The sequence below is a fragment of the Diceros bicornis genome, chromosome 7 (assembly GCF_020826845.1).
Source record: "Diceros bicornis minor isolate mBicDic1 chromosome 7, mDicBic1.mat.cur, whole genome shotgun sequence".
NCBI classification, from domain to species: domain Eukaryota; kingdom Metazoa; phylum Chordata; class Mammalia; order Perissodactyla; family Rhinocerotidae; genus Diceros; species Diceros bicornis.
In genome coordinates, this window is record NC_080746.1 from 30,574,960 (window position 1) to 30,647,048 (window position 72,089).

The following is a 72,089-nucleotide window of genomic DNA, read 5'->3' on the forward strand; positions in this document are numbered from 1 at the left end:
AAGGTTCTGAACTGTCAAGTCATTTGAACAAGGTGCATGAATCACGCAGTTTATTGTATTCAGTACTAAGCTAGATGCTATATCAAGACCACTCCTGGGACCTTTTCTTTCTTATGTGTCAGCAGGGACAATGGGAAAAGGATAAACTGCCTAGGGTTGAAGGGACCTAATTTCTAGTTCCAGCACCACTGTGCCAATAATTTTGCTTCTCTGCACGTAGTTTTCTTATCTGCAAACTGAAGCGGTTGGACTCAGTCCTCTCTAAGACCTTCTTTGGCTTTAATATTTAGCTTCTTATTCTTTTGAGATTTTTGCTTCAGAATGGAAATGCTTTTTTTAATAGGTAGATATGTTAATACAGATGTTTGGGGTTATTTCACTTTAGCTTTCTTGACCACCTAATATTGAGTCCTGGTCTTCTTGTGGAACCTTGAAAATCTCATCCCTTTCAACATCAATGTACTCGTACCTCCATCTGCTCAGGCAACTCTTCTACCAGATACTTGCAGAACTTCCTTACCTCTTAGAGGTCTTTGTTCAAATGTTACAGAGGAATGTTCTCTAACATAGAATCTAAAACAACCCAATACTCTTATCCACTAATCCTACTTCTTTTTTTTCTTCATAAATCTTATCACCACCTGATATTGTAATTATTTGTTTATTGTCTCAATCCCCCACTAGAATGTAAGATCCCTGAGGGCAAACAAGGACTATGTTTTATTCACCACTGTATCTAAGAATGCCTGGCAAATTACTAAATATTTCAATTAAATTCCGACTGATCTCAGTGTCCATGTTTTTTCCACTATATCTTGCTCTGTGATATCTCCCTGTACTTTAAAATTTTTCCTGGTTTGTAAGCTTATTCTCAGTGCTTATATAGGACTTTTCATCAAATATTCTACCAAGTTGAAATTGAGTAATCTTTTCTCACGATTAAACAAATATTCAAAATTGAGCACCCAAGAACTCTAAGCACTGGGGTTACGTCTTTCTCTTTCCAACTTTCACTAACTCAGTGGCCCTTTTAGATGACTTGTTTATGAACTGAACTCATACCTTCCAGATTTTGCACTGTCTGACTAATTATTTTTTATTTGCATATCTCCAGTAACTAGCACAGATTTTTTTTCACATAGCAGGCAGTCAATAAGTGTTTTTAATTTTAAAAATATACACCAAACATCCTGCCAGAATTAAAGTTTTCCATTCTGATAAGCTGTATATATTGGCTTAAGTTTTAGGTTGGCTATAACAAAAGAAGCATAATATAAATTACATTAGATAGGGTAAACTAGCTAATGAAATAATCTTTAACAATCTCCTCTTTATACAGATACAGATATTTGGAAAGACAATTCATTCTTGTGATTAGCACTTTAAGTACCTTTCTATCACATGGGAAATGTTCATTATGGCTATAAAGCCTTCAAGCCTTGGCACTTGGCTACTCATTTCTAGACCCATATCTTCCAGACCCACTATAGTTACTATTCATGTCTTTCAGTTTCTGTAATGCACTGTCTCCCTCAATTTTATGCCTTCTCTCATGTAGTACTTGAGTCTAGAACACTCTTCACCTCCCACCTCCAAACACTATTACCCTTCATTTAACCAATATCTCTTCATTTCTCTAACCTACAGTGGTCTCTGGTCTGTGTGATAACTCTATGCTAAGCCTGATATTTTTGGATTCTTCACTCTTGTTTTATGTCTTAAAGAGGACTTTGCTCATTTCCCTTCAAACTTGTTTGTTAAACAGCATATTCGTTTACTGTCACTGTTTCCTGAGCATCTCTATGCTATATTTTAATATTTGAAGCTGTGATTTGCCATAACCTTAAGGCATCCCAACAAAGTTGGGTAATATTATCTCACCAGTTCCAGGTCTTCCCCCCAAAGCCATGTTGGCATAACTTTGCTTTCCATCATACAATCAATTAAGGAGTGAGATACCAATACTGACTTCCTCCAGTCCCAGCAGGTGATTTGAAAACTGTAACTGAATTTAATTCTATCATTTCCACATAGTCAAAGATGTTGGAACATTGCCCACTTTCTACTCTGTTTTGTCAGTTTAGAATCAGCTATTCTGATGAAAAGACTTTTCCCAATGTTCACTAATTTGGTTTTCCAGAAGCAAAAATAGTGTACGCCAACCTGAATGTTTTTTTCTCAGTAGCTACCTGCAAAGGCCTAAAACCAGTAAAAACTCTGTACTGTTTACAGGATAAATTCCAAAACTCTTTCATTGACTGTCATGACACACCCTCCACATTGTTGTGCTCAAATTTCATTTCTATCCTTACCTCACACTTCTTCCAAGCATGACAACTTCGTTCCACCAGGATTCGCCTATTGCTCCCAAACATACCTTGTTTACACCATGCATGCCACCTCTAATCCTAATGGGAATGCATAGTTATCAATCCAATCCAACCCAGTATTTGAGGTACAATGCACATCCTATCACTGCTCTGAAGCCACCCTGCTCTTACTGGACTGTAACTCAATTTGCTTACTAACATATCTTACCGTCAGATTTTATCTCTGTGTTGGCTTCCTTGTACTTTAGGGTATTGTCTTCCCTTTGCTTACCTATCCATATGAAGGTGTAAACCAAGAACTGATACATGTTATGTCCTTGTTACTTGTAGGAACAATGACTTTAAAACAAATCCTGCCACCACATTGCATAGCTGAGGATTACTGTGCAAATTTTGCAGCTGTGCATTAATCCATGGCAAAAATCCATGGAAAACTAATGAGTGTGAGCTGGAGATTATGTCTATATTAAGCTCTCAATCATCACTCTTTCTTATACTTCTTGAAACACAAATGGATCTCTCTGCCTAAAAACCAATTCAGGAAGTAAATCATTTATTAGAAAATAAACACATTTTTCTGCAATAAATCGAAGTAAAAACCACATGCATCCCTAAAGTGCTTTTTACCTTTTCTTCTCATCTGATTTCAAACAAACAAGCAAACATGTCAAGCCTTGTTTCTTAGGATGCCACTCATCAGAAACGCACAGTTTTAGAGGTCAGAGACAGAGAGAGAGCAGTCGTCACAGAATTAGTTCTTCTGCCAATGACTTGAGAATAAGAATGTTGTTGATTCTGACCCTGATGCCCCTGGGGAATGAGAAAGGAAATTGTCCACAACATAAAAGACTCTTCAGTATATGCCTAATGAGGACAATACGGCATTTCTAAATTCTGGTGACTTACAAAATGTTGAGCAAAATATTGGTGCTATCTAGTTATCTGAACAAATTAATAATACATAAGACTAAATATTTTCATGAAATATATATCGTTGGTGAGGAGCAAAGTGGCTCAAACTGTGTAAGGGATTAACCAGACTGAATTTTTAAATAAAAGTTTTGCTGCACGCTTGTGAATATGTGGCAAGAATGTAGATGCTGGTTTGGGCACTACATCAAACATCAGATAAAAGCTAAAACTTGAGTTCAAAAGCTATGTGGTTTCAAAAAGCTGGCTTCACATAGACATAAAAAAACAAATATCCAGAATTTTTCTTTTAATATTTCAGTTAATTCTTATTAACACAACACCTTCAGTGTAAACATCACCAGTGAAACTGCAGCAGTTAGGACTCCTTTGCTGGTGAATCCAGAAAACTCAAACCAGACTTGATTTCCGGACAAAAGGTATATACTAGCTTCAAACATGGCTGATCATTGACTCAAACAACGTCAAAAGAATTCAGCTTTCCTCGCTGTCTCCCATCATCTTTTTTTCTATTTTTTATTTTATTATCAAAGAGACTCTCTTCTCTTTGTCACATGAGGATTGTTGCTGTTCCAGAATTGCATGCTCAGAACTCCATATCCAGCTCGTTGGTTCTGATTGGCTTGGTTTAGGTCATGTGCTCATCCTTGAACCAAGCACTGTGGTCAGATGGAAGGAATGTACAGATTGGTTTATTCCTCATTTCACGTCTACGTCTGGGAATGACTTAAATTTGGCATCATTCAATACACATAAGCTGAATGATTGGAACCGAACGCAAAAATGAAATCCTTTTACAAGAAGAACCAGGAGTGTATTCTAACTAGCAGGAAAAAAAAAATGTTCTCAGAAAATATCCAATTATCTGATCCCAAATAAATTTTCTTTCTCATAAAAAGTTCTCTCTAAAATATTCAATACAACAGTTCCTTCAAATAAATAAACATATATCTAGATGGAAAGATAGTTCGGGCCAGAGTAAGCCTGAACTATGATCCCTAAAAACATAATGAATGAAAGGGCTAGTGAAAATCTCAGAGCGTTTCTGTCTATCTGCTAAAATCAATATATGTTCAGTAATTCATACTAGAGCTTGCCTTAATAATGATGAAAAAAATTGAATGAGGTAAGATAAGCATATATAAAAACATATCTACTATTATTCATTAAAATACCAGATTGGACAGTGCAAAACAATTAAAACAGTTTGTGGGCAATTTTTCTTTTCAATACAGGTTAAAGGAGAATATATTTGGAATTTGATGAAAAAAAAAATACTAGGTTCCAATGATCTAAGAAATTTTCACAGGCTAACTCCAGCCAAATACTGCTGTAGTACAGGAGCCGTAGTATCTAGTCTCATTATTATCAACCTCACTCCCTAAATTATTTCAACCAATATAACATTAATAACAGAAAAGGAGACTTAATATCCTTAAAGGAAGAGAAATGTTCAGATATATGGGAAAGAGAGGATATTAACCAGATAAAGAGCAGAGAAACAGGAAGTGAAGATGTTTGTAATCAATAACCATAATATCATTTATTAACAGATTCTGCACATCCCTATGGAGCATTAGCTGAAACCTGATACTAAATTATTCCTTAATTTTGTTAAAGATTTGTCATTTCTGAGCGCTAGTTAATTATAATTGAATTATAATTTTAAAAATTATTCTGAAGTACTTTAGACATGGAAACAGACACGGAGGATAACACAATGAACAGTCAAGTATCCACCCCATGGAAATAAACCATTACCAACAAGTCTGGCTCTCTGTGTACTCCTTTCTGACTTTGTCTTCCCTATTCTTCATAGAACTAAACAAAGAAACAAAAACCTTGTAACTGAGTTAGTTAGTTAGCTATAAAATATTTGTGAAGAAAATATTTCAGGGATCATTCAAATGAATTATGTCAAATGTGGGTTTACTGTGGCTATAGTCAGCCCAACCTGGCACACGCACATGCACAGATACAAATGAAGGAAAGCTGAGATAGACACAGACATTTTATTTATACATCTTTAGCATAGTCTCTTCCCTCTAATCATATTTTACACGTTTTTGTAGCTATGACTTTTATTAAGCAACTCATTTTTATTGTTTCTTACTGATTTCTCTCTTTCAATCTTTACAACATCTCTATGAAGTAGATAATATTATATCCATTTGAAAGACATGAGAGGGCCGACCCAGTGGCTTAGCGGTTAAGTGCGCACGCTCAGCTGCTGGCGGCCCGGGTTCAGATCCCAGGCGCGCACTGACGCACTGCTTCTCCAGCCATGCTGAGGCCGCGTCCTACATACAGCAACTAGAAGGATGTGCAGCTATGACATACAACTATCTACTGGGGCTTTGGGGGAAAAAAATAAATAAATAAATGAAAGACATGGGAAATTAAAGATCAGTCGATATAACTTCCAAGAGCTATATAGAAAGAAAATGGTGAAATTGAGATTTGACCTTGGGTCTATTGACCCAAAACAAAGCTCCAAACCATATCATTTCTTTTTGCTTGTTTCTCAGTCACAGGCTGTTCTTTCTAATGTTCCACTTAAGCCTTTAATATTGCTAAATGTTTCCTCTGCATTCTTCTCTGAGGATGACTTGTTTCATACATTTGTGGTGACATCAGTTGTCATCCTTACTGTTATCATCCTATAGGAACTGTGTCTTTTTTCTCTGGTTGCTTTCATACCTTTAAAAAAATCTTTTGTTTTCACTAATTTAACTATGACGTACTTATGTATGCTTTTCTATACCCGAAAATTGAGATTCATAAATATCCAAAACTTGTCTAATGTCAAGCTGTTAATTCTCAGAGTCAGGATTCTAATCTATGTCTCTGTGATGCAAATATTGGCCTCAGCAATAGACTTTTCCTTTTAGTGTTCCACACAATTCTTCAACATCCCTGACACTTCCTCCAAATTCCTTTTTCTGCTGCTATGATTCTGGGAAAGATATTCATGATGACAAGTAGCTTAGAAAATTGTTTTTCTGTCATTATTGGGAATTAGCAAAATCCAGTCTGTGTAAGAACTTTCTACAACAGATGACTTGGTCTCTTCAACAACAACAACAAAATGAGAGATAAAAGAGAGACAAATGTAACTAGTAATTAAAAAAGAAAAAAGACAAGGAGCATTTCAACCAGTTGCAATACATAGCTTTTACATGAATTTTTAAATATTATATATATGTGATAATTTGGGAAATGTGAACTGACTAAATATTTGATTTTTTAAAGAAATTATTATTATATATAACATAAAATTACTAATATTATTATCACTATTAATAAATTATTATTATTATTCAGCTCTAAAAGGCAATGAGCTATCAAGCCATGAAAAGACATGAAGGAAACAAATGCATATTACTAAGTGAAAGAAGCTAATCTGAAAAGGCTACATACTGGATGATACCAACTATATGACATTGTAGAAAAAGTAAAACTATGAAGATAGTAAAAAGATCAATGGTTGCCAGGGGTTAGGGAGGAGGGGGGATGAATAGGTGGAGAATAGAGGATTTTTAGGGCAGTGCAACTATTCTATATGATCCCATAATGGTGGATGCATGTCATTATACATTTATCCAAATCCACAAAATGTATAATACTAAGAGTGAACCATAATGTAAAATATGGTTTTTGAGTGATAAAGATGGGTCAATATAGTTTCATCAATTGTAACAAATGTACCACTCTGGTAGGGGATGTTGATAATGTGGGAGACTGTGCATCAGTGGCAGCAGGGAGTACATGGGATAACTCTATAGTTTTGTTCTCAGTTTTATTGTGAAACTAAAACTGCTCTAAAAAATAAAGTCTATTAAAAAGAGAAATTATTTTTAATTTACAAGAACGTGTTATTACTGTTGTGGTTATGTTTAAGAGCTATTATAATTTAGAGATACATATTCAAATTTTATTTCTAAAATTTTTAATGCCTGGACTCACTTCTAAATAATCAGGGGACAAGGAGTGTGAGTGGGGCTACGGGAGAAAAAAAATTGTCATGATGGAATAACCATTGAGGCTGTGATGGTACATGGCGGATCATTATACCACCCTCTCTATTTTTATATATGTGTGAAACTTTCTATTAAAAACTGAGATTTAAAAATTCTTTAAGCCTATCAAGGTTTTCTACTATATTCATTGGAGTTCTAACTTTGGCTCAGGCCTACTCCTTATATCCTTATTTAAATAATAGTATTCTCATCATCATCATGGTGAAAAATATGGAAATTATTTCATCCATTCTTTCCTTATTAGTAATACTTAGGGGTAGAAATAAAGAAGAACAGGGCTAAGAGGGTGGAAATCAATATTTATTATATAGTTTAACAAAAGATTGCTAAATGAAATTACATTTTGAGTTTCTTGTCACCAACTTTTACCTTCAATTTGAGTTTAATTTTTACTCTCATTATTTTGTAATATTTTGAGGACGCTGATGTATTAAAAATTTGGTATTTAGTCATTTGTATTCCAGATTGATAAGATCGAGACTATTTGGATACGTAACAGCTCAGACCAATACCTTCCAGAGAACACGAGAAATGTAACCATAGCTACTGCTGGAGGTAAAGCAAAAGGCTTGGTATATTCTAATAAAAATGACAGCAAGGTCAGACATCCTATTCATTTGTGTACACTGTGGACATTTTTCTCTGATTCCAATAGGTGTGCAGAATGAAGTCTGACTTTGTGAAGTTGATTCTTTGCCATCTCCCATCAAAGGAACGAAAGGCTACATGGGGAGGAAACTCTGCCTCACTTTTGTGCAGTTGGCTCATTAGTAGACTATGTTGAGTGAAGTTTAAAATTACCTCTTTTAATTGGAAGCTTCTGCTGGACTGCAGTAATTCGTAGTTTGGGTGACAGTAAAAAGTAATTGTTCTTGTGTGGTAGAATAGAGTGTATTTTTTTTTTTTTTTTTTGTGAGGAGATCAGCCCTGTGCTAACATCCGCCAATCCTCCTCATTTTTTTTGCTGAGGAAGACGGCCCTGGGCTAACATCTGTGCCCATCTTCCTCCACTTTATATGGGACGCCACCACAGCATGGCTTGCCAAGCAGTGCGTCGGTGCGCGCCCGGGATCCGAACCAGCGAACCCCGGGCCGCCGCAGCCGAGCGCGCGCACTTAACCGCTTGCGCCACCGGGCCGGCCCCTAGAGTGTATTTTTATTCCACTTTGAGGAGAATTGTGTTCTCCTCAAAATTTGTATGTTGAAGTCCTAACCCTCAGTACTTCAAAATATGACTTTATTTGGAGATAGAGTCTTTAAAGTGGTAATTAAGTTAAAATGAGGTCATTAGAGTGTGCCCGACTCCATTTAGACTGGTGTCTTTATAAGAAGAGAAAATCTGGATACACGTGTGTACAGAAGGAAGACCATGTGCAAGACACAGGGATAAGATGGCTATCCATAAGCCAAGGAGAGGCCTCAGAAGAAACCAACCCTGCCAACACCTTGTCTCAGACTTCTAGCCTCCAGAATAATGATAAAATAAATTTCTTTAAGCCATGTAGTCAGTGGTACTTTGTTATTGCAGCCCTAGCTAACTAATACATAATGTTAGAAAAAATAATTGCTTTTTAGTGTTAGAGGAAAAACAAATCTTATATCTAAAAACCGGATTTCAGTGACCACAAATGTGAATGACTATAAGATAACGGAAGAATCAAGTCAATCCTTCTGGTTAGATCCTAGTGTTACTCACCTGGGGCAACCAATCCAATATTTTTAATAGTTGGTTTGTTAGGTTACTTTGGTTGTGGCACCAACCACAATTCATTTCTCACCAATTGATTTCAATATTTCTCACCAATTCATTCCAATAATCATGTTATAAAACATCATCCATTGATAGATGCTGTGCGTGTCATCACAGCTCCAATGCTTCTCATTGGCCAAGTAAGCCATTCAGGAGCTTGGAGCAAGTGTAGAAAATCCAAAAACTCTATTTTCATTGTTTATGAACATTATCAAGAGGTGAAGCTGTAAACAGTATAAGAGTATAAATAGTATAAATGGTGTCAGGCTGTAGTAATAGTAGAGAACCACTAAAATCAAAGAATTTTATTCCCTTGAATTGACTTAATGAATTACAGGCTTACTCACTAATGTTTTCCACTGAGTCTCTCCAGCACACACACACAAGCAGACACACTATAGTACAGTACACTGAATATAGTACAGCATTCTGGAGCTCTCATGCCTGGGATTATATCTTGACTTTACAATTTAATACTATGCAAGTTAGTAGAAACACTTTTATTGTATTTTCTTCCTCATAAAATGAGACTTAAATGTATATTACTCAAAAGGTTTTGGGGAAGGTTAATTGAGTCTATACATGTAAAGTGCTTAGAATAGCACCAAGCACACAGTGGGCAATTAATAAATGTTTACTGTTATTATAGTCAAATGTGAAGAACCGTAAGGACCAACAAACCATTACCCCATCAAACTACTGAATGTGTGTTTATATACTAACAGGCTTCCTCAAAATAATGATAGAAATTAATTTCTTACGGAGAAATATGCCAAGCTTTTTAACTTTCTTATACTTCAGGTAACTCTGTTTTACTCAACCTAATTGATTCTATTCATTAAACTCTCACGGTGCCATCCATATCCACACTTACTATTGTTCTAAGATATTTCTCTTCCAAAGAAGTTTAGTGTTTCTGCATACTACAAAAATTAATAGTAATAGTAATAACAGTTGTCACTTATGAAATAATTATATTGTGCTAGACACCAATAAGCTCTAGCATGCATTAGTGTCTTGACTATTCATAACAATCCTGTGAGATAACTACAAAGAATATCTCCATTTTACAGATTTGGAAACTGAGTCCAAAGTTCAAGTAACTTGTTTGAACTCACCTAGGTAAATGGTAGACATGGGATTGGAGCCCAGGTATCCAGTCTCCAGAGCCAATAAAATTTACTACTTTACCATATTGAATCTACACTACTGCATTTTCCCTTCATTAAGAATCTATTGAAATTTTCTCTGCTCCTGTAAGTTTGTAAGATTCATTTACCCCCACATAATCCTATTGCAAGAAGACTTAAATGCTGGTATTATGTAAGTATAAGTTTGGATATGTCTAATTATGTAATATTACAACAAAGAGCAATCTGCAATAATTCCACAATTGAAACACGTCCTAATAAATATATTTCAGTCACTCATATGCATTTATAAACTAAAGAAGTCAATCTCTTATCTAGATCTGCAGCCATTAATTATGGGTTGCATGAGCTAAATCTTTTTTCAGGGAACATTTTAGGTGATATCTGGTTCTTCATAAATATTTGCTATTTTTCTGGGAACTGCTACTTTCCCCACAGGCCTTCTTAGCTTCTCTATTCCCTGGCCTCTAAAAAATCTTTCCTTTCTTTTTGAGTTATACCAAGGAGTTTTTAAAAAATAAAAACACATTTCTCTCTCTCTCCTTGTAGGTTTATCATTCTGATAACTTTCATAGCTTTCATTTAAGCTGTGAAATTATAAATTCTCATTATGCCTGCTTCTGGCTTTTCGGTATTATTTAGGTGGAACAGAGGCAGATGCCATGGGCTGAATCAATTTTAATTCTATCTTCTGTAATTTGTCTGCTGCACCTCTGAAAGCTGGTCTAGAAAAAAAATGCAAGCAGGTTTCTCCCTTCAATCCCCTCTGGCACACTAACTTTACAGATGTTGGCTGCACAATTCTGTTTTCTGTGACCAATATTCTTCTTTTCAGAATCTCTACCACTTTTCCCTTGCAATTCATCTTCTAAACTATCTCCAAATACTTTTTGATTACCAGCTCTATACTTGAGTTCCCGGCTGAATTTTGAGGCTGAGTTGAGAGATATGCCCTTTAAAACTGATGAGTACTCATCTAAACAGGCAAATTCTGGGAGAGTTGAATGATAATTAGTGAATGGGATTGATCTAGATGTTTGCAGTGGATGCTGCGATGCCCAGGCCTGACTCCCCCATCCTCGACCCTCATTCCCCCAGCTGCTGACTGCTCACAGGTGAATGCTTCTTCTGAAATTGCTTTTAGGTGAAGGAAGCTCCCTCACTCAATGTTACACGATTTTCCCAGGGGCAGCCCATATCCAAGAACTGTTTGATGGGGCCAGGGACAAAGCCTGGGACCCTTTCCTTCAACTTAGTATAACTCTAAAGGGTGATTATAGTCCCCAAAGCCCATAGAAGATCAACTGAGGCCTCTATGGTAACTGGACTGCCGTTCAAATTCTCCCTCCACCCAATTCTTCTTTCCTCAGCCCCTTAAACACCATTCTTGAGTGTACTCACCAATAAAACTCCTGCCTGCAAATCACCAGCTCAGAGCGTGCTTCCAGCAAACCGGCCGTAGACAATGTTGAAATGAATCCTTGCTGATCACGTTTAATTCTGTAAAACCTCACCAGTATTTTTTTTTTTCAACTAAGATATTCATTCCATTGCTTTCTTTTTCCAAATCCTATTAACCTTACCTTTTAAAAGGCAAATAGGCTACAATGAAGTATGGAGAATTCTGTTTATTGGAGTTACTTTGTTTAGTGGTGATTTGATGCCATTATAAGCTAATGCAATTTTAAAAAGAAACCAACAAGCCAATCTCTCTCTCTGTCTCTTTCTCTCTACAACATGTACACAATTTTTCTCTCCCTTCATGAGCCAGGTCACTGAGGAAAAGACGGATGTTGTTAGTTACAATTTATTGGTAGCCAGTATCTCTTAATTGAGGATATACTTTCTTCTCTCCTCCCATTAGACTGTCAATGCCAAGAGGTTAGTGAATCCATATAATGTCATAATCCCAAGTATAAGACACTCAAATAATTTGGTATGGATAAATGAGTGATCTAAAACTTTTAACTTTTATTCAGACAGCTGAAAAGAGCAATTATATCCCCACCTCAAGGGGCTATACTACAGAGATTTATATAATAATTTATAAACATCATATAATAAAATAATAGTAATTGTTATTATTTTAAAGGATATAAACCTGACTTCCCCTTTCGAGCAGGATTTAGGGCCCAACTTTGCAGTCGCATTTTAGGAGAGTGATTGACACTTGATGGCTCCAGCCCAGCCATGCTTGTCTGCCTGTCTCAGGATCTGACTCCTGATCACTTCGTGCAAATTTTCCTTACACGTTTATTCTCTTTAAGACAAACATAACCACAATCAACATTCCACTAACTTTTAATTAAGAAGTAATCATCCCCTGCATTTGCTGAAGTCTTCAGACAGCTTTCCTCCCAGCCGCCCTCAGCAGCTTATCCTGGTATTCACCTGCCAGCCCTTTCCCAGGCCTCATCAGCAAAGGTAATTATATTCTCACGTGCTTGCCTTGCAGGTTCCCTGGCAGCAAAGGAGTCAAGCTCTGAGGTGTGTGATACCCCTGACTCAGCGAAGAGCACCCTGCTTTACACAGAGTGCAGCTCCAGTAGAGACACACACGGGGAGGTGGCAGGGAGAGGACCCTCAGCAGCCTGTGAGCCTTGGAGAGTCCCACAGAGGGTGGTGGGTGTCACAGAGAGACCACTTGCCTCTATTGTGCCAACGTCTTTTAAAAGCTTTATCTTTCTTTATTACTCTCAAACCTATTTGCTTATTAATTTTGTGGCCTTTAAGGTGATTTGTGGGTTGGTCCCCTCCTCTTCTGACAGAGGGGTTTTTTTGGTCAGATGTTTTAGATAATCTTTCTGCTTTCCAACCTCTTCTTAAAGGCAGCCCTGTGGCAGGTCATTCACGTCTCTGCCCCTCTGATCTGAAAGCAACTGCTAACACACAATTCTTCCTCAAGTGAGTCACTTAAAACGATTTAATGCATATTTATTGAGGTGAGCTCTATTACCTTTTGACAATTTACTTTCCTGAATTAATAAAGCCATTCAAGTCAACAGCTTTCTTGGTCACCCTTGGACTCGTAGGAATTGCTGAATCCTCAAGATTATGATTATGTACCCCATGGTCAATAATAAGCATAAGGATAGCTGACATGTAACAGAAAAACCTCAAATCTTGGGTTAGGACAACCTCTGTGTGTGGATTCTATTAGCTCCACTGATTTTGTAAGAGGTAATTTCTAACAGCCATGAGTGAAACACACACGCACGCACGCACGCACGCACGCGCGCCTGCATTTACATACAACAGATATTTATTTAGCTTTCTTGGCAACCACGGCTGATTTATTTTGAGTTGGCAGTCAACTAAAATCCTGAAGTTTTTTTCACACCAATTGCTGTCAGGAACTTTTCAAATATTATTATGCAACATTTTAGCTATTTTTTTCAGCTTTTTGTCATCTGAAAATTTCATAAGCACACATTTTTTTCTTTATTCAAGTCACTGATAAAAATGTTAGATAGGACAAGGCTTAGGACAGAGTCCTATGTGATCACTCTTGGGAAACTTTCACTCAATCATCTGAATGTACTATCATCCAACTCTGGCCAAAGTTGATTTTTCTCTCATCTAGCCTACATTACTCCAATTGCTAAACAAATAAATCGTGAGAGATTTTAACACTTCTGAAATCCAGGTAATCATATGACCTTCCTCTTCTTGGCCAACCTTACTAGACACCACTTTATCAAAAAAGCCAGTAGGATTCGGTTATGTTTCCATATTGATTGCGCATCTATGCTGATTCCCAGTTATGATCCCTTCTCTTTTTCTTAGAACTCATTCAGTTTTACAAACAATTATTGAGCACCTGCTGTGTATCATGTTCTGTGTTAGGTTCTCCAGTTATAAAGATATCTACTCTATAACTCCTGCTCTCAATATGCTCATTGTCTGCTCCATAGTACATTATAGAGTGGTTCCAGAATCTGATATTAAGCTCATGCATCTGTAGTTTCTGAGATTAATTCTTTGGAAAATTGGGATCATATTTGATGATAACAGGTATTCTGGTACTTAGTTTTCTATGACACCTCAAAAAGTATCAAGAGTGATGTTGATGATATAATCACTAGTTCCTTCAGTATCTTGGTGTGTAATTCATCTGAAACTGAAGCCCTAAAAACATTTATAAAAATTCTTACTATTTGCTCTGTACCAGGGGTCCCCAAGACTACCCTTAGGCTTGAAGATTTGTAGGAAGGACTTCAAGGATTCAGAAAAGCTGTTATACTCACATTTCCAGTTTGTTACTGTTACAGGATGCAGATTAAAATTAGAAAAGGGAAAAGGGACATGAGATAAAGCATAGGAGACCCTTCCCAGTAGAGTCATACAGAGACACACTTATTCTTCCAGCAACAATACGTGACAATACATGAAAAGTATTGCCAATCAGGGAAGCTCACTTGAGCCTTGGAGTCTAGAGTTTTTATTGGGTGCTCGTTATGTAGGCATTCAGCACTTGCACAACAGACTTTAGCTACCCAGACTAGCCACTCCCCGGGGCAAAAACAAGTATTCATCATCAATCATATTGTTAGGATAAACTTATCTGGTCAAACTGGTACAGCATGGCCCCAGGCCTCAGGCATACCAGAACATTCTTATCAGGTAGAATATTCTAAGGAGTCAGAGGTTATCTTCCAGGAGACTGGAAAGGGCTAGTCTTAAAGACAGACCTTTATTTGGAATGTGGAACCCAGGCTTGCTGAGTCAACCCTTTCCTGCCCCACTATATCTATGTCTTTAATTCTATTCAGTCATGTGTTTTTCTAATCTTTTATAACTTTGAATTCGTTCTCTTTTTTGGTAATAGAGAAGCAAAACTGACTTAGAGTAGTTTCACATTCTCCCCTTATTCCTCAAGATAATATATTTGCACTATTTCTTCTTGAAATATTTTAGATTTTGGGGCCGGCCCGGTGGCATAGGAGGTTGAGTGTGCGCGCTCCGCTGCGGCGGCCCGGGGTTCACAGGTTCGGATCCCGGGCGTGCACCGACGCACCGCTTGTCAAGCCATGCTGTGGCGGCATCTCCTATCAAGTGGAGGAAGAAAGGCACGGATGTTAGTCCAGGGCCAGTCTTCCTCAGCAAAAAAAAAAAAAAAAGAGGACTGGCAGATGTTAGCTCAGAGCTGATCTTCCTCACACACACAAAAATTTAGATTTCGTTGTTATATTGAAAGAATATACTCAGTATATACTAAAAGTAATTGTCTCTTGACATTTTGCTATAATGCATACCAATCTTTTTATTGTTTTGCATAAACACCTTCCTTTTCCAGTACATTTGCCCCCTCTATTAATGGTTGTGTGTCTTGTGAGGCGTTAATTAGAGATTTTAGATAAATTACAAAAAGGAAATAAAGTCTTCCCACTACTGACAAATAAAACACATCATAATAACTGGGAGCTGAATGACACAGATCCCTGGAAATTGCCTTGTAAAAACATGAAAAAAAATCAGGAATTCTAAAAATTCTTAATAACTTATATTTAACTAAATAAAATATCATTGTATTAGTTACCTATAGCTGCATAGTAAACTACCCCCTGAATTAGCAGCTTAAAACACAAACTTTTACTATCTTATAGTTTCTTGGGTCAGAAATTCAGGCACCGTGTAGGTGGGTGCTCTGGCTCAGGGTCTCTCACAAGGCAGCAAACAAAGGTCACTGAGGGCTGCAGTCATTTCAAAGCGTAACTGAGGGAGGATCCACTTCCAAGTTCCCTCAAACGGTTTTTAGTTGGATTTAGTTCCTTGTGGGCTGTTGGAGGAAGGCTTCTTCAGTTTCTTTCTACTTGGGTCTCTCCGTAAGGCAGCTTACAATATGGCAGCTGCCTTTCAACACAGGGAGCAAGTGAGAGAGCAAGAGGGGGTGAGCAAGACAGAAGACAGAGTCTTTTTGTAGCCTTGTCTCTGAAGTGGCATTCCATCACTTGTGTCATAGACGCTTGATTAGAAGCAAATCATTAAGTCCATCTGACACTCAAGGGGAGAAAATTTCCCAAGAGCATGAACACAAGTAAGGGTGAGGATCACTGGTGGCCATCGTAAAAGTTGCCTACCAGTCATGTATGTAACAATATCATAAAATACCATATTGTTTGGGTAAATATCAGTGGTTCTCAACTGACATTTTGCCCTGAATATTTGGCAATGTCTGGAGCCAGTTTTGATCGTTAGAACTCAGAGGGAGGGGCTCTCTGGGCATTGGGTGGGTAGAAGCCTGCAACGCTGCTGAGCACTGGCATTGCACAGAGCAGCCCCCCATAACAAAGAACTTTACAGTACAACATGGCACTACTGCTAAAATTAAAAACTCTGGCAAATATTAGGAAATATTAAAATTAGATTAGTCAATATTAAATCCGTAAAGCCTGGACTACTGTTTAGGTAAAACGTGCTCAAGCCTTAAAAAATAACAACATACATAATCCCTTACTTGGTTTAGTTAATCTGAAATACAAGTGTTATATGAAATGATTATTATAGATCCATCTATGCAGAAGCCAAGTCATCTCTATTTTACTGAAGAGACCACCACCTACCAGTCTCTGCCTCACAGACATATTAAGGTATGTGCTCGAAGTCAAAAATAAGAAGTGATAGAGTACAACTTTTAATGAATGCAATGTAAAACAGCTACAAATAATTCTACAGTAAAATCTGACTTAATAATTAGAGCCATGGTTCTCATCCCTGCCTATATCTTCAAGTTACCAGTTCATTTTTTTTAAGTATAGATACTTATACCATGTCCCCAGACTAACTGAATTAGCCATTATGGAGGTGTGGCTCAAATTTGGTAGAGTTGAAAGGGTCAAGTTCAGTGATTTTGAGAACAACTAAAGCAGAGTTTCTGCAAGAATTACTGAATAATTAGCAGGTGACCTGCTAATATTGGATGTGGGATTGTTGAAATAGTTCTTTTTTCATCTCTGGTACAAATTAGCACTATAACAGAAATGTAGGTATTCTAAACTCAAGTTTTAAATTTAAAGCATTTATTCCAGGATGTCATCAAACTGTGGCCAGCGGGCTAAATCTGGATCACTGTCTGTTTTTGTAAATAAAGTTCCATTGGAACATAGCCATGGCCACTTGTTTTTCTATTTCTATGGCTGCATTTGAGCTATAACAGCAGGTTTAAGTATTTGCAACAGAAACTCTATGGCCCACAAAGACTTAAATATTTGATATCTCTCCCATTAAAGAAAAAGTTTACCAAATCCTGATCTATTTTAATACCAAGAAACTTTCTTTTATTGGATTTAGTCTTGATATTTATTATTAGTTGTTCCATTCCTTCTTTTTATGGTATATTTCAACCATTACAGGGGGTAAATTCTAAAATAAGGAAGATTTTTTTTGTTTGCATTTGTGTTACATTTATTATGTATTATATTTTATTATGTAAAGATGATCTCTCCTAATCAATTTTCAGTTACTTACAGGAAAATACGTACTTCTAGACTATAATTTTTTCCATTAAGTCAGTTGAAAGAGTTAGTGATTACTCTAAAGATAATAACAGCAATCATTTTTTGTAACTTAGCTAAGGTTACATGGTAATATGCTGATTTAACTACAGAAGGCTATCTCTGAAGTCTGGGCTCTTAGCCATGAAAAAAAGATGCTTCTGCCTATAGGATGATCACTTATTTTAACATTCCATATTCCAAAACTCTTCAAAATCTAAATTAGACAATTTATATTCTGAAAGTTGGCTCTTTAACTTTTTTATAAAATTAAAATATTTTTAAAGCCACATGATATGTTTTGCCTACAAAAATAGATGGATGTAGGTGTTTTAATGAAGGCACTTTAGATTGCAAGTATAGTCAGTTCTGCTATCAGACTTGTTTTGAAAACACAAATTTGTTCCATTGCAATTCATCTATTAGGGAAGAACTTGAGAACAATGAAAATTATTATCATTTTTTTTTGGTGAGGAAGATCAGCCCTGAGCGAACATCTGATGCCAATTCTCCTCTTTTTTCTGAGGAAGATTGGCCCTGGGGTAACATCCCTGCCCATCTTCCTCTACTTTATATGGGACACCACCACAGCACGGCTTGAAAAGCGGTGCGTCAGTGCGTGCCCAGGATCCGAACCTGCGAACCCGGGGCTGCCCAAGCGGAGCGCACGCACTTAACTGCTGCGCCACCGGGCCGGCCCCACTATGCAAATTTTGCATTTGCTGATATTCAATTTCATCTGCAAGAAATACTAGGTGAATACAGAAAACTGTACCCAGCTGAAGTGAGCCACATGAGAATATACAAAATGCACACATGTACACACCTCAAACATCTCTTCTATCGGCTCAATGTTCACTGCATGTGTTATCCTAAAAGATTGTGTTTTGTTATTCTTCTGCATTTGTGGACACTCATTCAACATCCCAAACATATATAAGTGTCCCAGTTGGAAAACACCAAGAAGTACATGAAGAAAGAAGGCTTTAATTATTGAGAAGAAGCTTGAAATAATAAAATGTTTTGAAAGAAATGAGACAACACGTGATAGCTCTCAAGCAACAAGCATAAAGGAATCCACTTTGGGGACCAGCGGAGACAATGTTGTGAAAACAAAAGAAACATTTATGATTGCAACAACTTCAAGTACTCCAAAGTCAACAAGAACAAGACCTAAAGAAAGAGAAGTAATGGAAAGATTGTCGAGGTTACACTTTGAAGACCAAAAATTTAAGAAGTCGGGAATACCTTCTCTCACAATCAAATATAAAGCACTATCTATAAACTAAAACCTTAAACAGAAATTGTCAAATCTTAGAGAAGCAGCTTCTATTAGTACTAGTAGTGTCTGCTGAGGTGACTTCCAGTATCAATAAAATTTCCAAAGCTTTCAGCTGTTGAACAAAGCCATGAGTTAAGATTAAAAAGCAGCAAAGGAATTTCTAGAAGTGATACAGATGTTAATTGAAGTGGTTATACATCATATCAAATTTTCAATTTTGATGAAACTGATATCTACTATAAACACATCCCTTTAAGTACTGATATCTCACAGGCAAAAAAAAAAAAATGCCTTGGGTTTTAAGGCTGCAAACAATTACAAATGTGTAACTGTTCTTCTACCATTTCACAATCACTCACAAGCGTCAATCCATCTGATGTCCATTTACACAAACAAAAGTCAGTTTTTTCCCCCAAGATAAAGTGCAACGTTTATTGTAGTATTTATGCTTTTCTTAACCATTTAACACATATAAAAACTGGGCTACCATTTTTTTTAGGTTCCTACCTTTTCTTTGCATGTGTCATTGAGGAAGTTTTTGAGGGTTTTACTCCTAACTTCACATTTATCATCAGCTGTTTTTTATTGCCTGATTTTGCGTAGTGCAGTGATTTTTAGGAATGCATGTGTTGCATTATAGCAGAACTGGCTGTAAGAGAAAACCATTCAAGTGAGATTATATAAGGAAGAAATAAATTAAGTGGTCCTTCATACAATCAAAAGCAGAAAGTGTAATCAGGATTCATGAGGCATCCTGATCGGATTCTACAAAATTTTGAGAGACCAAGAGAGCTACTCTCCTCATCTGACCAGGGCTAAATGATCTCTTTTCTCTTCTTCCTACAAGTCGGTTCATTATTTTGTTTGTTTGTTTCTAATTACTTAATAATGAGTTTTCTCTTCCTAAAAAGCACATGGAAAAGATAGCTACCCCTCAGCCTCTCAAAGTAGGTAAGCAGAAGAGACTGACTATAGTGTATAAATATTTCTCCAATTTTTTGTGAGAGATAATTTGATTAACCAATCTTGGACTAGAAAATACTCCAAAATTGTCTAGAGATTTTATTTCTATTTATAATACCACAACATTGAATTCAATTATTAAATGAGATGACTATAACTAAGTTGTGAAATGTGTTATAAAAGATTGAGTTGAGCATATTTAAAACTTGGAACACAATTTTGTTCTCCACAGTAGTAATGCTAGGAGTGGTGGATAAGATTTTGTTTTGTTTTATCTTGTTTGTTTTAAATGAGCCTGTCTCTGTATTTAACAATTCATAGAATTCTAGCTAGAGGCGATCTTGATCATCCAGACAATTCCCAAGATTAAAACATTGAGCTCCAGAGAGGTTGAGAATTGCCCAAGGCAATATTTGTTCTAAAGTGACTTTGGGACTGAGGTGGCAATGCTAATATTATCTTGAGTTGTGGTTCCTGGCAGCTAGGAACCAGGTAGTACAATAAAAAGTAAAAGGAGAAAAATGTGTTCTGATCTTTAACATATTTTTGGCCTTAAAGAACAGTAATAATCAGTAAATTAAGCATTTGTTATTGGCAATTAGAAAAATATCAGTAGTCTCTAGTTTCTGCATGGTGAGGATTTTTGAGCAATGAAAACTGGAACCTGGTTTGAAAGGCAAGCATTGGATATTAAAAGATGACTGAATATAGAGAGAAAAATCCAGAGAGATTTACCTCCATGGTGGTTCTTATTTACATTTCAAAAGGGGATAAAGCCTAGAACAGCGGAGACAATTCAAGGATTGTAAACCAGAGACAGGTGTTTTATCTACCCTATTGGAGATTTATTTTCATTCCAAAGGGCAAGAACCAAGGGATCTCACTTTTTACTTTCTAAGGAGACTTTATTTTCTTTAGGGAGACTAGTTTTCTATCTCTTTCTCAGGAATGGAGGAGGACTACTGTGCAAGCCATCTTATATAAATTCATAGATTCATAGTGGTGGGGCTCTTCTCCTATAGCACAGCCCCCGTATGAGCAAGCCTAACCATTTGGCTCTTGTCACATCTTCCTGATGTGGAAAGAAATGGGATGTGCAGAAACGATATGGCTATTGCTACGAATAACAATAATATCCCTTTATTCTGACACCTCATATTTGCGTTCAGGAAAATATAAATAAATATAGATATTAAAAACACATTGTTAGAGAATGGTGGTATAGGAGCTCTGTGTCCCCACTTCCCAGTGAAACAACCATAAGTGGTGAAAGTTATAAAACACAAACTATGAACAAAAGTTGAGTGAATCTTTTGTTAACAGTCACCTTATGAGAAATACATAAAGAAATCCTTCACACTGAAAGCAAGTGACACGAGAAAGTAATTTGAACCTACATGAAAGAAAAAGAGATTTGATAAAGCTAATTATGTCATTATAAAAGACGTAAATCTCTTCTTTCTTCCATTAGCTGATTTATAAAGCAACTGTATGTCACAATATGTATATAATTATATTATTAAATTATATCATGTGGAAATGTAAAATGTATAATGATAATAGCACAAAAAGGGAGAAGAGGGAATAAAACTCTATAGGATTAACATTTCTATATCTGCTGGAATTAAATGAGTATAAATCTGATGGAGATTCTGATAAGATGTATATGGTAAGCCCTAGAGCAACCACTAAGAGAATAACTAAAAGAATGAAAAATCATTAAAGAAATTAAAATATTCACTTAATCAAAAAGAAAACAATAAAGAATGAATAAAGGGAATTCTATATGGTTCAAAGTAGAATATATAGACAAAAATAAATAAAATGGCATCCATTAATCCACATATATCAACAAGAATGTCAAATGTGAATGGATTAAACAATCCATTCAAAAGGCAGAGGTTGTCAGACTGGATTAAAAAAAAGATTCAGCTATATGCCATCTATAGGGGACATACTTTAAAACCAAACATATAAATAGGTTAAAATTAAAAGCAGAGAATAAGATATCATCATGCAAACAGTAAGCACAAGCAAGATGGAGTCTGCACTAACATTAGAGAAAATAAACTTTAAGACAAAAAAAGTTACTAGAGATAAGAGGGATGTTTTATAATGATAAAGTGATGAATCCATCAAAAAGATATAACAATTATAAACATATATGCTTAACAAGTTAATAACAGACTCCAAAATACATGAAGCAAATACCGACAGAATTTGAGGAAGACACAAATTCAACAATAATAGTTGGAGACTTCAATGTCCATTTTCAGTAATGGATAGATTACAAAAAAGAAGATCAGCAAGGAAATAAAAGAGTTGAACAACACTATAAATCAACTAGAGCTCATGGATATATATAAACACTCCACGAAAAAACAGCAGAATACACGTTCTTCCTAAGTGCTCATGAAACTCATGGATCATTGTCAGACCATAAAACAAGTCTCACTAACTTTAAAAGGATTGACATCATACAAAATATTTTCTCTGACCACAATGGAGTGAAATAAAAAATTAACAGCAAAAAGAAATTTCACATATATTTGAAAATTAAAAACATACTCCTAAATAATCAATGGATCAAAGAAGAAATCACAAGAGAAATTAGAAAATACTTTGAGATGAATGAAAACTACAATATACCAATACTTACAGGATGCAAGTGAAGCAGTCCTAGTGGGAAATTTAATGCCATAAATGCCTAGAATTAAAAAAAAAAAAAAAGATAGCAAATATAAAACCTACCTTCTATCATAACACACTGTAAAAAAGAGCAAAAAGAACTTAGAGTGACCAGAAGAAAGGAAATAATAAATATTAAAATCAAAAATAGTGAAATAGACATTAGAAAAACAATAGAGAAAATCAATGAAATAAAAAGTTACTTCTTTGAAAAGATTAACACAATTGACAATCTTTTAGCTAGACTGACAAAGAAAAGTGGAGAGAAAATTCAAATTACTAAAAGCAAGACTGAATGAAGGAACATTACAAACCTCACAGAAATTATAAGGATTATAAGAGAATACTATCAACAACCATATGCCAACAAATTAGTATTTAGATGAAGTGGAGAAGTTCTGCCAAAGACACAAACTATTGAAACTGATTCAAGGGAAACAGAAAATCTGAATAGAGCCATAACAACTGACGAGATATACAGAATTTGTAATTTAAAAACTCCCCAATAAAAAAAGCCAGTCTCAGCTGACTTAATTGGTGAGTTCTCCCAAGCAGTTAAGAAAAAATTAATACTAATTCTTCTCAATCTCATCCAAAACATAGAAGAGGTAACACTTCCCAGTTCATTTTATGAGGCCGGTATTACCCTGAAACTACAATCAGACAAATGCGTAATAGGAAAAGAAAACTATAGACCAATTATTTGTTATGAATATAGACACAAAAATCCTCAACAAAATACCTACAAATAAAATCCAGGAACATGTAAAAGGGATTATACACCATAATCAAAAGGGATTTATTCCAGGAATGTTAGATTCGTATAATATAGAAAATCAACCAATGTAATGCACCAAATCAATAGAGAAAGAACAAAAACTACATAATCACTTAAATAGACACACATAAAAGCATTTGACTAAAATCCAACACCCTTTAGTGTTAAAAACATTTTAAAAATTAGGAATGGAGTCTACTTCCCCAACTTGATAAGGGATAGATAACTTAAAAAAAAAACATGTTAATAGCATACTTATGGTAAGAGACTAAATATCTAAGAACAGAAACAAGACAAGGACATATAAGCTCTCACCTATTCTATTTAACCTTGTACTGGAAGTCCTAGCCAGGACAAATAGGCAATAAAGTGAAATAAAAGGCATCCAGTTTGGAAAGAGAGAAGTAAAACTATCTTTATTTGCAGATGACATGGTTTTGTATATATATAACTCTAATGTATCTACTAAAAAACTATTAGAACTAATAAACCAGGTCAGTGAGTTTGCAATGTCCAATATCAATATGCAAAAATCAATTGTATGTCAATAAACTAGCAATGAATGCTGTAAAATTGAAGTTAAGAAAACAATTCCATTTACTATAGTATCAAAATTAATAAACTAAGGATAAAATTTAATATAAAAGTATGAAAGTTATGCTCTGAAAATTACAAAACATTTTTGAAAGAAATTGCAGAAGACCTAATAAATGGAAAGACAACCAATGCTCATGAATCAAAAGAGTTAATACTGTTAAAATGGCAATATTCCCAAATCCATCTACAGATTCATCACAATCTCTATCAACATCTAGCTAGTATCTTTGCAGAAACTGACAGGCAGATCCTAAAATTCATATGAAAATGCAAGGTATCCAGAATAGCCAAAATCATATTGGAAAAGAGCAAAGTTAGTTGTCTCATGCTTTCTGATTTCAAAACTTACTATAAAACTACAGTAATCAATATGGTGTGGTACTGGCATAGGACAGACATATCATCCATCAGATAGAATTGTGTGTCCAGAAATAAATCTTTGTATCTAAGGTCAACTGACTTTTGACAAAAGTTCCAGAACAATCCAGTGGAGAAAAAATAGTCCTTAGAACCAATGGTGATAGGACAACTGGATATCCACATGCAAAAAAAAATGCAATTGGTCCCCTTCTTCACACCATGCACAGAAATTTACTCAAAATGGATTATGGACCTAATTGTAAGAGTTAAAACTACCAACTGTTAGAAGAAAGTATTGGAATAAATCTTTGTTACTTTGGGTTAGTTCAAAGCCTTCTTAGATATGCCACCAAAAGTATAAGCAGCAAAGAAAAAATACATAAATTAATCTTCATCAAAATTAAAAACTTTTGTGCTTCAAAGAATACCGTCAAAAGAAATGAAAACACAGCCCACAAAATGGGATAAAATATTTGCAAATCATATACATGATGAAGGACATGTATCTAGAATATAAAAAGAACACTTACAACTAATAATAAAAAGACAAAAAAAATGGACAAAAGATTTGAACAGACACTTCTCCAAAGAAGTTATACAAATGTTTAATAACCATATGAAAAGATGGTCAACATCATTAGCCATCAGGGAAGTACTAGTCAAAACCATAATGAGATACCAGTTCACACCCAATAGGATAGCTATAATAAAAAAAACAAAAAATGGCAATTGTTAGAAAGAAATCAGAGAAATGTGGAGAAATTAGAACCTTCATTTATTGCTGGTGGCAATGTAAATTGGTACAGCCACTTTGGAAAATAGTTGGGTAGTCTCTTAAAAAGTTAAACACAGGGCCGGCCCCATGGCGTAGTGGTTAAGTTCAGTGCACTCCACTTCGGTGGGCTGGGTTTGCAGGTTCAGATCCCGGGCACAGACATACACCACTCATCAGCCATGCTGCAGCAGTGACACACACACAATATAGAAGAAGACTGGCACAGGTGTTAGCTCAGGGCTAATCTTCCTCAAGCAAAAAAAAACAGGAAGATTGACAACAGATGTTAGCTCAGGGTAAGTCTTCCTCATGAAAAAAAAAAGTTAAACATGGAGTTACCATATAACCCAGCAATTCTACTCTAGAAACCTACTCAAGAAAACTGAAACCATATGTCCACACAAAAGTTATACACAACTGTTCATTGCAGAATTATTCCTAATAGCCAAATAGTGGAAGCAAATGAAATGTCCATGGATAAATAAAATGTCATCTATCCATACGATGGTATTTTATTCAGCCATACAAAGGAATGAAGTACTGATACATGCTACGACATGGATCAATCTTGAAAACATTATGCTAAGTGAAAGAAGGCAGCCACAAAAGACCACCTATTGTGTGATTCTATTTATATAAAATATCCAGAATAGACAAACTATAGAGATGGAAAATAGATTAGTGGTTGCCTAGAGCTGGAGGCTTGAGCGGAAATGTGGAGTGTTTGCTGATGGGTACAGGGGTGATGAAAATGTTCTAAAATTGATTGTGATTATGATTGCAAAATCATGTAAATGTATTAAAATCATTGAACTGTACACTTTAAATAAGTGCACTTACTTGTATGTTATGTAAATTGTATTTTAATAAAGCTATTATATTTTTAAAAATTGTTAGCCTATATGCTTTTTATCACCTTTCCACAGATTCTACATTGGCATTTAGAGCATCAAGGTCTAAACCAAAATGTCAACGTGGTAGACAAGCCCCAGCCATTGCTGAATCCTGGATTTAAAGGGCATCATCACATCTATCTCCTGTCTCTACTTGCTCTGAGTCTGTTCATTACCCAGGCTCCACATATCATCTTTCCCTTCTCAACTCTCCTCCTAACCCCTATCCCCAACCCCTAGCTCCAGGCTTTACCCTGTAGCTGAAGAAATTTCAGGCTGAAAAGACAAGAGAGCTTCAGTGTCAGAATACTCCCAGGAAAATTCATGAGGTTTACTCTGTTTGGACCAGTTTAGGTCATATGATTAGCCTCTCACTCTGAACTAATCTCTGTGGCTAGGAGAATGGAGAAACATGTTGATTCAGTTGGGCCCACGTAACACATCCATTGTTCCTGCAATAATCACTGTGGCTAGGGGGATTGGACAGGCAGATTGACTTCAGCCAGTCAGGTGCAATTTCTCTCAGACCACATGGCTGCGAATGGGAGAAGGATGGTTCCCAAAAGGGAAATTGAAGTGTCGTTTGTGACAGAAAACAGAACCACTAAAGCTAAGCAGGAACTAGCCAGGCAAATAGAGTAGGAGAAATGAAACTGAAACATACTGCAGTCTATTTTATGCGGGTCCTGGTCAGGTATGTTAATTGGTTTATGTTTCATCCTAAGAAATATTGTCTGTAAATAGTTGTAAATATGAAAATGAAGTGTTCAGATCTGTATTTCAGAAAATGTGTTTTGGCTGCAGTAAGAGATCTATTCCTCTTAACTACTGTATTTCCAGCTTTCCCTAGACCTTCTCAATGCACTCCACCCCACCCCAATAACTCCTTAAAATTTCCAAGTAATTTTACAGTAACTCATAAACCTCTGTTACTAAAAGCTTAGTTAGGCTAAAGATAGAGAAGGGGCCAAATAGGGGATAAAAAGTATAAGTCAGTAAATCAGGGGCCACCTGCACTTCCAAAGGTAATTTAGTGAAATACAGCATCTTTTCTCCATGCAGGAAGATCCCTTTATTGGTCATCCATCTACCACATTCCAGATACTGTGCAAAGTGCTATAAGTATATAAAGACAAATAAGACACTATCCCCACTTGCAGAGAGTTAACAATGCAGTTGGAGGAGAGAAAGACACAGATTACTAGACTTTAGCCTGTGAAAACTATCAATGGAAACTGTGTTCCATGCGATCAGAGATCTGAACTTGTTCAGCACTGGTTCCTAGTACCTAGAACGTTTCCAGGCATATCGCAGGCATTCAGCAACTATATGTTGAATGGATGTGTGAAAAGATAACATAAACTGGGTGCGATGATAGTTTAGAGATGATCATTTCTGGCTGCGGAGGTGCATCCGGGAATAGGCAGCATCTGCCTAGGCCTTGAGAGAGAGGTTAATATTGCACAGCAACAGAAGCAGCTAGATGATGAATGCATGAGAGACTTCCAGGAAAAAGTGCCAATAGAACCAAAACCAAAGATAAGGTGGCAGGAAAAGAAAAGAATATTTCATAAACAGATAATAAAATTGTCTAGATACGGATAGATAGAAAGTGGTAGAGAAAGGGCTATAAAAGTCAAATATTGGCTTTTTTGCAGGAGGAGGAGGTGACAATTTGCTTCCTGGCTAAAGAGTTTGAAGAGCTTGAAGGAAGAGAGGCGTGAATGGAGTAAAACAGTATATTTCTTGTTTTGTTTTGTGCTGGTGACGCAGTGGGGGCAGGAGATTGGCACTGGGAATAGGAAACAGAAGAAATGACCTTAGCCGGCCAAAAAGAATCATAACGTACAGGAATTGCATCATGTTATCATTAAACTACAGGCTTTTGCTCTAATAAAATCAATATTAATTGTTATTTTCCTGTAGACTGAGCATGCCTTACAGAAATATTTCCCTATTCCATTAAGTTATGTAATAAAGAACCACCACAAATAAAAACAAAAAAAGTGAATGACTGAATCCTTTTTCCAAGATTTTAATGATACATTAACAAGTGAAAAAAGCATGTTTCTCAAGAAGAAAATACAATTACTTTTTTCTGAAATAATGACTTAAAGCATCTCTTTATTGTAAATATTTATAATTTTATTTTTGCTATTTATTAAATATTTTTAACAAATTTTTCAATGCAGGTTATGATAATTTTAAAGCTACTGCTGTACAATTTAAATAACTAAAAATCTATTGTCACTTATGCTGATTATAAGCAGGTGTCACCATCTTTAAATGAATACTTCAATCACCATAATTGTGTTAGTAATTTTGCTGCTTATTGCCTGAAGCACTGAAGTTGAAGATAGTTAGCCATGCCTTAGGGGTCTAGTTTGGCGCTATAAAGAAAAAAATAACTGATAGCTGATTAGTAAAAAACGTAATCAGGGACTTGCTTATTATGTATTGAACATAGCATTATGTCCAAGGTATATTTCAAATTTAATAGCCAACTTTCATCAGTTTTAGTCTTTCTCTTGGCTTATAAATTAAATATAATAATGATGATATTTTTCTTTTCATTTTTAAAATAATGTCTGATTCAAACTAAGTTTGGGCCACATCATAGCACGGCATTTTGTATGGGTTCTCATGGGGGATGTTCTGAAATACTGATGCCACGACAATCATTCCCTTATGGAACTGGGAGTACCTCATGTTTCCCAAAATGAAAAAAGTGTCTCCAGGCATAATTAGAAATTACTACTTATAGAGAAACAAGTAGCCAAAGAGTAACCCAAGGTCATTAAGCAAATCCAAAACCATTATGCCAGGTAGTTTTTTCACTAGGGTTGCCTAGCCCTGCCTGTTGTTTCTCAAGAGGTAGTATGGGATAACCTGCCTCAGAATAGTCTGGGGAGATTTAGATAAGATGAGGACATTTGAATTGAATCCCAGATCTTTAGAATCAGAATCTTTGAGCAAGGGTCCATAGAATCTGCATTTTAAAAACGCTCTAATTCTCTAATCTAAAGTATTAGAATCACTTCACAAATGCCAGGAATGACCATTGTTAAAAAATACTATTTTTAAAATGTTTTCCTAAGTAACTTATTCAGGGGAACACATTCACATGGACTTTGTATAAGGACAAATAAAAAATAAAAATAAGAGACAATTCTCCCTGTTGAAATAAGAGAGAAGACTTCTCCATGTTCCTTTTTTTAGAGCATTTACTTTAGAAAAATTATCCTTGGTAAGTACTTTCTCCTCTTTTTGAAATGTATGCAAATCCTTTTGAAAACTAGATAGGCCTTTTGTCAGCTTTCTGATCCAGGGATGTCTTTCTCCAGGACTTGGGAGTCACCTTTTGGAAATGTAAACATTAGGGAAAATGGAGACCCTATTTCCCAGTTTCTGTGGGAAGATAGCAGGCTAACTTCCTTGGGCACTTGCTCCAATTTGCAAAGCTACCCCCTGTCATAAGGTATGAGTTTTGTTTTTCCTCTGGATAAAACCAATAAGCTAACACAAAGGGTCAGTCTGATTACTAGGTAAAGTTAGGGTGAAGTATGTGTGACAAAAGGTGCTGTCAAGTCCTCTTACTTGAGGACTAGTTATAGTTTCGCTTGGAAACATGGATTGTATCTGCTTGGTTTTTTAAGGGGGTGAGATTCCTTTCTGTCTTTGTAACCTCTTAGATTGCCTGTGATGTGTATCACATTCTTATTTAATGCTTATTCAATAATCAAAGTGTTCTCTTTCTCTACCACCTCCATAAAGAGAATATCTACATAGGAAGAAAAGTTTATTTTTCATTGTATTTCCCCAACATTTGCAACCTCAGTCCCTTTCCAAGTGAGCTAGTAACAAGGATATGTAAAACACTTTAGTGTAAGGAAGGGTCAAGGGTAGTGACTATGGCAAAATAGAGAATGCATATCCCTGTTAATGGCATGACAATTCCATTTTTTAAGCGCTAGCTAATGTTGGGGGAAGAGGGAGAATCTCCCTCTGCCCTTTTCCTTAAGGTTCTTCTGGCTGGCCAAATAATTAACAAGACAGGTTAACAGGAGAAAATAATACCAAGTTTAATAACATGTATACATGGGAGAAAGCAGGAACACTGCGTTTCTCAACACAATAGCAGAAATTCTCGTCTTAAATACCATGTTCAACCAAAGACAAGGAGGATGTTGGGAGTGGGGATGTCAGTTACAGGAGATTATCACTAAAGCACTGTAAACAAGAGTAAGGTTTATTATGCAGTTTTTTTTTTTTGTTTTTTTTTTTTTTTTTTGTAAGGAGATCAGCCCTGAGCTAACATCCGCCAATCCTCCTCCTTTTTTGCTGAGGAAGATGGCCCTGGGCTAACATCGGTGCCTATCTTCCTCCACTTTATATGGGACGCCGCCACAGCATGGCTTACCAAGCAGTGCGTCAGTGCACGCCCGGGATCCGAACCAGCGAACCCCGGGCCGCAGCAGTGGAGCGCACGCACTTAACCGCTTGCACCACCGGGCCGGCCCCTATTATGCAGTTTTAAGGCCTCACCTTCCACATTGATAAGTTTCTAGAAATGAGGTCATCCCCCCTCTTCCCAATACAGAGAGGGAGATACCTTTACAAATGGAGACTTCCCTTGTAAATGATTGTCTGGAAACTCCTCACAGGGCCATCCAGAGAATGTGGCCAGAGAGACAGAATTTCCAATAAGATGGGCTTGTTGGTGCCTTTTCTATTGTAACCTCTATCCTACATTATCTTTATAGCCGTCATGATAATAACTCCTTCCTGAAACAGATCTTTTGTTTTAAATTCTTTAGGCAGTTTGGGAGGGGACACTCAAATATTCTTCCTGAGTTCTCTGAGTCCTTATTGTCTTCAGCTCGAAATAATCTGCATACCAGAGTGGTGCCTCCTGGGGTAGCTTGCCCTGAGCACCATCACCAGTATAAATAAAACTTCAGGTCACAACTGCCATTTGCAGCCCTGCTTTATGTATTAGCTATATTCTTGAAAAAAAAAGTATATTTGTGTTGTTAAAAAGAAGACAACAGGCCCAAAATAGTCACTTACGTTAAGCTCCAAACATCACCAAACCAAGACCTAATTACAGTTTTGGCTCTCCCAGAAACATAATCTTAAACCAGTCAATCAGAAATCACCTGATCAGCACTAGTATGGTAATCTGCCTGATAGACCCAAGCCACCCCCCAAAGGAAGATAACTTTCAATAACCAACCCGCTTTATTGCCTAATATAACTTCCTGTTCTGACTCTCCTGTCCATAAAAGTCTTTCACTTTATACAACTTCTGGGAGCTTCTTTCTATCTGCTAGATTGGATGCTGCCTGATTTGAATCAGTTTTTGCTTAAAAAAACTCTTAAGATTTTTAATATACCTCAGTTTATCTTTTAACAATTCTGGTGTCAGAAAGGAGGCTGGTGACAACCTCAGGAGCAACGCACGACCAGAACAGGTACCTGTGGAGCCCCGTAAGCTTGCTTCTTTCCTGATGCTTCTGGAGGTTGTGGGTGAGTGCCTCAGATCCTATCTCTATAGCTTTTGCATTGTGAGCTTTCAGACTTTATTTGAGCATTTCATTTTCCAGACTGGGTCTGGAAACTGGCCGGGGTCAGATTGCATCTGACTTAAAAACTGGACTGGGTCCAGTGTTGGACTGGATATGACCTAAGCTGGTCTGGGTCCAGTGTGAGGCCTTGGGTGAACAAAATTTTGTTTTAAGGCTGAAGAAGCAGGTTAACTTTACCAAAGATAATCTTGAATTACATTGACCACAGTGGAGAACTTCTAACCTAGATACGCCTATCCATTTAGGAGATGCCTTAGAGAAAAAGGGGTCTCAGACAAGCACCCACCATGAAGGGTAGAGAGAAAATCTTGTTCCTCCTTTACAATTTCTGGTACCAGGATGAGGCCCGCTGGGACACCCTACTTGCTCCAGAGCCTGCAGACAAGATCCTGGAGAAACTGGCAGAAACCAGCAAAGGGGAAAATTCTTACCAAAGTCAGCTGTCCCACATCTGTATCTGTGGTGCCTGGTCGAGAGAGGAAGTTAAATTTCACACTGTCCCTTCCTTTCCAAATTCAGATTGGCAGGCCAAAACATTTGTAAGAACTAGATCTCTGAATCGTGACTTAACGATTTTGCATTTGGGTACCCCCTGGTTGTTGATGGTTTCTCTCCCAGGAACAGCTATTGCCTTCTTGTTTGTCTTGTTTTGTGTCCTAAGAACTTGGCTTGGCAACCATCAGGTTGGGGGTCCCAAAAATGTGGATGAATAGAAATGTAGGTTGTACCACTCCATTTGCAGCTAGGGTCCTACTGACTGTCGCCAGCTCTCAAGGGAATTGTCTGTGTAGTTCTTTCTTTTGGTTATCTTTGGGAGTGGCTGTGAATCTTGGGAGGGTAGTATTTTTTGCACCATCTATGGAGACACCTCTTGCATCCTTGCTTGTTCAATACTACCGGGAATATTTACTGTTTGTTCTGGCTGAAACCTGACAAGACATTTGAAAGGATTTTTTCTCTTTTTCTAAAGTAGGTTTATGGTCAGAAGTTGGCCAAATTGAAAGCTGATATTCAGAGCTTGATAAACTTTTTTTAGACCTTCTTCCCTAAGCTAAAAGGAGACTATGTACCCAGACAGAAAAAAACAATCTGAAGCTTTGTGGAAGGATTTACTAAAACATTCCAAAGACACGCAGCTCTAAATCTAGAATACAGGATTCTTTTGATTTTCACCTTAGTTGAAGATCGTCTCTCCCTGATATAAAGAAGCAAATTGAAGATAATATAATTGGATGAGTGGGGCAGCCTCTTGATATCACTCAGGTTGCAACACAAATTTTTGAGGAATTAAAAACAACTGTACTTGTCTTATGAATCTAGTCTTTACAAGAACAGGAATGTGGCTCTAGAAATAATTCAAAACCCACTGATCCTTTTTCCAATCCTAAAACCTCCCCTATTCGTCTCAAAAGGCTTGCAGATATTGTAGCAGATCTGGACTTAGGGAATGAAAGTCCTCTTTGGAGGAACTTGCATTCTTTCTCTGTGCCTTTTGAGACGTAAGTCTTCTAGTTGGTCTTCTCCAGTAACCAAGGTAATTATTATCAGAAAAAGAAAAAACAAGACAGGTTACTTTGAAAACTAAAACTAGGTCTATGAAAAATCTTAAAAGTCTCTTCCACAAATATTAGTAAAAAGTTTTAGCCATCTGAATAGGTAACCTTAACTTATTCCATCTGCAAAAACACAATTTGGATTCAACTGTTGTTTTATAAACTAGTAAGTTTTGCATTATTGTACCTGTCTCATGGTTAAAATGTCTCACGGCTAATTTTAAAATGAAAGCTGTAAAACCTCTGTTTGCATCTGTCTTTATGTTTATGTATGTCTATGTCTACGTATGTATGCTATAAATGTGTGATTATTTTCCTACTTCTGTATGGTATTGTCAAAATTAATTTGTAAAGAGCTCTGTTTAATTGGCTTAAAGACAAAGAAGCAGTTTTACAAATCAAGTATTCTCTCAGAAATATAGATACTAACCCAAATGTTTTTCAAGTTCACATTATCTAGGATAATCTTTGATAAATAAAAGATACTTTAATTTTGTTGGTTTAATTAAAACAGACATGTCATTAGAGTTATCAGCATTAAATATAATACTTTTATTCTATCTAGGTTTACTAAAAATCAAAAAAAAAAACCTCATGTTATCTCTGTTACAGAATTTGTCAGCAAGAAAGATAACATAAGATGATGGTTAGTGATTTAATGTCTCATGAAATTTTCCTGAGTAATCTAAGCATAATTGTTAAGAACAAGTAAACTAAATAGATGTAAGTAAAAGTTTATAAATAAGCTTTTCAACAATAATTATGCATTATGGCATGTCTACTTAAAAACAGTTTCCAAAATCTTGTTTTGTAACTTGAAACCTTAAAGTTATACTGAGATAAGTTAAATGATGGATATTCATTGAATAGCTAGATCATTTCCAACTAAGATAAAATACTGAAACATTAATTACTGAACACAAGTTTATCTACTTTTCGCTTCTTATTATAAAGGAACTAAAGATATTTGGGTCTATCAGTAAACATGTCTTATGCAACATTGAAAAATTTACCAGGGGGAAGAATATACTTCTAGAAATTATTAAATGTATTTATAAATTTGCCACTCCACAGAATACTAGTTTTAACAGATAATCTACAATTGCTTACTTCTTAGATTTTCCTAGAAATAAAGCATTCTAAAGGTTAAGAATTCTAATCAATATATGTAATTAAAACTACTTAGAAATAATGAGTGAAAGGAAACAGCTGTGTACAAAAAGTAGGTAAGGAAGTAAAATGACTGGTTGCTGCAGAATGAAAAAAAAAAAAGGATAAAATCCAAACACACAAAAAAATTTGGAGGTTTGTGGAAAAGGAATCTTGGGAAAAGAATATTATATGTGGTCAAACTGGCTAAGACTGAAATGGATTTATTCAAGTTTTTAAAGAATGAATTTTAATATCAAAAGTACACTGGTGCAAAATTAGAATTTGGTTTCCTGTCTTTTAAAAGGACAAAGTTTTCTTAGACTATTGGTCTGCTCTTGATAAGAAATTGTGAAGGTTTTTTTTCTTTCACCTTTTGGGTAATCTACCTAGAAAACAAAGATTTTGTGTCTTACCAAAATAAACTTACTGTGCTTCACATTGTCTTCATCAGGTGTTTGATTCGTTAAGAAAACACAGTTTTCTCAATATTAAGAGAGCTTAATAATATTAAGAGAGCTAAGTGTAAACTTCTGTATTTGCCTTTAATATCTTTTATTGTCACTTTGGTTACATAGATAAATATTATTTCATAATTATCTGTGATCTATTTAGTCATATTTTCAAATCTTTTGACATTTTGACAACTTCCCCAAATCAAATTCTAAACAGAGTATTTTGACCTCAAAGTAACTTTGAGATTTTCTGAGAGTGCCTGGAAAATCTCAAAGCATTTGTCTCTCACCTTCTAAAGGAGAGATGTTAAACTAATTAGGTTTATTTGGTATATTAAATTACACAGAAAGCATTGTCAAATAAGTGATGATCAACATTCTTAGCTTATATTTGCATGTATGCATGTTGTTCTAGAAATTGTACGAAATTTCTAAAAATCTAATATGTCCTGGTATCATGTTATCAATCATAACTCCAGTTACCTTAAAATGTTGTATGTCACAGAAATAACCAAATTTCCTTGTCAATTCCATTATGATGAACTCACATCAGATCTTCAACCATGGGAATTTCTAAGTCTTTTGTCATTTATAGACAGTTATTGTTTTATTCTGATGCTTTTGTAAAAGTGAGATTTGTAGAAAGGACCCCACCTAGTACTATTGACCACAGACACTGCTGCCAAATTACAAGCTGTCAAAACTTGGGTGCATATTTCACAACTGAAGAGAACTCCATCTGACATCCCATCCTGTGCAAATGCTGGAGACCTCAAAATTGAATTGACTAGAAGGAGAAATAGCTGACGTCAAGGTCGTCTGCTACCTCTCAAGGCATCAGGCCAAGAACATTTCTTTCCTTTCATCCTTCCCTTTCTAACCATCCATTTCCTAATTCTTACACCATGAAGGTCTTTATATTCTTTTGTTCACCTTTTTTTTTTTGCTCTGGCCTGGAAAGATAACACCATTGTTTGCATATCTCAGGCCATTGCAAGGGAGTCGGGGGTAATCCAACCTCCAAATGATTGTTGGATTTACCACAATGCTAGTGATCCTATAGTTCTGCCCATCACAAACGTCTTCTTGATTTCCAATGCCTCAGTTTCTCTGGAACAAACTCAGGACCCTCTCTATTTTTTCAGACTCCCTTACACTGGGAGTCCATATATCTGCCTCTGGTTAACAACTCCAAACCTAGGGAAACTTGCATTCAGACTCTGTACAAAGAAAAGGACGCAAGGCAAGGGTAAGCAGGGTAAAACTACCGGTGCAGTCTACAGACCCTTAAATTTTACTGGCCTCCATGGTTGTCACATTTCCAGTCCCAAGCCATAGACTCAAACAGGAATTACCAGGAGGCATTCGTGATTCAAAATTAGCTTCTTTTGGCAGATCTCTACTTCCCTAGCCAGGAGTAAATGCAAATGAGCTATGATCAGGAACCTCTATTTAACTATTGAAGATATTGCAGAATCTGCTGCTAAACTGATAGCTGCCCAACAAAAATTCCTGGACTCTCTGGCTGAAGTTGTTCTTGATAATAGGAGAGCCCTTTATTATCTTTTAGCTGAACAAGGAATTTGTGCTGTGGCCAGCACCACTTGCTGCAATTGAATTGACACTTCTGGGAAGTTGAGACTCAACTATGTAAGATCACTGAGCAAGACATTTGCCTTATGAAAATGACTCCTTCAATGGGGTCTTTCTTTAACTTATTTGATTCTGATTGGTTTGGATCTTAGGTCCCATGCTCTGAAGTGCACTCCAGACACTGGGAATTATCCTGCTTATAATAAGCATAATCATAGTCCCTGGTGAACTATATTCTCTCAAAAGCTTTAAATGCATGTTTGCAGCTGCTAACCACCAAGCAAATGATCTCCCTAAAATTCGAATGTCAGAAAAGGAATGAAGAGAATGAGCAACTTAAAGAATGTGAACTTGACATTGTGACCTGTGAATATCACAAAGAGATTTAGCAAAAAACTGTGAGAACTCTGTAGTGGTAGCTGGTAGTAGTGCTAACGCCTTAAGTTTGTGTCACATCTCTCAGTTAGGCTGAAAGTCTGATCAAAAGGGAGGAATTGTTAAAAACAAGACAAAAGGCCCAAAATGGAGTTGCCTATGCTAAGCCCCATGTCACCAAACTGAAACTTAATTACAGTTTCAGCTTTCGTCGAAATGGAATCTTAGCGCAGTCCATCAGGAATCACCTGGTCTGCACTAGTTAGGTAATCTTCCTGATAGACCTCTGCCATCCTCTAAAAAAGAGTAACTTTGCAATAACCACCCTGCTTTTCTGCCTAGTATAACTTCCTTGTTTCCATTCCCTATAAGTCTTTCATTTTGTATGACTTCTTGGAGCTCCTTTCTATCTGCTAGATTGGATGCTGCCTGACTCAAATTGATTTTTGCTCAAATAAACTCTTAAAATTTTTAATATGCCTCAGTTTATCTTTTAACAGTGCACATTCATGGGAGCAGGGAGATAAGTGTGGATGAAAGGAGTGTGCTAATGGGCAAGCAGGAGGTGGTGGGAGCAAAAGGCAGCACACATGGCCTTGCAGCTAAAGTAAGGATCTGGCTTTCACTTTAACAACGGTTTTCACTCAAAAGCCATTGGAGGGTTTTGAACTTAAGAGGGACACAATCTGGTGAAGATTTTTTTATACATGGTCTGGCCATCGTCCATTTGTATATTCATTTTCCCAATTCCTAGAAAATACACTATTGCTAGTTCATTCTTCTTAAAGAGAGGATCTGGTCTGTCTTAACCAGTTCTAAAATCTTTAGGGATCCTCATAGCCTGCCAAGGAAAGTCAAAATCCTTTATCCTGACATGATCCAGTCTCAAGCTGTCTTCTCAGCCTTTATAGCCTGCTATTCTCTTCCATGCTTCCTGGGCTATAAACAAACTGGAGTCCTTACTACTGTTAAATACACCCATGCCCTCTGGCTTTTGTGCCTTCAACTCAGGTCTTTCCCTTTTTCTGATCTCTCTATCCATTTCCCATCTCTGCCATTTCCTATCCTGCTATTCCTAAAGGCCAAGTCTAAATGTATTTTCTTCTTCTGAACATTCCATAAAACTTCATTTTAAATGCTGTCTCATGGGTTAGCACTATGTAAGTATAATATGTATGCATGGCTTTCATCTATGTCAGAAAAATTATCTGAACCTTAAAAATGAGGAAAAATGTGGGCGGCATATTTTTCCAATGTCATATGAAAGCAAAGCATTATCTATGAGATTATCAATTGTTAAATTAATTTTTTACCCAAGGTCCCAGGCTTAAGAAAGTTAGATTTTAACTTTTAGATTATTTTTTTAAGAAAGATGAAATAATTTCTCTCCGGTAGAACAGATGGCCTCCAAATTTTATTTCTCCTTTGAACATTAACCGTTTTTGTCTCTAACCCAACGATCTTAACATAAAATTACCTATATGTCAATACTTTACAAATGTTCTTTGAACTAGTTAAAACATCTTACTGGTTCTTTCATTAATTAGAGAGTAGAATAAAATTTTTGACATGTGTACATTTTATATGTCCATGATTCATGCTTTTAGTCTTTTGAAAATTATACTTTAGTATAGATGTGTTAAAAACACCTTCACCTTTAAGTCTTTTCCATTGTTCATTCCCCTAGAGGTCTTAGTCCAGTGCCTTTCATATAACATACATTCAATACATGATTGATCAGCAGTCCATCCAATTTATGTTAGTAATGAACCCATAGATACATTTTTTTTTTTGATCCTCAGAGTATAGTCTTATATTTTTAATGAAAAATAATATTTTGTGCTTATTTTTTTCCATTAAGTAGTTAAGGTTATTTGGCTTGGCAAAAAACCTGTTTAAATGTGGAAATGAAATGTATATGTTTCCTTACATCATCAGATAACAAGAAATAATTTGCTTTTTTTTTTTTTGAGGAAGATTAGCCCTGAGCTAACATCTGTTGCCAATCTTTGGCTATGGGCTAACATCTGTGCCCGTCTTCCTCTACCTTATATGTGGGACGCCTGCCATAGCATGGCTTGACAAGCAGTACGCAGGTCTGTGCCTGGGATCCAAACCTGTGAACCCTGGGCCGCTGAAGCAGAGCACGTGAACTTAACCATTACGCCACCAGGCAGGTCCCCAAAATTTGCATTTTTTAATGAAAAATGTGGAGTACACAAATAAGCCATACTCTCAACGAAAAAGGCAAACGCCACTCTTAAAGATTCACACTACCAGGTGACATTGCTTAGCTATAGGTATCTTTATAAACCTCAACCCCACAATTTGGCCTGCAACAGCACTTGCAATGGATTTAATTTCTAATGTGAACAGAAACAATTTCAAAGTGAAGTTTTCTGTATACATATAAGGAAGTTCTTAAGCTACCTGATAGAAACCAATCCATGTCCTAGCCAAAAAAGACAGTCAGTGGGCTGTAAGCAGGAAAAGACAAGAACACAGACAAACTACTAAGAGACTACATGAGGGATAATGATAGGTACCACTTCAAGTTTTGAAGTCAATATATCATTATCAGAAAATAAATATACTTGTGAATTAGTTCTATTCTAAAGAAAAGCAGTTTCATATAAATTGCAGCAGCAATATATAAAAAGGAGAATACATACTCTTCAGTAGGCTTTATCTAACGAATAAAAAGCTGTATTAATACTGAAAAAATCAATCGATGCAATTTACCATATTAACAGAACAAAGAAGAAGAAACATATGATCATCTTAGATGCAAAAAGCATTTGACAAAGTTCAATACCTATTCCTGAAAACAACTTTGCACAGACTAGGAATAGATGGAACTTTTTCAATCTGATAAGGGGCATCTTAAGAAAAACTTACAGTTAACATCATACTTAATGGCGAAATATTGAACTCTTTTCTGATAAGATCAGAAGCAAGTCAAGGATCCCATTCTCACCATTTCTGTTCAATAATGTACTAGAGGTTTGTTTATGTAAAAAATCCTAAGGCATCTAAAAACACCTACTAGACCTAATAAATGGATTTAGCAAGGTTATAGGATACAAGGTTAGTATGCAAAAGCAACTGTATTTTTATATATTAGCATCAAACACTTTGAAAATAAAAATAAAATTAAAAATAAATCTACAATAGAATCAGGGGACAAATTATTTCAGACTTTTTTATTTACAAATGTTTGTGGGTAATTCTACCTTGAGGGTCAACATGCATGATGTACTTTGAATGGTTGAATGGCCTAATTTAAATTTCAAAACAACTTCTCCAAATAACACAGCTAGAAAGAGGCAAAAACAGAGTTCAACTCTGGGTCGAGGGGCTATAAGCTCATTCTCCTTCTACTACATATACCTTGGGAAAAGATACAAAGTATGATACTAGTCCACTAATGTTCTAATGAATCGTTTTTCCATAGATATCGATAGACTCAAAATAGCTTTGGTAGAATATCTGTATATCAAAGTACTTTTATTCCTTATAAACAAATGTTGTTATACGATAAAAGAAATTGATTCACTTTGGGAAAAAGTAAAATAAGTTTAAAAAGAAGAAAATAGTAGCAATCACCATAAAAACTGGCATCCTAATAATGGGGCAAAAAAGAAATATATCTTCAATATGATTAGTTTTTTTAATGTCTTGAAATATTAAACCAAGTCACATGAAATTAAAATGAAACATTAAAATATGCATGCATAAGAAAACTATATTGCTGTCTTGGCAGTCCCACCTACCACTTTGGTGACTTGCTGGAAGGACTCACAGGGCTCAACATAAAGTTATACTCATGGCTAAGGTTTGTTACAGCAAAGCATACGGGGTAAGAACAGCAGGGAAAAGATATGCATAGTGAAGGCTAGAAAGGTCACTTGCAGGGTTTCTTGTCCTTGTGCATGGATTGCACAAAGATGTCTTTTTTCTTCAGCTATAAAATGTAGGGACACATGAGAGACATCTTTGCCCAAGTGAGCCCTTAAAGGTAGTTGGTCACAAACTTACCACATGATCAGCCATGGTATGGGTCCCAAACCAGGCATCAGGTGCATATCTTGAATCTTAATGTTTACTTTCAGCATGCTGACAACCTCCTTCATATTGACCCACTGCTTCTCAGTATATAGAATAACATCATTACCCAGTAACTATGTGAACATTTCTGCAGTTTAGTTCTCAGAGTTTCATAAAGGGTCATCACTATGGCTACAGTGATAAGCAAGAACTGAACGAAACAGGCCTGCTACAATAATTCTTTCCTTGAGATTGCATAAGGTCATCTGTGGGAAGAATGTCGATAAGACTTTTGCTGGGAATTCTGATAAATGCCTTTCTTGAAAGGGAAGAAAGTGTTAGTAAAGGATAGATTGGGCTAAGAGACCAGCCTTTCCAAGATTTTAAGGCCATAAGATAAATTTTTAATGTGGTTTTAATGAATCAGCAACATCCTCAGCAATAACTAAACTTCTGTCTATGATAGACCTATCCCTACCAGGTGTCAAGATCCACGGAGGCAGGCTGGGGGCATGAATACAGCCAAGCATAGGAGTCTGAGTTCCTCCTAATTGTGCATTCTTGGGTAGTTTCTTAACATATCATAGATAGATAGATAGATAGATAGATAGATAGATAGATAGATAGATAGATAGATAGATAATAGATAGGGACTACATGGGCTACCTTTTGAACTTTTGATACAAATAAATGTGTAATAGATGTGTCTCTTTTAAGCATTAAAAAGTTTATCCCTATATCTGATGCATCCTTATATACCCTGCTCTAGCTCAATACACACTTAATATATCTTTGGTAAATTGATGCATTCTGAGCAAATTAATAGATTGATAGGCATAAAATATATCTATATATTTCAAAAATCAGTTTGATTTCATAGAAGAAAATGTAAACAGCCTTTAAAATATTTATTATTATTACCAAAAAGAACGTTCCTTATATGGTCCATAAATATGCATTCAGGTCATGGTGTCGGGAATGCCGTAATCAAAACACCAAAAGAAAGAAAGTTCCATTGCAGACTTTATTTAATGAGCAACAGCTGCAGAGAACAGAGTCTACGACTGCATCCAAGCAAAGAGTGAAAACACAGAAGTAAGTCTCGGAGACCACATGAAAAATTTGTTGCTAAAAACAAAACTAAGATGAAAACATAGAATGTTATATTTAATATAACTAAAGAAATTCTTAAAGGAAGCGTGTGTCATTACACTTGTTACTTAGTAGTGTATATGAATTTAGCACTAGAGAAGCCTAATCAATCCATGTTGTGTGCTTGAGTTAGATTGATTTTATTCATTATTCATGGTCTAGTGAGAGATGATGATATTATTTCTTATTAAATGCAGCACATGTATAAGAAAAAAACTTATTTCAAATAGTTAATATACTTTGGTGAGTAAAAATAATATAATGAGGAAACAAAATAGAGAACCAACAAAGCAAATTTCAAAAAGTGCTTCATGAAGAATATAAATATAATGAGATAAAAATATAAAGAACACAGAATATGTTGATTGGAAGCAATTATATAACATAAAGAACAATACTACATGGGTCAAAAATTCATTAATTTATGTAATAAATGTTTATTCAGCACCTAAAAGGAGCAAGGCATTATGTTAGCTTCTGTGAAGACTGCAAAGATGACTAAGCCTTGTTCTCAAAAAATTTCCATTATATTAGGTAAATAAGACAAATATAAGTAATTATAATATATAATACACTATAACAATGCAAGAGAGATCAACAAAGACCCAGAGGGTTTAGAAAAGAAATGAAGTAGTTTCTAGAGAGATGAGGGAAAGTTTTATGAAGGTAGTAGAATTGGAGCAGGGTCTTAAAGGGCTAATAAAGTCATTCGTTTCACAGATATTTATGGAATATCGATTTGCATCAGATGGCTAAAACTAATTTTCTGTAATCTCTGAAGTCATGATCTACGAGTAAAAGATTAAGCAAGTTGCCCAAGGTCATCAAGCTCCTAAAGTGCAGAGAAAAGATCTGAGTCCAGACAGACTTGACTCTAGAGCTCCTGCTTTTAATTACTCCTTATGAAAGATATGCTAACGGTTGAGAGAATATGGGAACACACAAGAGAGAGAATGTATTATTCCTATAGGAGGCAAAAAAAAAAAAACTGCCCAAGAGACCATTTTAAATATAATCTAGAATAAAAAGGTCAAACATAAAATTAGAGATATAAAAATCTAACAAAAACATACAGGAATAATTAATACTTTAGAATTGAGAAATGGACATCATTGTGATATACTGAGATGGCATGCAACTCATTTTTCTTATTTTCATGTGTCTGTTGGCGGTCTGCATGTCTTCTTTGGAAAAATGTCTATTCAGGTCTTCTGCTCATTTTTTACTCAGATTGTTTTTCTTTTTGATACTCAGTTGGATGGCTTCTTTATATATTTTGGATGTTATTCCCTTTCAGATATATCAATTGCAGATATCTTCTCCCATTCAGTATCTTAACTTTTCATTTTTTTTTTTGTGTGTGTGAGGAGATCAGCCCTGTGCTAACATCCGCCAATCCTCCTCTTTTTTTTGCTGAGGAAGACGGCCCTGGGCTAACATCTGTGCCCATCTTCCTCCACTTTATATGGGACGCCGCCACAGCATGGCTTGCCAAGCAGTGTGTCGGTGCACGCCCGGGATCCGAACCAGCGAACCCCGGGCCGCCGCAGCGGAGCGCGCGCACTTAACCGCTTGCGCCACCGGGCCGGCCCCCTTAACTTTTCATTTTATTAATGGTTTCCTCCACTGCACAAAAGCTTTTTAGTTAGATGTAGTCTCATTTATTCATTTTTGCTTTTGTTGCCCTTGCCTGAGGAGATAGATCCAAAAAAATATTGCTAAGCCAATGTCAAAGAGTTTACTGCCTATGTTTTCTTCGAAGAGTTTTACGGTTTCAGGTTTTATATTCATGTCTTTAATCCATTTTGAATTTATTTTTGTATATGGTGCAAAATAGTGGTCCAGTCTCATTCTTTTACATGTAGCTGTCCAGTTTTCCCAACACCACTTATTCAAGAGACTGTCTTTCCCCATTGTATATTCTTGCCTGAGTTTATGTAAGTTTAATAAACTTAAGGAATCAGTTTATTTCTCGGCTCTCAATTCTGTTCCATTGGTCTATGTGTCTGTTTTTGTGCCAACACCATATTGTTTCGATTACTATAGCTTTGTAGTATAGTTTGAAATCAGGGAGCATGATATCTCCAGTTTTATTCTTTTTTCTTAAGATTGCATTGGCTGTTCAGAGTCTTTACGGTTCTATACAAATTTTAGGATTCTTCGTTCTAGTTCTGTGTAAAATGCCATTGGTATTTTGATGGGGATTACATTGAATCTGTAGATTGCTTTGGGTAGTATAGACATTTTAACAATATTAATTCTTCCAATGTCTGAGCATGGTATATCTTTCCATTTATTTGTGTCATGTTCAATTTCTGTCATCAATGTCTTATAGGTTTCAGAGTACAGGTCTTTCACCTTTTGGTTAAATTTATTCCTGGGTATTTTACTCTTTTTGATGCAATTGTAAACAGGATTGTTTTCTTAGTTTCTCTTCTTGATAGCTCATTATTAGTGTATAGAAATGCCATTGATTTCTGTATATTAATTTTGTATTATGCAACTTTACTGAATTCATTTATTATTTCTAATAGTTTTTTCGTGGAATCTTTAGGGTTTTCTATATATAGTACCATGTCATCTGCACATACTGACAGTTTTATTTCCTTCTTTCCAATTTAGAAGTCTTCTATTTCTTTTTCTTGCCTAATTGCTGTGACTAGGACTTCCAATACTATGTTGAATAAAAGTGGTAAGAGTGGGCATCCCTTTTGGGTTCCTGATCTTAGAGGAAAAGCTTTTAGCTTTTCATCATTGAGTATGATGTTAGCTGTAGGCTTGTCATATATGGCCTTCATTATGTTGAGGTACATATCCTCCATAGTCACTTTGTTGAGAGTATTTATCATAAATGTATGTTGAATTTTGTCAAATGCTTTTTCTGCATCTATTGAGATAATCATAGGATTTTTATCCTTCATTTTGTTAATGCAGTGTATCATGTTGATTGATTTGTGGATGATGAACCATCCTTCCATCACTGGAATAAATCCCACTTGATCATGGTGTATGATCCTTTTAATGTATTGTTGAATTTGGTTTGCTAATATTTGTTGAGGATTTTTGCATTTATGTTCATCAGGGATATTGGCCTGTAATTTTCTTTTTTTCTAGTGTCTTTGTCTGGTTTTGGTATCAGGTTAATGCTGGCCTCACAGAATGAGTTTGAAAGTGTTCCTTCCTCTTCAATTTTTTGGAATAGTTTGAGAAGGATATATATTAACTCTTCCTTAAATATTTGGTGGAATTCACCTGTGAAGTAGTCTGGTCCTGGACATTTATTTGTTAGGAGTTTTTTCAATACCAATTCAATTTCATTGCTGTTCAATCTGTTCAGATTTTTTTATTTCTTCCTGATTCAGCCTTGGAAATTTGTTTGTTTCTAGGAATTAATCTATTTCTTCTAGTTTGTCCAGTTTGTTGGCATATAATTGTTTGTAGTAATCTCTTATGATCCTTTGTATTTCTGTGGTGTTGGTTGTAACTTATCTTTCATTTCTGATTTTATTTATTTGAGCCCTGTCTTTTTTTCTTGATGAGTCTGGCTAAAGGTTTAACAATTTTCTTTATTTTTTCAAAAAATCAGCTCTTAGTTTCATTGATCCTTTCTATCAATTTCTAGTCTCTATTTCATTATTTCTACTCTGATCTTCATGATTTAATTCCTTCTTCTAACTTTGGGCTTTTTTTGTCCTGCTTTTTCTAATTCCTTTAGGTGTAAAGTTAGATTGTTTATTTGATATTTTTCTTGTTTCTTGAGGTAGTCCTGTATCCCTATAAACTTCCCTCTTAGAGCTGCTTTTGCTGTGTGTCCGATATATTGTAGAATGCTTTGTTTCCATTTTCATTTATCTGAAGGTATTTTTTTAATTTCATCTTTGATTTTTTCAATGATCAATTGGTCGTTTAATAGCATGTTTTTTTAGACTCTATGTGTTTGTGTTTTTTCCAGTTTTCTTGTTGTTTATTTTTTCAGTGACCCATTGGTTGTTTAGTAGCATGTTCCTTTAGACTCCATATGTTTGTGTTTTTTCCAGTTTTCTTGTCATTGATTTCTAGACTCATGTACTTGTGGTTGGAAAAGTTACTTGATATGATTTCAGTCTTCTTAAATTTATTCAGACTAGTTTTGTGGCCTAAGGTGTGATCTATCCTGAAGAATATTCCATGTGCCCTGAAAAGAATGTGTATTGTACTGTCTGGTGATAGAATATTCTGTATACAAGTATTAAGTCCATTTGGTCTAATGTGTTGTTTAAGGCCAATGTTTCCTTCTTGATTTTCTGTCTGGATGATCTATCCATTTATGTAAGTGGCGTATTAAAGTCCCCTGCTATTATTGTATTACCATTACTTTCTCCCTTTATGTCTGTTAATATTTGCTTTATGTATTTAGTTGCTCCTGTGTTGGGTGCATAGATATTTAAAAGTGTTACATCCTATTGTGGGATTGATCCCTTTATCGTTATGTAATGCCCTTCTTTGTCTCTTGTTACAGTCTTTGTTTTAAAGTCTATTTTTTCTGATATAAGTACTGCTACCCCAGCTTTCTATTCATTTCCATTTGCATTGAATATCTTTTTCCATCCCTTCACTTTCAGTCTGTCTTTAGATCTGAAATGAATCTCTTGTAAGCAGCACATACATGAGTCGTTTTTCTGTCCATTCAGCCACCTATGTCTTTTGATTGGAGCATTTAGTCTATTTATATTTAAAGTAATTATTGATAGATGTGTATTCATTGTCATTTTGTTAGTTGTTCTTGTAGTTCTTCTCTGTTTTTTTCTACTTTTGCATTCTTCCCTTGTGATTTGATGACTTTTTTAAATGTTATGTTTGTATTCCTTTCTGTTTATTTTTTGTGGATTGATTGTCAGTTTTTGGTTTATCAGTTGTGGTTACCATGAGGTTCTTAGATAACAACCTACATATATAGCAGTCTATTTTATGTTGATGGTTGCTTAAATTTGAACGCATTCTATAAGCACTACATTTTTACTTCCACTTCCCTACATTTTATGATTTTGATGTCATCTTTTGCATCTTTTTATTTTGTGTATCCATTAACTAGTTATTGTAGATATAGATAATTTTACTACTTTTGTCTTTTAACCTTCATACTAGCCTTATAGATGGTAGCTCTACTATGTTTACTACATGTTTACCTTTACCTGTAAGATTTTTTCTTTCATAATTTTTGTATTTCTAATTATGGCCTTTTCTTTTCCATTTAAAGAAGTCTCTTTAACATTTACGTAAAGTCAGTTTGGTGGTGATGAACTTCTGTAGCTTTTGTTTATTTGGGAAACTCTTTATCTCTCCTTCAATTCTGTATGATAAATTCCTGGATAGAGTATTCTTGGTTGTAAGTTCTTTCCTTTCAGCAATTTGAATATGTCATGCCACTCCCTTCTGGCCTGTAAAGTTTCTGCTGAAAAGTCAACTTATAGTCTTGTGGGGGCTCCCTCATATGTAACTAGTTGTTTTTCTCTTGCTGCTTTTAAGATTCTCTCTTTATCTTTAACTTTTGACATTTTAATTATAATATGACTTGGTGTGGGTCTCTTCAGGTTCAACTTGTTTGAGACTCTTTGTACTTCCTTAAGGTGGATGTCTGTTTTCTTCACCAAACTAGAGAATTTTTCAGCCATTATTTCTTAAATAGTTTTTCTGTCCCTTTCTCTCACCCTTCTCCTTCTGGGACCCCTATAATGCAAATGTTAGTATGCTTCATATTGTCCCAGAGGTCCCTTAAACTATCCCAATTTTTTAAATTCTTTTTTCTTTTTGCTATTCTGATTGGGTGATTTCCACTACCCTGTCTTCCAGATTGCTGATCTCTTCTTCTACATCACCTAATCTGCTGTTAATTCCCTCTAGTGTATATTTCATTTCAGTTTTTGTATTTTTCAGCTCTGATTGGTTCTTTTTTATGTTGTCTTTCTCTCTGTTGAAGTTCTCACTCTGTTCCTCCATTATTGTCCCAAGTTCAGTGAGCATCTTTATGATCATTACTTTGAATTCTTTATCTTATAGATTGCTTATCTCCATTTCATTTAATTCCTTTTCTGAGATTTTGTCTTGTTCTTTCATTTGGAACATATTCCTTTATCTCTTCATTTTGCCTATCTCTCTATGTTTGTTTCTATGTATTAGGTAGATCAGCTACATCTCCTGGTCTTTAAAGAGTGACCTTATGTACAAGGTGCCCTGTGAGACTCAGTAGCTTGGTGCCCCCTGGTCACTAGAGCTAAGTGTTCCATGGGTGTCCCCTGTATGGGCTGTGTCCACCCTCCTGTTGTGGCTGGGCTTTAATTGCTGTGGGTACACTGGTGTGCAGGGCTGGCCCCTGCCATGGCTGGCTGCAAGGCCCAGCTGCAACACCTGCGAGTGGAATGGTGATTGGGGCAGGCCTCCAGTGCAGCCACCTGTGAGGTCTGGCCATGACTATTGTGGACACTCTGGGCTATAAGGCTGGCCCCTCAGGGTGGAGGCCAATTTGGGGGGATACTGGTTTCTGCAAAGGCCTCCTGCTGGGTGTGGTGGGGCAGGGGTCCACTTTGGAGAAGCACTGGCTGGGCTGGGTCTGCAGGGGCATGCCAGGGCAGGGCAAGCAGTACTAGTAAGGTAGATGGGGAGAATCAACAATGTCACCAGCCAGCACCAGGTCAGCTTGGTAGAAGGTGAGCAAAGAAAGTGGCACCTGCCAGTGCCTCTGTCCCTGGAGAGAGTCCCAACAGATCTCTGACCCTCTGACACATGCCCTAAAATTATTTAATGAATCTCCTTCACAAATAAGCCAGGTGCTTTTCAAACTGCTGCCTCTGCACTAGGACTCAGAGCAAGTGAATTTTTGCAGATGCCCTTTAAGAGCAGTCTCAGCTTCCTACGGCCCTCTGGCTCTCCCAGACATAAGCCCACCTTGTTTTCAAAGCCAGACGTTATGGGGGCTTGTCTTCTGGGTGAAGGTCCCTCGTGCTGGGGAGCCTGAGGTGGTTTGAACCTCTCGCTCCTCAGGGAAGATCTTTGCGGCTGTGTATCACACCTGCCTATGGGTCAGTGTGCTGGGGGTGTGGATCCTGACCACATTACATCTCCACCCCTCCTATTCATCTCCATGTGGCTTTTTCTTTATATCCTTAGTTGTAGAAAATCTTTTCTGCTAATCTTCAGGTCATTCTCAGAGATAGTTGCTCTACATGTAGTTGTAGTTTCAGTGTGTCCATGGGAGGGGGTGAGCCCAGGAACTTCCTATTCCATCATCTTGATCCCAAGTCAGGATTTATAGAAGTTTATATATAAATATGTATATATATATCATATCATATCATATCATATCATATATTAATATAATATACATTATAAAAAACATTAATGATATACCTTATATTGTAATATAGAATAATATAATAACATAATTTTAATTATATATTTATATTATATATATGTATGTATTAGATAGATAGATGGATAGATAGATAGATAGATAGATAGATAGATAGCTTTTGCTCTGCCAGTGGCTGGCAAGGTGTGTGGCACATGGTGGATATTCAATATATTTTTGTTCTATGAATAAGTGAATGAATGATTGTTCAAATAACTTTAATTCCTCTGTACCTTCTGAGAAAGTTTTTGTTCATTTTGTATGTTAATTTGAATATCAATCATACAACCTTATTTGGAGCCCTCATCTATTAATACAGAAAATAGCTTCAAGAGAAGCATGTAAGGGAGGGTGGTTATCAGCCTGACATCAACCTTAAAGGTTAATGAGGTCTCCAGAATATTCTGCTTACCTTTATCACCTCCTATGGATAGATCACCAAAAAAAATATATTTCTGGGGCTGGCCCAGTAGTGTAGCAGTTAAGTTTGCATGCTCCACTTTGGCGGCCCCGGGTTTGCAGGTTCGGATCTCAGGCACGGACGTACACACAGCTTATCAAGCCATACTGTGGTGGTGTCCCATACAAAGCAGAGGAAGATGGGCACAGATGTTAGCCCAGAGCCAATCTTCCTCAACAAAACAGAGGAGCATTGGCAACAGATGTTAGCTCAGAGCTAATCTTCCTCAAAAAAAAAAATATTTTTAACTTCTACTTAAAAATTGGCGCTCCTAGGGTTCGGCCCGTGGCGTAGCAGTTAAGTGCACATGCTCTGCTGTGGTGGCCTGGAGTTCAGATCCTGGGCGTACACCGACGCACCGCTTGTCAAGCCATGCTGTGGCAGCTTCCCATATAAAGTGGAGGAAGATGGGCACAGGTGTTAGTCCATGGCCAGTCTTCCTTGGCAAAAAGAGGAGGATTGGCGACACTTGTTAGCTCAGGGCTGATCTTCCTCACGCACACAAAATATACATATATTGGAACTCATCTTAGGGTAGTAAGTCTCCAAGTTGGCTACCTAATTTATAAAAATGTGTTGTTGTTTTTTTTTTAATTTGCTTTAAACTTACATCAGTTGTTTCAGGGCAGAAGGCAATAATGGAGTCTCCTTTTGAGACTATTATGATATAACCTTATTTCATTTCTGCTCCCTTGACTTCAATGCTTTTCAAAAGTACAGAAGGTAAAAGGAATCTAACCCCTTTAAGAAGTAGGGCAGCAGTTCCTCCAAAGCCTGGTGTCAAATGGAATGTCACCTCATTCCCTCCCACTGACTCAGCCATGCTTCTAGCTTCTACCCAGTGACCACAAAATGCCACGCATTAGGAATATCGTGATATTTGCAACACTACCTAGCCCATGAAAATTCTATTGTATCCTTTACATTGAACAAGTGGGATTGCTAGGATGCAATCAGAAATTACCTTTACTTTTCTCCCACAGATCATTAAAATTTACTCTGTAATGCTAAGGAGGGTCTCCTTGTTTCTCTGGGATCTTTTGGACATTAAAAAGTCCTCTAGTCACATTTTGTTCTAATAGTCTCATTTTAGTTACTGAAATATCCAGTCTTGTGTAAGAACCGTGAGTTCGTTGAATATCTTATCACTAGGGATCTCTCCTTGTTGTTAGTGCTGATGAGTTGATTCCTGACTCTGAGTGACCCTGAGTACAGCAGACTGGAACCCTTCCCAGACTTTTTGTGCCATCCTCTCACCTTCTGGCACTATATTAGACAATGCTCCACAGCTATTCATAGGGTTTTCATGGCCAATTTTTTGGGAAGTGGGTGGCCAGGTCTTTCTTTCTAGTCTGTCTTAGTCTGGAAGCTCCTCTGAAACCTGTCCACCAGGGGTGACCCTGCTGGTATTTGAAATACCAGTGGCACAGCTTTCAGCATCACAGCAACATGCAGCCACCATAGTATGACAACCAACAGACGGGTGGTGTGCTTCCCTGACTGGAAATGAACCCAGGCTGCGGTGGTGACAGTGTTGAATCTTAACCACTAAACCGCCAGGGATCGCTCATCTCTCCTCAAAATAGTCAGTGCTTCTCCCCTAGTGAGTCAATTAGGGTTCCTCATTAATTTTCTGTGCTTCTGGTGGCCCAACCTAAGACTTTTTCTGTGGTCCCTCTAACTCAGTGGCCCTCTCCATTCTTGGAAACATCTTTCCTGGAACCATGTGTTCTCTGCTTCAAGCTATATTGGTTATTATCTAGACCTGTTAAACAGATGCCAATTTTAACTCTACCTTCATTATCATCTCGAAATTCCATTTGCCTCTTTCTTTTGTTGGATCCCCTGCTTCCTGGATGCCAAGAAGTTTATATTTTATTTTAAGTGGTATATATCTATCTGGGAAATAATACATCAACCTTCTTTAAATACTTTACTCCAAAATATTTGCTTAATATGCATGTATGAAAACATATTCATTTTTTGCTCATGCTGGGTTGTGAATCAGGCTAGGTATAGTGTTCTAGATTTGGAAACCTGGCTGCAATGTCTTCTACTTGGCTATTTGATTTTTGAAAAGTTTGCTATGAAGTGTATGAGCGTATATGTATGTGTGTAGGTGTATGTGGGTGATTGTATTCTGGATGTTTTTACGATCTTCTTTTTATCCTTATATGATATTCTAAAATTTTCTTATTATGTGCCTTGATGCAGATCATTTTTCACTTACAGTGCTAAACACTTAGTTGCCTTTTCAATTTGGAAACTCATGTTCTGGAAAATTCTCTTTTATTTCATCTTTTAAAATATCTTCCCCCTCCAATTCCTCCTTTCTTACTCTTTCTGGGTCTACCTTTGGACAGCTATTAAATCCCCTCAATTGACACTCTAATTTCTTATTGTTTTCTATGATTTCCCATCTCTTTGTTTACTTTGTACCCTAGAGATCCTTGTTGCTCAAAGACTGTCTGAGACTGCTAACATCAGCATTATCTGAAAGCTCATTATCAATGCACAATCTTAGGCCAAGCCCCAGAGATAGTGAATCAAAATTTGCATTTTGTCAAATTCTCCAAGTGATTTGCATGTGCACTAAAATTTGAGAAGTGCTGCTCTAGAATCCCTGAATTTGTGCTTCATTCATTATGTTGAATTTCTGGATATTCTTTTTTATAATAACATTCTTTCTTTGTTTTATGAATAAAATATCTTATCTCTCTGATGATGTAATTATGCATTTTGAAGATTTTTCCCCTACTCTTTGCAGAGTCTCTGTTTCTCTAAATTTCTTTAACTCATTCATTTGTTTTGGTCTCTGTCATTCATGTTAGAGTTGTTTTTCAAATATCTGGTAATTGTGACGGTTCATTTTTAAAGTGAGACAGTAAAAAGCTGAGTGGCAGCTTTGTGTGTGTTTTGGGCTTGTTGAAACAGAGATGAGGTGAGTACCTGGCCTTATCATATCAATATGTGAAGGGTTATTTTTCACTTAGATCAGTCAATTTCTACCAGGCTTACAAGCCTGAATGTTGTCAGAATTCTGGTGAATTTTGGAAAGAGAGCTGAGGGGCAATTACCAGTCAGAATACAGATTTTACTTCGCCTCCTTGTATTCAGTAAGACCCAATACCGATCCTCAGTATACTTAGTATTCCTGACCACAAAGCCTATTGCATTTGCATATATAGACATCAAATCTCCCATCTTTTGTCACAGAGGAAGGATAAAGAACAGCTCTGCTGGTGGGCCTGGTGGAGCTGGTGGCTTAAATTCTCCACCTACCAATTTTCCTGTGTTTAGCGTCACCCAGCATCCTCACTTTTGGATGTGCTATCTGTCAATTTGCAAATCTTTCTGAAGCTTTTGGGAGCACAAGTCATCTTTGTTCTTAGTTTTTCTCTTGCAGATACTTAATTTTCAGCTTTCTTAACTCTAATAACGCAGTTGCTACTCATAGCTCAGCTTTCCAAATTCAAAAAATTTGTTGATATGTCTTGTCTCTTGCATCTTCTCTCCTTCCATTTCTGTCCTTGTGAATATATACTTTCTACTTACTCTCATTTCAGTTGGGGGGTTTGATGGGGTGGATTTTTTAAAATTGTGTGTCCTATGATCCTTCTTTACCATGGTGTCTATGTTCTTTCTTTGTATCTTTATAGCAATTCTATCCCCTACTGATTATGTTGTGATGAGCTAGGAAGGGAGGTTCAGAAAGATAACATGCTTGGCCAAGTCAAAAAGCTAAAGAGCATCAACTTGAAACCACATTTTTTTACTTCAAATCTTCTCCTCTTTCTACCGTTCTCTATATCAGGGATGGGTCAGCAAACTACAGCCCATGGGCCATATCTGGCCCATCATGTATTTTTGTAAATAAAGTTTTATTGAAACACAGTCTATAAATTTGTTTATATGTTATCTGTGGCTGCTTCCACATTACAATGGCAGAGTTGAGAATTTTCCAAAGAGACCCCAAAGCCTAGAATATTTCCTATTTAGACCTTTACAGAAAAAGTTTGCTAATCTCTGCTCTAAATCCTTACACGGATACTACCCCTTATCACCCTGTTCTACTAGCCCTGTCTGCATCTGTACATGTAGTCCCACTTCTGGAAAATGTACATCTCTATCTCACTGTACTGTGCCCTTTTAAAAAATTGTGCGTGTTTAACTAACTCCTTAAATAATTGTATAGGATATACAAACTCTGGTTTTATTTACTCCCTGAATTACCTAGAGGCAATTTTTTTCACTTTATAATTCATTTTGGTTCACAAAAATATTTATAACTGTCTAGGTACCTGGTAGATTTTTGGAAAAGGACATTTGGATACTTTCTTCAACCTTTTGCTCCAAAATGGTTTGTACAGTTGATGACTTCAGAATGTCACCACAAGCCATATGAACACATCTGGATTTGGTCAAACAGTTTCATCATGTCCTAGCTAAACAAATAGAAGCATCTGTCATTTCTGTGTATCTAATTAAATCCTAAGTAATACTGGTCTTATTAAGTCTGGAAATTCAAACAAATTCTTAGGCTCCATCTTATTCATCTGATAGTTCGTTTATATGTATCTTTTCCCCTCTCTGATCACACAAAATAAATGAATCCAGAAAGATAATATAGTAGCACAAATATGCAACTCTCCAGCATGAATTTAGCTACTTTAGTATTTTTCTTATGTTTTTAATTTGTGTCTCATGAGGAGCACTGTTTTTAATTCAGGGCATGGCTGTGATGAGGAATTTTCATGTGTAAATTCAAACCACAAGAATCATCATTTCCAGCATGATGTAATTTACTGTTCTGCCATCCAAGACACATTCTTTGGAGATTAGCTACTATATAATAAAACCTCACATTCCAAATAAATGAAAGAATAAGCCAGCAATGTTGGAGTACATTTCAAAGTGAAAAGAACAACCAAAATGCATCGAAATAATTCTGTTCGACAAAATGTTACCAGAGATACATTAAAGCAGATTCAGAAAGAATAGGCAAGTGTTATTATATATAGCATTATACAAAGCAAAGATAGGACAATATAGTGCGAAAGCACCGGGACTGGGAGTCAAAGGACCTGATTTCCATTCTTGTGTCTGCACTAGCTTGCTCTATGACATTCACTCGTCATAGGTATCAGCTTCATCATAAAAAGTTAGAACACAAACAAACACAAACTTGTGGGCTGGATTATGTGATTGCATAGAGTCCTTCCAGCTCTCTCAAATGTTAAGTCCTACATACAATTTTCTGACAGTTCTGTTGCATACGATATATTAATAATTATGTCACTTTGGTGTACAAAGAAAATTCTCACCACCTAGTCTAGTCTATTAATGAGTGAGAACATTTTCCCCAGTCTGAAGTTTTCTGATCACATCTTGCCTAGTACAGTGCACTCTGAGGCACTAATAAATTTACTTTGATGTTTTGTTTCTGTTTGTGCTCCACTAAAACAAAACTGTATCTTCTAATGCCTCTCCTAATAATTCAGGTATGCCAAACATGATGTGTATACTGATGATCTTCGCGTACTTGCATCTCATAGAGTAACAAGCCTAAGTAGAGTTTAAATACTTACATTTTCATGCTAAGTAGAAGAAATATTGAACTGTAACATTAAAAAATGAGCTCACCGTAAATTCCCACAACCATTGTGTGAATTATCAGTACTTTAATGAGATACTTGTGCAAATTTTGATTAGGCATCTTCAATAACTGACTATTGTCAAGAAAATTAAATTTGGAAAAGAGGCAAGAGCAACACTTTCCAAGAGTATGAAACCTTAAGACAATTGATTACCATCTTACAGAAAGGAAGTATATTCACTATTTCTTCAAGAGAATATTCTACTATCTTCTTTTTTTTCCACACTGGTTACTGGAACTAAAGAAAAATAACTCAGATAGCAGGCTCGTGTTGCACATAACCCTAGAAATATTTCCAGTTTTATCATGCCTCAAAGGAAATTTTTAGCAGAGCAAAACCCTTACATTCAAAATCCTGAGTAGGAGAAAAAGAGGAATACTTCCTAAGTGAAGAGAAATTAGTGAGTCAGCCAACTCAGAAAGCAGCTTCAACAAGTGCCCCTTTGAACAGAGACCTAAGGGAATGGCTCTCTGATTATAATATCCCAAGAGGAAAAAATCGGAAACTGACCATCCTTCTCTGAGCCAAGAGAGTCTTGATGGATGGCATGTGATTAACCATGTGTATACTAAAATACCTTGGAAAGCAGTTTGGATTATATTTAAAAATGATATTTTTTAAGACGTTACTTTTTCAGAACAGTTTTAGGTTCACAGCAAAATTGAGAGAAAGGTACAGAGATTCCCATGTATATCCTGCCCCCACAACATGAATAACCTCCTCCATTGTCCACAGCCCCCTCCAGAGTGGTACATCTGTTACAATTGGTGAGTCTACACTGACACATCAAAATCACCAAAAGTCAGTAGTTTACTTTAGGATTTACTCTTGGTGTTGTACATTCTATGGATTTGGACAAATGTATAATGACATGTATCAATCATTATAGTATCATACAGAGTACTTTCACTGCCCTAAAAGTCATCTGTGCTCCACCTATTCATCCCTCCCTTGCACCCCTAAATCCTAACGCCTGGCAACCGCTGACCTTTTTACTTTCTTCTTAGTTTTGCCTGTCTGAGAATGTCATATAACTGGAATCATATAGTATGTAGTCTTTTCACACTGACTTCTTTCACTTAATAATATACATTTCAGTTTCCTTCATGTCTTTTTATGGTTTGATAGCTCCTTTCTTTTTAGGGCTGAATAATATTCCATTGTCTGGATGTACTACAGTTTATTTCTTTCCATTCACTTACTGAAGGACATCTTGGTTGCTTCCAAGTTTTGTCAATTATGAATAAAACTGCTATAAGCAACCAGGTGCAGGATTTTGTGAAAACTGAACTAATATTTTGACCAAATTTTGGAGTAACACCCTGTCCTTTCCAGATTCTCAATTCATCTTAATTACCTTATTCTCAGCATTAGTCATTCATTTCAAAGAAAATTAGATTGATAAATTAGATTGTGTGTTGAATTGTGTCCACCAAAATGATATGGTGAAGTCCTAACTCCTGGTACTTGTGGACCTTAATTAGATATGAAGTGTTTGGAGATATAATCTTGTTACTGTGACATCATACTCTATAAGGGTGGCCCCTAATCCAATATGACTAGTGTCCTCAGAAGAAGAGAAGGCAGACACACAGGTAGAATGCCATGTGAAGATGGAAAAGAGATTGGGGTTATACAGCCGTAAGCTAAGGAACAGCAAGGATTGCAGGTCACTACCAAAAGATAGAAGAGGTCAGGAAGGATTCTACCCAGAGTCTCAGAGGAAGTATGGTCTTGCCAACACCTTGATTTCAGACTTCTAGAATCCAAAACATGAGAGAATAAATTGCTGTTGTTTTAAGTCACCTGGTTTGTACTACTTCGTTACAGCAGACCTAAGAAGCTAATACAAAAGTGAAAATTAAGTTAAAGAAATTAAGATTATCAGACCTATCTTCCACATAAGAATTTTTGGGTTAATAATGACTACTTTGATTACAGAGAAAATAGGGTGACATATTTGAGGGAAACAATATTTGAATTAAGTAAATCTTGAGAGAGATTTCTTTTTTTTCTTTTCTTTTTTCTTATTTTATTTATTTATTTATTTATTTTTGGTGAGGAAGATTGGCCTGGAGCTAACACCTGTTGACAATTTTCCTCTTTTTTTACTTGAGGAAGATTGTCCCTGAGCTAACATCTGTGTCAATCTTCCACTATTTTGTATGTGGGATGCCGCCACAGCATGGCTTGATGTGCAGTATGTAGGTCCATGCCCAGGATCTGAACCCATGAACCCTGGGCTGCTGAAGTGGAGTGCGTGAACTTAACCACTGAGAGTTATTTCTTTAATCTTATTTTTTCTCACACAACATAAACGGTTTCTATGGAAGAGATTATATAGGAATTCAAACTGTGGGTAATCAGCTTGATTTTTTCTTTCGTCCAATAAGTATTGATCAGTCTCATTTTAAGTCCAGACTCTCATGCACTGCTTCTGTAAAATCTGGAATAAGCCTGGGTTTCACAGTAAGATATTTTTAGGCATTTCTTTGGATTGGTTTTGTCTGCCTTCTGGAAAACATTAGTATAAAATATTTCTGATCTTATGTGGGGACTAAAAGTCCATTACGTAGAGAATAGTAAGGAAATTTTTGGTTAGGGAAAGAATTTTGGACAGCAGGTTTAATGAATGTGCTGTGTTAGTCATGCTTGATTGCCTATGTTTTAGTACGTATAGCTAGATGACATTAAATTTCAGTGTTACGCAAATTTAAGATTTTGAAATCCTTCTAAGAATTATTGCCAAACCTAACATGAGTGATACCAGCAATACATAGTGAATGCAATAAGAACAAATAAGAGTAAAATAGTAGAATTGCTTGTTCACCAAGCATCTGGAGTTCTGTTATTTGTGGAAGATGATACTGTGGTCTTTAAACAATTGAGATTTTAAGGTTTAAACTAGAATAGGCTCATTTGTTTCAGAGCTTTGATTTCTCCAGCTATTATGATAACTCCTTGACATCTGAGTGGCACAGTGCAAAGAACAATTGCCTAGAGAATTTTACTTAGCAAAGTAAACCCCAAATAATTTACCACATTTGGGGGCTGGGGAGGAAATTAATATTTGTTGAATAATTATAGCTAATATCATTGATTGATCTCACTAAATATAGGGACTGTAATTAGCAAGACACAGTGATTTTTTTCCTCTAATTAAATTTCCAAAAGAATAGGATGAGATATTTACTCAATGCCATTTTATAGGTGAGGAAACCAGAGTTCAAGACTTTGTGTCTGAGTGCTAAGACATAGTAGGAGTTCAATGAATGTTCATGAATGGAAGGAAGGGAGGAAAGAAGGAAGAAAGGAAACAAAGGGAAAAAAAAGAGGAAGAAAGGAAAGAAGGAATAAAGGACTGGAGAGAGGGAGGAAGGGAAGGAACAAGCAAGGAAGCTTGGGTGATTCTCAATAACATTGCTAAAATTTAAAGTTCCAAGACTCAGAATTAGCCCACTTACTTCCCAAATTCTTGTTCTTTCCATTCTAACATGTTCATTTTCTTTAATATTTTTTCTGTTTTTTTAAAGCCTTGTTAATCTTCATTTTTCTCATGTGCTGAAAAAGAGATCCTCCCTTTCTTCCAAGTATCATACAGAATACTAAGAACAGAGAAAGGATGTTGAGATCTTCCTGTGGCCATTTGTTTTATTCCCGTATTCTGTGGAAATTTTCACATCCAAAAACATAGAGTGAAATTAGGAGAAGAAAAATTACTGAAAGAATTAAGTAATATAAATAATAGAACTAGCCCAAAGGATACTAGTTAAATGGAATTATTCTGTTGCAAGATTCTTATATTTTATATGAAGTGATACAGTATTGAATCTAAGTAGATTATGATAAATTACAGAAGCATATTTTAATTCCAAGAATAACTATTTTAAAAAATAATGAAAGAAGATATATTTCAAAAGCCAAAAGAGAAATAAAAATGAAATAATACAAAAATATTCAATTAATGCATAAGACACAAAAAGGAAAGGATCGTATAAAAGATCATATGGAATAAATAAAAATAAAGAACCACTGTGATGATTATATCAAATTACTTTTATATACATTACATTAAATGTAAATGTATTAAACACCCAAATTAAGGAGACACTCTCCAACAGAGTGAAAATCCAAGATTCAACAGTTTTCTATAAAGATAAATTTTAAATATAAATACAATTTCAGTTGAAAGCAAAAGTATGGAAAGAGATATACTAAGCAAGTATTAAGCATAAGAGTGCTGGCATGTCTAGCTAAACATCAGACAAGATAAACTTTAATACAAGGAACATAACTAGTGATAAAGAGAGGCATTTCATAAAGATAAAATGACAAATCTAAATGGAAGACACAAAAACCCTAAAAGTGTATGCATTAAAAAGTAGCTTCAAAATATATATGAAGTCAAACTGATAGAATTAAGTGAGAAAAAACAAGAGAAACAAATCCAAAATTACAGTTCAAAATTTAATATTCCTCTTTTACAAATCGACAAAACAACAATACAAAAATAGTAAGTATACAGAGGATCTAAACAACAATACCAAACTAACCTGACATTTATGAAACATTACACCCAACATTTGCAGAATACACATTCTTTTCAATGATATATGGAATGTTTACTTGTATATTCTCTGACTAGACCAGAATTAAATTAGAAAGCTGCAAAATAAAATATCTAGAAACCCTCCAATATTTAAAAATTAAATGTCACTTCTGCATGACCAGTGATGGATCAACCAAAAATGAAAGGAAAACTATAAAATATTTCAAACTGAATAACAGTGATGGTTTAACACATCAAAATTTATGAGATGCAACTAAAGCCGTAGATAAAGAGGAAATTTATAGTTTTGAAGGGCCATATTTGAAAACAAGAAAGGTTTAAAAGCAATGCCCTAAGTTTTTACCCAAAACAAGTAAAAAATGACCAAATTAAACTCAAAGTAAGTAGGAGGTAGAAAATTGTCATCGTAAAGGCAGAAATCATGAAACAGAAAGTGATCAATAGAAAAAAGAATCAAAGCCAAAAGTGTTTTTTTGAAAAAAAAAAGTATCAAAACTGATAAGCCTATAGAAAAAATAGAGAAAAAGAAAGAAAACAAATTACCAATCTCACAAATAAAGGAGGAGATATGAATGAAACTCTATGGTCTTGAAATAAGGAATATGATGAAAAATCTATGTCAATAAATTTGACCACTAACATGAAATGGACAAATTCCTTTTAAAACTAACTTAACAAAAGATGAAATAAAAAGATGGATGAAAGATGAAATAAAGATGAATAAAAAATTGGAATAGGTTTTAAAAAAAAAGGTTGAAGATCTTAAGAGAGGGTCAAGATGGCGGCATGAGAAAACCTTAAACTCATCACCTTCCACAGACACACCAAATCCACACGACGTATAAAGCAATTCCTCCAGAAGAAAAACTGAGGGCTGATTGGACTGCTTCTGCACAAAAAACAATAGAGGGGCCACATAGAGCTGGGTAGGTGAGATGGAGACATGGTATCAAGGGGAACCCCACTCTTGATGCCGCAACTTGCAGCAAAAATGGCTATCTCTAGGCGGCCCATGTGCACACTTGCCTGCCCAGGGGCACAGTGATAAAGCAGCAGTGTAAAAGACACATAGGCTATATGGGAAGGAAATTCATTTACTAACCCCAGAGCATCTGCCAAATGGGTGAGAAACTGCTGGAACTCTCTCTGGACTCAAAGGCACCATTTTTTGCATTGCCTCTCCACCTTGATAGTGTGAGAGGGAGCATAGTCCAGACACTCTAGCTGGAATGCTAAGGCTGATCTAGTGTGTCCTAGGCCCTTGGCCCACATCGGCTCCAGTAGTCCCCCCAAAGCAGCCCGGGTGCAGCACACTCTGGAATCCCCTAGTCAGCACCTGCCCCAGCTCCAGCCATCCTGCCAAGGTGGCCACTGAACGGCACAACCCAGGACCCAGCTAGCCCAGACCAACTCCAGCTCCAGTCATCTACCCAAGGCAGCCCTGGTGTGGCACAGGGACCCCTAGTCCATGCCCGCACCAGCTCCAGCTGTCCTGCCAAAGTGGCCTCAGTATAGCATGTAACATACTCCCTGGCCAAATCCCATGCTAGCTCCAGCCATCTCATCAAGGTGGCCCAGAAGTGGCACACTCTGGTGACTTCCCCAGTCTGTGCCCACTCCAGCTCCAGCCAACCTATCAAAGCCACCTGGCACACGCAGTCTACACAGGGGACACTACTACTCAAGGCCACTCCTTCAAGACTGGGAGAGGTAGATGTTTCAACAAATTCACAGAAACAAACACAGAAAGTCAAACAAAATGAGGAAACAAAGAAAAATGTTTCAAATGAAAGGACAAGATAAAACTTCAGATAAAAACCCTAATGAAATGGAGATAAGTAATTTACTTGATAAAGAGTTCAAAGTAAAGATGATCACAAAGATAAAGATGATAATCAAACTCAGGAGAAGAATGGAGGAACACAGTGAGAACTTCAACAAAGAGATAGAAAATATAGGAAAAAAGCAATCAGAACTGATGAATACAATATCTGAAATGAAAAATATACTTGTGGGATTCAGTAGCAGATTATATGATGCAGAAGAATGGATCAGTGATCTGAAAGACAGAATAGTAGAAATCACCCAATCAATACAGCAAAAAGAAAAAAGAATTTTAAAAAATGAGAACAGTTTAAGAGACTTCTGGGACAACATCAAGTGTACTAACATTTGCATTATAGGTGTTGCACAAGAAGAAAGAGAGAAAAAGGCAGAAGACTTATTTGAAGAAATAATAGAGAAACTTCTCTACCCTGCTAACAGAAATAGACACCCAGGTCCAAGAAGCACAGAAAGTCACAAAAAAGATGAAACCGAAGAAATCCATATGAAGACATATTGTAATTAAAAAGCCAAAAGGTAAAGATAAAAAGAGAATCTTAAAGGCAGCAAGAGATAAACAATAAGTCACATACAAGGGAACCACCATAATGCTATCAGCTGATTTTTCAGCAGAAACTTTGTAGGCCAGGATGGAGTGGCATGATACATTTAAAGTGCTAAAAGGAAAAAACTTACAGCTAAGAATACTCTACTCAGCAAGGTTATCATTCAGATTGAACAAGACAGAAATAGTTTCTCACACAAGCAAAAACTAAAAGGGTTCATCACCACTAAAGCAGTCTTACAAGAAATGTTAAAGAGTCTTCTTTAAATGGAAAAGGAAAGGCCATAACTAGAAATAAGAAAATATATGAAAGAAAAAATCTCACTGGTAAAGGCAAATATTTAGTAAAGACAATGGATCAGTCACTTAAAAAGCTAATATGAAAGCTAAAAGACAAAAGTAGCAAAATCAACTTATAACTACAGAAAGTAGTTAAAGGATACACAAAATAAAAAGATGTAAAATATGATGTCAAAAACATAAAACAGGGTGAGGGGCGTAAAAATATAGTGCTTTTGGAATGCATTTGAACTCAAGTGACTATCACCTTAAAAGAGACTGTTATATATACAGCTTGACACATATAAATTTCATGATAACCACAAACCAAAAACCTACAACAGATACATAAAAAATAAAGAGAAATGAATACAAACATAACACTAAAGAAAATCATCAAACTACAAGGGAAGAGACCAAGAGAAGAAGAAATTAAAGAAGAACTACCAAAACAACCAGATAACAACTAAGAAAATGGTAATAAGTACATACCTATCAATAATTACTTTAAATTTAAATGGACTAAAGGCTTCAATCAAAAGACATAGGGTGGCTAAATGGCTAAAAACACAAGACCCATCTGTATGCTGCCTACAAGAGACTCACTTCAGATCTAAAGACACACACAGACCAAAAGAAGGGGTGGAAAAAGAAATTCCATGCTAATGGAAATGAAAAGAAAGCTGAGTAAGCAATACTCATATCAGACAAAATAGACTTTAAAACAAAGACTGTAACAAAAGACAAAGAAGGGGGCCGGCCCGGTGGCGCAAGCGGTTAAGTGCGTGTGCTCCACTGCGGCGGCCCGGGGTTCACTGGTTCGGATCCCGGGCGCGCACCGACGCACTGCTTGGTAAGCCATGCTGTGGCGGCGTCCCATATAAAGTGGAGGAAGATAGGCACCGATGTTAGCCCAGGGCCGTCTTCCTCAGCAAAAAAAGAGGAGGATTGGCGGATGTTAGCTCAGGGCTGATCTCCTCACAAAAAAAAAAAAAAAAAAGACAAAGAAGGTCATTACATAATGATAAAGAGACAATTCAACAAGAGGATATAACATTTGTAAATATTTATGCAGCCTAACATAAGAGTACCTATACATACAAAGCAAATATTACCAGACATAAAGAGAGAAACTGGTAGTAATACAATAATAGTAGGGGACTTTAGCACCCCTTTTACATCAATGGATAGATCATCCAGACAGAAAATCAATAAGGAAATAAGGGCCTTAAAAGACATATTAGACCAGATGGACTTAATAGAGATATACAGGACATTCTATTAAAAAATGCAGAATACACATTCTTTTCAAGTGCACATGAAACACTCTCCAGGATAGATCACAAGTTAGACAACAAAACAAGTCTCAATATATTTAAGAAGATTGAAATCATATCAAGCATCTTTTCCAACCACAAGGGTATGAAACTGGAAATCAATTACAGAAGAAAACCGGAAAACACACAAACACGTGGGGACTAAACAACGTGTTACTAAACAATGAGTGAGTCAATGAAGAAATCAAAGAGGAAATCAAAATATACCTTGAGATAAATGAAAATGAAAACACATTGTTCAAAAATATATGAATGCAACCAAAGCAGTTCTAAGAGTTCATAGTGATACAGGGCAACCTCAGGAAAAAAATTTCTCAAATAAATAATCTAACTTTACACCTAAAGAAACTAGAAAAAGAACAAACAAAACCCAAAGTTTATAGAAGGAAGGAAATAATAACAATCAGAGTGGAAATAAATGAAATAGAGAATAAAAAGAAAAACAATACAAAAAAATCAATGAAACTAAAAGCTGGTTCTTTGAAAAGATAAACATAATTGATAAAACTTCAGCCAGACTTACCAAGTAAATGAAGAGAGAGGGCCCAAATATATAAAATCAGAAATGAAAGAGAAGTTACAGCTCACAGCAGAAATACAAAGAATCATAAGAAACTACGATGAACAAGTATATGCCAACAAATTGGACAACCTACAAGAAATGGATAAATTGCTAGAAACACACAACCTGCTAAGACTGAATCATGAAGAAATAGGAAATCTGAATAGACTGATTAGAAGTAATGAAATTGAATCAATAATTTAAAAATGCCAAAGAATAAAAGTACAGGAACAAAGGACTTCACAGGTGAATTCCACCAAACTTTTAAGGAAGATTTAATACCTATCCTTCTCAACTTATTCCAAGAAATTGAAGAAGAAGGACCACTTCCAAACTCATTTTACAAGGCCAGCATTATCCTGATACCAAAACCAAAGAAATAACAAAAAAAAGAAATTCACAGGCCAATATCTCAGATGAACATAGATGCAAAAATCCTCAACAAAATATTAGCAAACTGATTTCAACAATACATTAAAATGATCATATACCACAATCATGTGAGATTTATTCCAGTGATGCAAAGATAGTTCAACATTCACAAATCAATTCATGTGATACACCATACTAACAAAACAAAGGATAAAAATCATATAAGTATCTCAATAGATGCATAAAAAGTATTTGACAAAATTCAATATCCATTTATGATAAACACTCTTAACAAAGTGGGTATTGGGGTACATACCTCATCATAATAAAGGCCATGTATGACAAACCCACAGCTACCATCGTACTGAATGATGAAAAGCTAAAAGCTTTTCCTCTAAGTTCAGGAATAAGACAAGGATGCCCACTCTCATCACCTTTATTCAAAATAGTATCAGAAGTCCTAGCCACAGGAATTAGGCAACAAAAAGAAATAGAAGGCATCCAAATCAGAAAGGAAGAAGTAGAACTATCACTGTTTGCAGATGACATGATACTATATATAAAAACTCTAAACTCCACCAAAAAACTATTAGAACTAATATATGAATTCGGTCAAGTTGCAGGATACAAAATTAGCATACAGAAATCAGTTGCATTTCTATACACTAATAATGAGCTATCAGAAAGAGAAATTAAAATAATAATCCCATTGGGCCGGCCCTGTGGCATAGTGGTCAAAGTCCCATGTGCTCCAATTTGGCAGCCCAGGTTCATGAGTTTGGATCCTGGACATGGAACTACACCACTCGTTAACTTTGTTTTCGCAGCGACACACATACAAAATTGAGGAAGAATGGCACAGATGTTAGCTCAGGGCTAATATTCCTCAAGCGAAAAAAAGGAGGATTCACAACAGATGTTAACTCAGGGCCAGTCTTCCTCAACAACAACAACAAAAAATAATGACATCTGCGCCCAGCCCTGTGGCATAGTGGTTAAGTTCAGCACATTCCACTTTGGCATCCTGGGTTCACGGGTTTGCATCCCAGGCACGGACCTACACCACTCATCAGCCATGCTGTGGCAGAGACTCACATACAAAATAGAGGAAGATTGGCACAGATGTTAGCTCAGGGCTAATCTTCTTCAGCAAAAAAAAATAAAACTGTAAAAAAAGAAAGAAAACAATCCCATTTACAATTGTATCAAAAAGAATAAAGTACCCAGGAATAAATTTATCCAAGGAGGTGAAAGACCTGTACTCTGAGAACTATAAGACATTGATGAAAGAAATTGAACATGACACAAATAAACGGAAAGATATACCATGCTCATACATTGGAAGAATTAATATTGTTAAAATGTTCATACTACCTGAAGCAATCTACAGATTCAATGCAATCTCCATCAAAATACCAATAGCATTTTTCACAGAACTAGAACAAATAATCCTAAAATTTATAAGGAACCACAAAAGATCCCAAAGAACCAAAGCAATCCTGAGAAAAAAGAACAAAGCTGGAGGTATCACATTCCCTGATTTCAAACTATAATACAAATCATAGTAATCAAAACAGTATGCTATTGGCACAAAAACAGACACACAGATAAATGGAACAGAATAAAGATCCCAGAAATAAACCCACACATGTATGGTCAATTAATCTATGACAAAGGAGGCAAGAAGATACAATGGGGAAAAGACAATCTCTTGAATAAATAGTGTTGGGAAAACTGGACAGCTACATGGAAAAGTCACTACAGAAAATAGTATGGAGATTCATCAAAAAATTAAAAATAGAACTACCATACGATCCAGCAATTCCACTTCTGAGTATTTACCCCAAGAAAATGAAAACACTAGTTCAAAAAGGTATATGTACCCCTATGTTCATTGCAGCATTATTTATAATAGTTAAGATATGGAAGCAACCTGTGTCTGCTGATAGATGGATAAAGAAGATATCTATATCTAAAGAATAGATAAAGAAGAGCACAATGGAATATTACTCTGCCATAAAAAGATTGAAATCTCGTCATTATCGACAACATAGATGGACCTAGAGGGTATTATGCTAACTGAAATAAGTCAGACAGAGAAAGACAAATATTGTATGATTTCACTTATATGTGGAATCTAAAAAGCAAAACAAATGAACAAACAAAACAAAACAGAAACAGACTCATAGATATAGGAAACATAAGAGGTGGGAGGAGTTGAAGAGGCAGGCAAAATAGGTGAAAGGGATTAAGAGGTACAAACTTCCAGTTATAAAATAAATAAGTCATGAGAATATAATGTACAGCGTAGGGAATATAGTCAATAACAATGTAATAACTTTATGTGGTGACAGATGGTAACTAGAATTGTCATGGTGATCGTTTTGTAATTTTATACAAATATCGAATCACTCTGATTTACATCTGAAACTAATGGGATATATGTCAATTATACTTCAATTAAAAAAAAGAGTAGGAATATCTCAATGGTATGTATTCCCATATTGTTTTCCAAAAGGGTTTTTTTTTTGTGTGAGGGAGATTGTCCATGAGCTAACATTCGTTGCCAGTCTTCCTCTTAGCTGACATCTGTGCCCATCTTCCTCTATTTTGTATATGGGATGCCGCCACAGCATGGCTTGATGAGTGGTGCGTGGTCTGTGCCTGGGATCTGAACCTGTGAACCCCAGGCCGCCAAAGCGGAGCACAAGAACCATCGGGTCAGCTCCTCTTAATACTATTTTTAATAGTTAATTTTTACTCAGTACTAACAAAATGCCTGGCACCATGCTAATGTGCTTTATAGGCATTATCTCATTCAATCCTCAACCTAGATATTGGGCCTTGTTATATCTCATTCTACGATAATACCAATCAAAAATCATAGGTTAAATAATTTTCCTGATCATACAGCTGGTAAATGGCAAACCTCTAACTCTAGCCCCCACACTCTGAACCACTATTTTATGGTGCATTCACGTGAGGAAATAATTTGCAGCCATTGAACTTTGTCAAAAATGCTTACGACATATGAAGCCAAAGCTACATCTATATTATGGTTTCAACTATGTGTTTAAACAAATATATATAGAAAAAGAGAAAGAAAATACATTAATATGTTAAGCAGTAAAATTACCTTTGGGTTGAATGATCATTATTTTTCTTCCCTCATGAAATTTCTCCATATCAAAAAAAAAAATTAAATAAACAATTTTTTAAAAAAAATAATGTTTAGTATTGTGGGTAATATTTGAATCAATAAATGAATTTAGCACATCACAGGGAAAAAATCAACTATATTTCTAATTACTATCAGTAAACAATTGAGAAATAAAATTAAAAATTCCATTTGTAATAGCTTCAAAAACATAATATAAAATTAAAAGTTGTTCAAGATCACTACACTATAAGTGATAAATCATTATCAAAATAAAATAAAGAAAAAATAAGTTAATGGAAAGATATACCTTGTTTTTTAATTGGAATACACAATATTGTCAAGATGTCAATTCTCCTATAATCAATCTATAGATACAAAATAATCTCAGCCATAAGCATAGCAGGTTTTGTAACAGAAATTAAAAAATTGATTTAAAAGTTTATATAAAACTGCAAAGAACTTAAAGTAGACCAAAAAAAAAAAAACTTGGAAAATAATAATAAATGTAGAGGACTCATAATACCTGACTTCACTACATAATTTAGAGGAACAGTAATCCAGATAGTGTGCTATTGGCATAAGGTGAGTCAAATTGATGTATTAAGCAAAATGATGATTCTGAAATAGACCCACACATATATGGAAATTTGATATCAATTGACTTATGAAAAGAAATTATTTTCAGTGAATGATGCTGGAACAATTCGATATCCATATGTGAAAAGAAAACCCATCACACATCATATACAAGATTCATCTGAGATGGATCATAGATTTAAAAAAAATATTTCAAAACTATAAAGATTCTAAAGGAAAGCATAGGAGAATATGTTTGCCTTCTTGGGTTAACAAATGTTTATTAGATAGAACACAGAAACCAATAACTAAAGAAAATTGATAAAACAGATTTTGTCAAAATGAAAAACTTCTTCTCATCAAAAGATGTCAATAACAGACAAGGCAGAGACCTGGAGAGAATATTGGATATTCATATCTCATAAAAGATTTGAATCCAGAATATAAAGTACTCCTACAACTTGGGGGAAAAAATAGTTCAGTAAATAAATGGACAAAGGACTTGAACAAACACTGCACAAAGAAAAATATAAAATGTCCAATGACACACAAAAAAGTGCTCAATATTCTTGGTTTTCAAGGAAATTAAAATTAAAATCACAATGAGATACCACTACACATACACTAGAATGATTAAAATCAGTATTCACATGATGACTGGTGGTGGTATAAAATAATACAACTCCTTTGGGGAAAGATAGTTTCTTTTAAATATTCATTTGCATATGGCCTAATAATTACCTTCCTGAATTTTTGTACAGGGAAATAAAAACTTGTTCATAATAATTATATAATACTCATGACATCTTAATTCACAATAGCCAACAAATATAAATGTCTATTAAAAGGAGATTGAATAAATAAATAGTGATTTATTCATTCCATGAAATACTATTCAGGAATAAAGAGAATGAACTACTGATACATGCAACTATATCAATGAATCTGAGTCATTATGCTGAATGAAGAAGTTGGACATTGAAGAATACATATTATTTGATTTCATTTACATAACATTCTAATTTAGGCAAAACTAATCTATGAAGAAAATCGAAAGAGTGGTTGCTTTTAGGGAGGCTTGAGTTGCAAGAACATAAGGGATCTTTAGCCCTTATGAAATAATCCATATCTTGATAGGGCTGTGAGCTATAGAAGTATAACTCACCTCTAACCTCTAGAACTCTAACCCTCAAAACACATTCAATTACAAGTTGAAGATTTGTGCATTTCACTTTATGTCAATTTTACCTCAAAAAAGGAGATGTACACAACTATCGACTCTCATTAATAACTATGCTTTTCACTTGGTATAAGTTAGAAAAGCTGAAACTAACTTCTGTGTCTTCTAAGCTAAAGCAAAGAAATAAATACATTGAGAATAATGGAAGCCAGTTTTCTCACTGTCGAGGAGGTACAGGTACAGAAATGGCAACAACTAGAATGTACACACTCTTACTGGATTGAAATTGGAGACAGTATAAAACTATGGATGTATATGAAGATACAGAAAGATATACTTAATATGTGTATGTATACATATATATGTAAGCTATCTCACATGAGAAGGCCTAGAAGCAATGGCACACCCATAGTAATGAGCATACTTACGACCCAGATCTTGTTTTGTACATATCATTCAACATGAAAAGGAATCAAGGCTCTTTGTAGAAATACTTGATTCCAGGGCTAGGGAAGGAAAAGTTCAAGATGAGCCTGAGTTATCCCCATGCCAGAAAGTAAGGTAGTACTCACAGAATCAGAGACATGGCAAAATGACACTGAAGCCTTCTTCAAAGGACTTCTACTGGCTAAATGTGGGATAATTTTAGCAATAAAATAATGAGAGTAATAGATTATAAACCTTTAAATAAAATAAAAATCAATGAGTACATATTGATATAAAAAGATGAATAAATAAATTAATGGAAGAAGAGGGAAAGTTATTTCATATAATAGTATGCAAACTAATAAACATAGACAGAATAATGGAATTTGAAATTGTCAATTGATGCTAAAAGCAGTGGCTGCAAATTTGATGAGAAACAGATATTTATATTACATCAAAGCATCTTCCCTCATATGGCTAGTATGGGGACATCACCATAACCAGCTGACAAAATTAACATTGTCAATATTGGGGTGAACTAGCATCATGTGTCTCCTAATGTGATGCATTAGGAAACACAGAGCATCCCTTCAGCAGTGCACCTGACATAATATGAATCTAAATATTAGGAAATCTCAGAAAACCCCAAATTCAGGAATATTCTTCCAAAAAAATAAAAAATAAAAACCTACACTCTTCAAAAAAATTAAGATCAAGGAGCAAAAACAAAGCTGAGGAATTGTTCCCGATGAAAAATGACTAAAGAGATATACTATCAAATCCTAAAGGTGATCATAGACTGGATCTTAGACTGTGAAAAAAATCAATATACAAATATTGTGATAATCCATAAAACGTCATTTAAGTAATAATGTATGGATGTGAAATTTCCTAATTCTGATAACTGTTCTCTGGTTTAAAAGGTGTTTCTTTGATTTTAGAAAATAGACATGGAAGTACTTAGGGGTAGTAAGGACCATGATGTCTCCAAATTACTCTTACTCTGTAATGGTTAAAAAGTTCTTATACACACACACACACACACACACACACACACACACACACACACACATAGTGAAAGAGAAAGGAAATGGCAAAATTTAAACAGTAGGTGAATCTGGGCAGGTAGATAGGAGTTCCACGTTTTATTCGTGCAACTTCTCTGTAATTTTGATATATCAAATTAAAAAGAAACAAAGAAAGAAAAAGAACTTAGAAGACTTCTACAAAAGTGGATTGGTAAATTTAAAGCTACACCTGGTTGATAAATGGGACTGATTACTTAGGAGAGTGGATTTTTATAGAAGGGCTGTCTTTTTCTTGAGTAGTTACTTCTCTGTGATACAATCAGAATAATTTCAAGGAGACTCGCAATAAGGATCCCAAAGCTACCAGGACATTATGTTCGTGCTAACGACAAATTGGCTTTCACTGCAAATAGCAAATCCTTTCATTCAAAAGCCTCCTTCACAGAAATTTTCTTCACATCTAGCTGACTACCCCACATCCTGCTTTCCTAAAATAGGTCATTCGTAAAGCTTAACTCTGTGATTTCCCCCCAACTCTCCGTATCTTTACATCATACTCAAGATACTCTGTGCCATCCACTATCCTGAACTTCTTCGTTCCTCAGAAGAAAAGTTGTTCCTTTTTCCAAATGCAACTTCCTTCTTTCCTAGAACAACCCTTTTCCTCAACTACTGATCTCGTCCTGCCCGGCCTACTAAATAAAGATCTCACATTGTCAAGAAGCTCCCAAGCCTCTCCCTTCCTTTGGCATCTTTACTCTAGCTCT